Source organism: Taudactylus pleione, unplaced genomic scaffold, assembly GCF_031769625.1.
Source record: "Taudactylus pleione unplaced genomic scaffold, aTauple2 ptg000061l, whole genome shotgun sequence".
NCBI classification, from domain to species: domain Eukaryota; kingdom Metazoa; phylum Chordata; class Amphibia; order Anura; family Myobatrachidae; genus Taudactylus; species Taudactylus pleione.
In genome coordinates this window covers 5,464,126-5,536,214 of record NW_028284463.1, presented here as the reverse complement: position 1 = coordinate 5,536,214, position 72,089 = coordinate 5,464,126, and positions in this window count along the sequence as shown.

Sequence of the window (72,089 nt, the reverse complement as noted above, 5' to 3'; positions counted from 1 at the left end):
TTTGTAGACAGCGCCGAGGATTTGCTATTGACTTCTATGGCCTATGAATAATTTGTCGCAATTTGTAAACCTTTATACTCCTGCCAAATTTTGTGTATGGAAAACTGTTCTCTACTTACAAAATATATATGGAGACCAGCGCTATATATATCTCTTTAAAATTAATGATATATACAAATTTATTCAGTTAATAGTGCACATTAAAATAAACATTTAGTATCCAGATCTACAATAGTCAGCATGAAAGTATAAAACACATATAAGATTCCAAAATATGCACAAAATGAATAGTGCAATGGAACTCCCATAAAGGCTCCAACTGGAGTTTAGTACCCCCTCCTATGTGTAGAAAGGATAATAAAGCAGCAAAAAGATTTACCAATCAGTGTTCATACAGTAGGATCTCAATATTTACTTTAGCATCCACTGTGCTGTGTCAGAGGTTTATGAGATGTGATCTACGTGAGGTCTTTAACAGTGCAGTCCAGAAAATTCTGTCCAAAGAGTTGATAACAGTCCAGAGTAAATCCAGTGGATCTTTGGTGAGTGAAGAATAAGCCCCTCAAAGTGTTTCACTGGGGTATGGTACCCAAGCTTCCTCAGTAGTATAGGCATACAGGTCTTTGAAGCTCCATAAATTCTATTCACCATAAAACAAATTAATTAAAGCAAAAACATGTTAATTAAGTGATACAAATTGTGCTAATACATCTTTTTTGCAGAATTTAGGTTATTTTTTACATTTATATATACAAGTAATAATATATACAGAGAAGCATTGACGCGGCCCGGTGCTTAAACATATCTTTGCAAAAATAAGCAACAAAGATATCTGAATCTCTATTATCCTATAGTAATCAAATTTTATTGCTGGTCTTTTTCACTGTGCTGGGGGAACACTTTTTTCTTTTTTTCTAGTTTAAATTTAACACTTCCCTTTTTAAGCACCTCTGAGAAACCATTGAGTTGATTTGAGCAACCACAATTTTTTTTTTCTCAACTGTAGAAATTTGCAGTTGCTGACTGTGACATGCCCACATCTGTCCAGGCACCCCCTGTTATCACCAAGAAACACCCTCTGAAATTCCACCTCTTTGCATCTAAACTTGCTCTACCTCCCCCTGCAGTAACCAATGTGTAACTCAAATGCATGCACAGACTGAAATCATTAGCCACATGCATCCGACATCAAAACTGTTTCCACCTCTGAATCATGAACATTATCTCTACTAGTTCCTGAAACAGTAGCGTTCGCGAAACAGTAGCGTTCAGTGGATGAGACATATAGCTCACTGTGATTTTGCAAACAGGGACCGGATTGGTCCTTGAGATCATGTGACAGGGAAACTCCTTTTCATTGGTTCCCAGATATGAATATAGTTTGAGGCAGTGGGGACAATTGTCTTGCCTCGATAAAGCTAAACAGCGAAATGCGTGTCGGCACGCCCACCATGTGCACACAATGTACAATATACTGTCATATAACAGTTTCCCACTGTATTAATCATCCAGTTACAGGACGTGTCAGTGGGTTTGAGCTTGCATACCATTGCCTATTGAACCAGCCGTGACTGGCAATAGACACAGAAATATTTGCAATAGTCACACTGTGGTTCTGATCTATTGCATTGAGATAAATTAACTCCACCTGTAGTATTAATAATAAGATAGAACAGAATACTACTGTGTAATCCATCTAGTTACAGGATGTTTTTAAGAACAGTATGTGTGATTTTATGTATCCAGTTTATTAAACCAGTCATAATAGGCAACATTGTTTCATTTTATGTGTTTGCAACATTTATGCTGTGGTCTGCCTGCATTGCATTGAGATTTATTCTCATATTCACAGTTACTTCTGATAAATAACTACAACCTCATGTCACTATATCAAGATATTGATGGGAAATAAATTATAGTAATACACCATTGAGGATCTGCTGTGAGTAACTGAGTCCCAATTTAATTAATAAACAAATAATTTAAAATATACTAGATATTACAGGTATATTTTCAACAATTAGCCAGACTTAAGATGCAGTAGGACACATTAAATGATAAACAATCAATAAAGGAGAGGTTTATAGGGCATTATTTTGAGATAGGAACTTACCATTTGTATTATCAGAATCACCATATAAACTGTATTATCAACTACATAAGTAATTTCTAATGGGTGAGAAATAATCTTTCCCATTAAATTGAATTTAATATTTGTACTCACTTACTTACTAATTGTGTATGAGGTAATGGTGGTGAACTGATTTATTTAATCCATATGCCTCCTTTCCACCATATTCCCTCTCCTAACTACTAAATGCAGAGCATTGCCAAGAATTTAACTTGCTTTAATAAGTACATGGATATCTGTAAATAGTAATAATAACATATAAAAACACACAGCAGGGCTTTTCTTTGATTTTATTTCACTTCTTCATTAAAATTAGCAACACCATTATATATTTTTTGTTTTTCATTTTTTAACCTCTCTTTCACTGGCTCCTGTTTCTAGTGGAATTTTTTAATGTATATCCAATAAAGAATTTAATATTTTATAACCATCACTTTTTTGTGCACCATACCAAAAGACAATCTTTTCTTTCTTTCTCTTATGTGATTATTCTAGTTCCTGGAAGGCCTGTTTGGCCATCGTGGCAGGAAGCAAAAGCTTCTTTCATTGGTCTTTGACACTATGTTAAGTGATGCACACCAGCCATGGTATGGATTGATCAGTCCAGGGTCACTACAAGGCCAAGGGAAGCCCCAATTAGCTTGAAAATCATAAAACCTACAAAAGAATACATTTGGCACCCCATGATACCATGATTTTATGGGTGTTGTCAGACTACCAGGAGAAAAACACTAAATACCTATGGCCCATCTTCCCTTTTGTGGTTTTGACTTTTCATAACAATTTGCTGCTCTAGCACAAGAATACAGTATTTACTAAAAGGGTTTTCTCTGCATTTCTCCTTTTTGCAGTAAAGTAATTTTGTGTGTAAGTAAATAAGAATTGATAGAGCCAAAAGCACTCCAGGGCTTGCGGATACAAGACCCTACCGCAAGGGTCTCATTGCAAGCCCAATGGTTGTGACCATCATTTTGGCCACTCGCTATAGCTGTGGGTGGACACCCACAGCTAAGCGAGTGGCCAGGAGGTCGCTCTTAAATTCAGAAGGACGGCCCTGATTCAGAGCGAGTGCTCTGTCAGAGTGTCCGGCTCTGAATCAGGGCCTAAGCACATTACAGCTTGCTATGTACTGAAAAAAAGTGATTATTTTATTTTAAAGTTAGCAGTAATTTTTGAGTGAAAACAATGATATTTTGGCATTTATATTTAAAGAAATTAAACCATATTTCATCTTGTTAGATTAAACTCAAAATAACTGTTAAATTATTTGGTAGAACAGTAAGACTAAGGGCCTGTTTCAGAGACACTCGTAAGCGGCCGCTCGTTCATTCTGACCGATGTTCGCACATCTGCGCATGCATATGGATTGTAATACGCATGCGTGAACCAGTCAGTGCGGCCGAAAATCGTTTGTTCGCTATATAGTGAATGCCTGCTATTTTGAGTGACAGAAGGAGGCGTATGTGGGTGGTAACAGGGGAAGGTGCTTGAAAATGGGGGTGTGGAATTAGATCGCAGGCATGCTTAAAGGTCAAAACGGGCATTTTAAGGGAGTGCATAATTAATACAGCAGCGTCATTGACCACGTCACTTGGTATTTTTTTACCCCAAACTGATCACAAAATAGCGGTTGAAAAAACCAGCCACAAGAATTGTGAGCAGTTCATACGCTGTTCGATGTGCTCGATTAATCTAATAAATAGCGGACATGACGTAGGATGCGAGCGGCCATGGGGCGTATTTTTCAAAATTACAACCGCAAGTTTTGCTTGCTCGTTCAGACTTAGAGGCATGAACAGACCGCAATTAGCGAATGGTTCATTTGAATAGCCACCCCTTGTTTTGGAACGAACGACCGCAAATAGCGAGCAGCTCTGAATCATACCCTAAGTAGAGTAATTTTAATATTTAAACAAAGAAGTTGCTGCATTTATACATATTATATGGAGCTACATTAACACACTTTAAAGAGTAGCCTTGTGTGTTTACTGGTACTGAAAAACAATAGAAGAGAAGTAGGAAAGGCAGATGGGAATAAGTAAAGGTTTAGGTTTGAATAAATGATAACTTTATTTGATCGGGTGATTTCAGTAATCTAAAGATACTAAGAGGTGCTTTGCAAATTAATTCAAGGAAAGTCATAAATAACAATTTAAAAATTATTAAAAAAAGAATTGAATAGTGTACAATTCACAAAATAAAATATATAATTTGAGAAAAAAAAGAGTTATGCAATTGATAACAGTGAGTTTGTCCCATATTCAAACATGGGACTTGCAGTACATATAAAAGTCGGTGGTAGCTGTCTTTGCCTCCTACAACAATCAGCTTGTCTATTTGATTTTTCTTCCTCATCCAGTTGCAAAGATAAATCACAACTCCTATTTTACTTAGGTGAGTGCTCACAATTTGAAAGGTGCTCCTTGGCCTTTAGCGCAGTGATCTGGCAGCTTGCTTTGGTGATGAGTCTTGAAGTACCTCTATGTTTTAGATGGCCACTCCAACTGCGGACGTTGGCTGTATTATAGGTCTTACAGGTCATGAAGCTGAGTTCCAAACTTAATTTTATTCTAGAAAGGTAGAACTTCTAGAGCCTTTTTTAGACTTGAGGGTTAATTAACTTAGTATTTCTGTCAGCAGATTAGTGTCTAAAATTATAGAATTTAATAAACATTGGTTCTCTGATTGGAATTTTAAAGCCAATGTCCATGTCCATTAGTTTTGAAGCCCTGGACCCACTTGGCAGACCAATGGGATGGCACATGGGGAACCACAAGAAATAACATCGCTTGACTTCCAGGACCCCCTGTAGTCCACATGCAAAGAAAATATAAAACAAAAAACAGGACATACAAAACAAAGGTTTCAATATTGTATTAACCAATTGCCTTGCATGGTCATATCCTATGTCACCATGCTAGACTAGACTTTCCTTGACATGGTCACATCTGATTTGAGGAGTCAGACATGCCTGACTGGTCACTATATGTTCTGGCTTGTCCATCTTTAAAGTCAGGACACACACTTTTCAGGTCGCTGTGTTTCAGAGTCAATAGATTCAGCATTGGTTAGCACTCAGTTATTTTGCCAAGGTATTGTTGCCGGATGCAGAGCACACTGCTGTTTTTGCAGCACAATGTTTTCCCAAAGGTATAATGTAGGTGACAGGTCTTATACCATGGGCCAAATGTAATATAGTAAGAGTTTAGAAAATGTGAGAAAAGTGAGAGTTTAGCAGTAAGGAGCTTTTGGTGACCACTGATAAGTTTACATTTGAAAACTCACATTTGGAAGCCTGGTTTTTAATGTTTTCCATGTTTCCAAATAATTTTTCCTTTATAGTACATACATGCTTTGCCTTACACTAAATACTAAACTTACAACCACCCATACTGGCCTCGGGCCTGTGATTTGCTATTTGGAGTGAGTTTGATGATGATTTAGTATTCTACAAGATTTTTCTACTGGACCAATCACTTATGCTGGCCTGAGACCTGTGATTTGCATTTTGGATTTAGTTTCTATTTAAAAACTCACATTGGAAGCTTGGTTTAACTTTTTTATGTTTCTGAATACATTTTTGTTATGGTAGTAATAATAATTTATTTTTTCCTTTCCACTAAATAGTACTTAAACTCCAATCACTTATACTCTCCGTGAACCTAAGATTTTCTGTTTGGAGTAAGTGTGATGGTGATCTAGTTTTCTATTAAATGTTACTCTGACAGCAATCACCTCTTAAGGCCTGAGGCCTGTGAATTGCTATTTGGAAAAATGTGTTGGTAATAATATTATATTTTATAATAGACTTTTACTTTTATGCTATTAGTTCTTGATTAATAACATATTTTGTAGGGTCAGTTTATAAGCTGACATTCTGTCTGCCACTCCTGTGACACTATATTTTATAGATGTGATATATTCCTTTTAAACTGACAAGTGTTTGTGTGGCTGCTTTGCTACATAGTTAAGACAGCCAGATTGCTGCAGCCTTTGGTCGATATAGGTGAAATAGAATACTGTGAGCTGTGAGATGGTCAAAATTGACTAAAAATTATTGAAAATGAATGTTATTGATGTCAATAATACAGAATGAAAAGAAACAGGTCCAAATATAATTTTTTTAGCTTTCCTTAATATTTTTTTAAGAAATATAAATCCAAAACAATTGAGGGTGGTTTTGCCAAAACCAAATGCAAAACCAAATAATGGTGGTCTGCTCACATCTCTACCAAGAAGTGGAGATACCTGGATAATAAGGTTTTGTACATCTTGCATATAGTTTCTTTTTCAACTTATGTGATATATTTAAGTGGACTCTGATAAAGATTGCCCATGCTCTCAGCTGAACTATTCTTCATGGAGTGGCAGTACTGTCTTCATCTGATTCTTTTAGATTGCACTGTGCTGTTTACCTAATCAAACCTCCTCCAGACAGTTGGTCTTTTGGTAAGCAGCAAACCATGGTTACTAACTCCATGCATTAATCATATTTCTTCAGTATAATAATAATAATAATAATAATAATAATAATAATAATAATAATAATAATTATTATTATTATTATTATTATTATTATTATTATTATTATTATTATTATCTTTTATTTATGTTGCACCACAAAGTACATAAACATAACTGAAGAAGAAACCAGTGACTTACAGTACAGTACAGGACAAGGATATGCTGCATTAGCGATTATAACACTCAAATTAAGCAGCAGGGAGTCATCAATGAAGTGTTAGATGCCCTTGTGGGGAGTAAGGAGTAGAAGAATGTATAAGGAGAGGCACATGAGGGAAAAGGGCCCTGCTTGTAAGAGCTTACAATCTAAAGGGAATAGGCAGATAAAAAGGTATGACACAGATGGGGTAGACAGGGAGTAAAGAGCATGTAGTAGTTGGTTAGCATAAGAGCTGATAGACACTGATGAACTAGTGGGTCTTGAGAGCCAATTTGAAGATTTGTGGAGAGTCTAATAGGAAGATGAAGAGAGTTCCAAAAGTAGGGAGCAGTATAGCATGATTCTTTTGTAGGTGTTGTGCCACCTATCTTATCTATAAAATGAAAACACATATTTTGTACTTTAATACCATGTATGGTCTGACAAATGCAGCATGTACTTTTCATATGTTTTTTGTGAGATAATAAGCCTTACCTCCAGCTCATCCTCTGTATATTTTTCCTACAAAATCTTCTACTTTATCTGATCATCAGCAAGATTAATATCAGCTTCCCAAACTTCATGGTGCTGGTTGTGGAACAACTTGTCTCTGTGGCCTTAGGTAGTTAACAGACAAGAAGACAATAGACTCCAGTGGCACCTCCCATTATGCATACAGGTGATTGACAGGTTAACCAATTAAAACATGAAGTGTATCCTTTGCTCAGTTAGGATCTTACTGTAATAAAAACTACCATTAAAACTATGTTCTCACAGTGATCTTGAATAGAGCCACAATCTCAGGACATTGTGGTTTAATCAACCAACAAGATTTACTTATACCTAAATCAATCTTCCTAAAGCAAAGGACCTGCTGTGCTCAAATATACCCATCTGGCTACTGGTAAAAATTCAAAGTAAGTAAGAGCAATATGATATTGAAGCCTCTGCAAAATATTAAAAGACTTATAGGCCCATGTGCTATAGTCTTCAACTTACAGGAAGTAATGAAGATTTAAAGCAGCAATAAATTAAAAAGCAAAAGCAGCTTGTTGTTTTTTTCATATTAAACATACATGGAAGACATACACTATATTAAGAAACAATCCAACCGAAAGGATGGAAAAACATTTAATTAATTTATTATTAAATTATAAAAATGAAGGGGTGATCACTGAAAAATAGGAAAAATATATTAAAGTGGATAACCCCAGTGTTCCGGTATTTTATGTTTTACCCAAACTCCACAAGGATAAAAAAAAACAGGATGCCCTATAGTGGCGGGAATGGGATGTTTAACTGCCAATTTATCTAATTTTTTGACTATCATCTTTAACCTGAAGTTTTTAAACTAAAATCCCATATTAAAGATACTATGGATACTCTAAAAAAAATGGATCAAATTAGCTGACAAGATGATTATATTCTAGTGATGGCAGATGTGATCAGTTTATACATGGTAATAGAACACAATAGAGGAATAGAGGCCATGAAATATCATCTTGAAGGAAGCAACATGGAAGAGAAAAATGTATCATTTATTTTAGATGGTGTAGATTTTATTCTTAATAACAATTATTTTTGGTATGGCGGTAAATTTTATCAACAAAAGAATGTTTTTCCCCATCGTACACCAACCTTTTTAAGAGTTTTCAGGAGGATCAGAAAATCAGGACAAATAACAGATTTCTAAAAAATATTTAAGTTTGGTTTTGTTTCATAGATGACATTTTATTTATTTGGGAAGGTAGTGAAATGGATTTTAAAAACCTTTAGTACAGAACTAAATATCAATGATTTTAATATTGAATTGGTCTACAATATCAGTAAGACAAAAGTAATGTTTTTAGATCAGACCATATATGTGTAGAATGGCATTATGAAGATTGAATCTTTCTGTAATCCAACAGACAGTAATTCTTATTTATCAACTAACAGTAATCAACATCTCTTGTGGATAAAATTTTTTACAAAAGGCCAAATGAAAATAATCCAATGTAATTGTACGGACACAAAGGTCTATAAGGAACAAGCTACAGATTTGAAACATAAGTTCATATCAAAGGGTTATAAAGAAGAAGTTTTGGATGATTATATAAAAAAAATGTAATAGAGGTGGAGAGAAAAGAACTTTTAAAACCCAAAGAGGGTAATGAAAGTAAAGATATTACCTTTCCATTTATTACCACTTACAATAAACAATATAAGGTAAAGAAAGGTTGTTAAAGAAACATTGGCATCTTCTAACAAGAGATCTCATATTAAAACCAATAATTCCTTCAGAACCCCAGTTTATCTATAGGAAGGCTCAAAAATGTAAAAGATAAACTGGTTAAAAGTGCTATTCCACCTAAAAGATCAGGTCGAATAAAGACCATGGGATTCCATATGTGTGGTCTCTGCGCCTGATTCAGACCTGCTCACAAGCGGGTCAATGGCCAGGCAGTGCACATGCGCGAGCCCCGGAGCAAGTGAGAAATCACTCACTCCGAGGCTAGCGGCAAAACGGGCCGGCTATCAATGTTGATCGACAGCTCGCCCCATTTTGTAGGTGGGGAAGGGGGGTGGCTAGCCAAACACAGGTATTCCCAAAGGAATGCCTGCCATTTGTGGGCAGCCCTACTGGTGTCAGTAGTGAGCTTCCGGCTCTATTAGAGCCGGTAGCTCACTGGTCTTGTGGGGGACGAGACCCTACCATAAGGAACTCGTTGCAAGCCCGATGGGCGTGACCATCCCAACCATCACCTGGCCTCTCGCAAAAGCTGTGGGTGGTCACACACAGCTTAGCAAGTGGCCAGGAGGCCATTTCTTTTTTTAAAAGCAGCCGCCCTGATTCAGAGCGTGCGCTCACTTTTTGTGAGTGGCTCTGAATCAGGGCCTCTGTTGGATGTGCAGAAATCATTGGTGTGTTATCGTAGTGTTGTATGTGTCAGTGACAGCAGCTGTGTTCCCCAATGCACAGCCACAGCCACAGCGACAATATTCAGGTGGAGAAAATGCACCTGCCAATAGGCTGGTGCAATTGCAAATGGTGAGTGTGATGGTGCACCGATATTAGCAGGTATAGAATTACTGGTAGTATTACAGGTGGCAGAGATGTTGGAAGTGGGCATCTCAGTGATTGCACATTCACACACCAGCTACTACACTATTAGAATGCAGAAACTAGAATTTGCATATTATTGCTGCTGTGACTCTGACAACAGATGCAAGAGTGGATGCAGCAGGGTCCACCTCTGAATCAGACCCTAAGTGACTTCCTCCTTCATTACAACAAAAACTGTGATTCAGTTCTACTCGGAACCCAAAAGTATATTCACTTTATATTGATTTTCAGCATTGGAAGTTTTCTATTGTTTCTGTATAATTAGAGGTATCCAATTATGTTTTATGTATTGTCATATTGCAATACAGAGTAGGATGGAGAACTGTTAAACACTGTGATTAATGCCCTAATAAATATTAAGTGTTTGTTCCAGCAACCTCCTCAAAGCCGCTTTTACATCAGAGTTCTGTAGACTGTATATGATAGGGTTTAGTATGGGTACAACTGTTGTATAGAATGCGGTGAACACAAAATCCAGAACATCAGAATATGATGGTAACAGATAAGCTAATAGACATGATGCATAGTACAGGGTGATTATGGAGAGGTGGGATGAGCAGGTGGAGAAGGCTTTTCTTCTTCCATCAATGGATTTAATATGTAAGACAATGGAGAAAATGTTTATATATGACACCAAAGTACATATAAATGGGCATAGTCCATATAACAATATTTCTAAAGTAATTATATATTGCAGCTCTGTTCTTGTGCAAGAGGTCATAGTAAGAGACTTCACATCACAGAAGAACTGGTGGATTGTATTAGAATTACAGGAGGTCATATATAATACTGAGACTGTAAATAGTAATGAATTAGAATATGCAGACAACCATATTCCTATAATAATTAGGGTACAGTTTCTCCTGCTCATGATGCGGTGATAGTGTAAGGGGTCACATATAGCCACATATCGGTCATACCCCATGATGAATAACAGAATCTCCTCTGCAGAGGCCACTGCAAAATAGAAAAAAAACTGTATATAGCATCGTGAAAAGTATACAATGTTATTTCCTGATAGCAACACATCCAGAAACTTAGGGACAGTGACTGTTGGGTATAATATGTCTACAATAGACAAATTGAAGATGAATAAAAACATTGGTTTATGTAATTGTGGTTCCATTGATATAACTGTGATTATAGTAGAATTCACCAACACTCCGACCAAATGTATTAAGAAAAATAGACTGGAAATTAGCATCTTGGATCCCATGTTATCAGTATATGTCAGAATACAAAAATATTTCACTGATGTCTGATTCTTCATTCTTATTTTCCTTGATAGTCTAAAGAAAAAAAATATTGTAAGGTTGCACTTATTTTCACCTTGCTTGCTCTCTCATTCCTCATTTCTTGAGTTAAGTTGTAATTTATTTCAAAAACCTTTACACATATTTACTTATTCATTAACATTATTAATGATTATTTAAAATAGTGGAATTTTCAGAACTTCAACACAAATAAAAAAGTAATCTGTAAATCTTTCAGACTAATTTTAGATTTACGGTGGGATTAGTAATACATACTGTGACAAAAAAAGGGGACATTCTTTAAAAATAATTGGTTAAAAATACTTTTTATATATACTGTAAAACACTGCAATGTCGAGTCACAGTATATTAATTAATTTGTTTTATTAATTTGGAATCATGGTTTGTACAGTACATTTCATCTGGTTATTACAACATCTGATTGGTCTAAATTTACTGTATATCCTGCTCCATACTGTCATGTCACCAAGCTCATATTACCTATTGTAGAGAAAAAGAATGTCATACTCCATACTGTCTTGTCACCAAGCTCATATTACATACTGTACAGAACAGAAATATCTTACTCCATACTGTAATGTCAACAAGTTCATATTACACAATATACAGAACAAGAATGTCATGCTCCATACTGTCATGCCACCAAGTTCATATTACATATTGTACAGAACAAGTATGTTATGTCACCAAGCTCATACTACATACAGTACTGTGCAGAAAAGAATGTCATGCTCCATACTGTCATGTCACCGAGCTCATGTTACTTACTGTAGGCTGAGAAAGAGTTTGGTAGGATTTGACAAATGTCAAACTGTTAATAATATTACTTTTATATCCATTATGTTGGCAGGTTCTGCATTTTAGCAAAGTTTATGCCAACATTTTGACTACAGTATGTCGACATCTAATTTGAACATGGCCCGTAACCTTAACTCTAATGTTAACATATTGTTTGCAGTACAGTGTAAAGTCTCACAGAAAAAATAGTAGTGTTAGAAGACAGCTACAGCTCCAGTAATTAAAATAAAATGTACAGTAAGTATTTCTATTCATAATGTTAATCATGTACAATCAATATTTCCTTTTAAGGTTTGTTTTAAAAATAATATTAGATTGTACTATTTTGAGTTATTGATAGGTTGTTATTTCTACTGACCCAATAGACTTATTATCATTGACACAACGATAACTTATCTTTGTCAATTGAATATCTTAGTTAAGTGTCTTTAGGAAGCATATACTGTATAATTAGTATTAAAAATTATAAACTGATTTTTTTCAACATAATTTAATATAGAGGAGTGTGTGGACCTCGTGTTTTGGTTTTGGTAAAACCACCCTCAAAAGTTTTGGTTTGGATTCGGTTTTCTTTTTTGGATTTCTTTAAAATTAAAAACAGCTAAAATTATGTAATTGGACCTGTTTACATGCAATTTAAACAGAGATTTGTTTTCTAAATCCGAATTCCAAACTTACAGCAGACCCGAGCCTGGAGTCGATTCTACTCAGAAATCCAAAACTGATCCAAGAGTAGATTCATTCGACCCTGAAGTTCATGTGTGTGTGTTTGTTTTTTAGAAAAACCAAACTGCACATCTCTAATTTAATAAGTAATAAGAAAAATGTGCAGATTTATATGACTGTGATGCTCAAATGACTGATACATAACAATCAGTACTATAAAAAACATATTTTATTTTTTTATTGATTTAAAAAAGACAAGAATTACTATTTTGAATATTAAGCTCTTCTAAAACACATAAAAGTAAAAATTTTAAACATTTTTATTACCTTTGTCTAAAATAATCATAAGATTTCCAACCTGGAATTTGTCAGCAATACATAAACCATTTCAGTAATAAAATGTGATATTGTGATATCTTGTGAAATTAAATGACTTTCTTACCTTATCATCATTTCAGTAACACACAGCATCCTCTAATGTAACACAAACAGGACTGAGAGGGAACTGATTAGACTTTTTATACCCTGTTAATCTCTGCACAATGATCTCACATTCAAAAACATCACCTGTGGGGAAAATGATAATGTTTGGAATTGCATCATACTTAGCTCTTGGGTTTTATATAAAGTGTTTGTTAGATAAACTTACATGTAAAAGTAAAGAGTTTTACTGCAATCACTGCATTGTTTATAGTTATATTGTTTTAAGGATTTGTTTTTAACCTACACAAACTTTAGTTTACGCAGCACCATGAAAGGACTATACGTTCAAAGTAACATTGAAGCTTGACATATCATAGGTACAAAGGCTGCACAAGGTTGAAACGTGTGGGTGACACTTTCTTCACAGGCATCTGCTAGCAGCATTCACTCTAGCATTCACTACCAATTGACATCTCGGTAACGTGACCCAGGATTAGCTAGTGAGCAGAGCAACATAACGAACACCAGGACTTCCAAAGAAGAAGCAGAGAGCAGAGCATGGAGCAGAACCATGCAGACATCCACAGGAGGTATGGGGACAGTGGCAACAGTGGCCAGATCAGCTAAATCTCCCTGGGTTATGTAGGGAGCACCCAGCAAACGGTCCCATGACCTGAGCTGTAGCAGCTCCCTCCCCTAACATTTGCATATCCCCAACACCTGGGTCTAGCAGCGCGTGATTTGGCAGTAGTACACCACCACTTTGATCCTTGTTATGGATAGCACTGGATGGGGAGAGACACTGATCACACGCACAACCATCCCCCTTCCTGCTTGAAGATAACCTGGGCAAAGATACTTACTATTAAGGAATAGGACACAAACTCTTAGAACTTTCCACACTTTGGCACAGAAAATATTCCACCCCAGAGAGATCACGGGATGCCATGGTCACTGTTGGCACCTTTTTTACAGTAACTGAATTCAGACACATATGACCACTGGATTTGTATTGCTATAGAGATGGACAACTTATTGACAGCAAGATTGATATATGTGGCTTCTAACAGATGTCATATCAAGTATAACCCTGCAATACCTAATTGTGGTTTTATATGTATACAAACTGTTTTGTTATAATTAATAGAGATTCTTACCTTTAACTACATTACATGATTGTAGGGCGTGTTACCCGGCAAGGTCTTACCACCAACAATGGTATAGGATACACCACAGTACTCATAGATACATGTTTTTCCCCAAAATATTATCCTGTTAAGTACTATTCTCTCTACTACAGCATACAAAAAAATATTTTTTGACAGTTCTTTAGAGGTGTAGCGCTAGGCAAAACTCCTTTTTTTAACAAGATTACCATGTGAGAAGGGACTACCTACTTGCCTAGCTGCACCCACAAAACATATTGCATTGCCTGTGGAATGCTAATACTCTCAATAATTATCCATATCATAGGTACAGTACATGTAAGTTGACATACAGTACAGTAGTTTAGGAATAACACAGAACAATAAACCACCGAACTAGAATGTGGATAAATTGTGAGTGTTGTTTAAATCATTGTATATACAAAATACAGGTGTGAGGTGAGTCATAGGAGGGAAAGGCAGTTTTGCACTCAATGAGTTTGGACACAACTGAGGGTAAGCACACAGAGACTAGACAATAAAAATCAAGGAGCTATGTAAGAAAGGATCGTGCTAGAGATGAATATGAGGAAGGAGATCCCAGCCCTGTTATAGATCTTTAATATGCATGCAGGCTACAGTTGGCCTACATCTCCCCCATCTGCCTATATAACTGGGACATAAATAATTAATTCTAGTTGCTTAACTCCTTACAGGGAATCAGTGAGACAGCACAGCATCTGCTCTGAAGACTTGAATTTACCTATCTACTGTAAACTCTACAGAATTCTCCACATACATTTTGTTATGCAATAGTTTCCCTGCACAACTATGTTGCAGGCTACATGAGACATGTGTAGGAATAGAATAGTAAAATATGATCCAAAAAACTCAGCGCAACCACAGCTGCCTAAATCAACAAGGGCTTAGGGTGTCATCATACAGTCACCTGAAAAAACAAATTTAAAACCTTACATATAAGCACTGAAAGATCACATTAATGTGTATATATATGTATATACATATGAATAAAAGTCTGATCAATAGTCAAGTCATAGAATCCTCCAAAATTATTTATTTTTTCTTCTTTGCTACCCTCCCCAAAAGTCCAGATGATCGTGAATCAAGGGAAAAAGGGAGAAAAGAAGGGACAGTGTGTTAGTTCTACTGTATATAACTAATATGTTAAAGCACTACAATTAGACATTAAGCGCATCTTACTCACAATGAATGGTAAGTAGGTACATATATCAAAGTATCTTTTACCATGCTCTGGTTTCATAAAAGGGAAGCACAGGGGACAAGTAAGGGACATACCCTACTCACTTTAACTTGTGTCCATATACTCCTATAACAGTTTCTTTCATGGGTGAGCTTACCCTGGGCCTGATTCAGACCTGTTCGCAAGCACTTGAGTGCTCACAAGCGGGTTGATGGTGTGCTCTGTGCATGTGCAGCAGCTGCACTGTGCAGGCACAAGCCCCGGAGCGAGAGAGAAATTCTCTCACTCCCTGGCTCACTATAAAAGGGGCAGCTGTCAATGTTGATCGACAGCTGCCCCATTTTGTAGGCATGCTGGAGGGTGGCTTCACAAATTGATGTCAGTGGGAGAGCTTATGGCTCTATTAGAGCCTAAAGCTCTCTGGGGCTTGCAGCCACGAGACCCTACCCAAGGTCTCGTTGCAAGCCCCGATGGTCGCGATGGTCTTGACCATTGCGACCAACATCCTAGCCGCTCACAATAGCTGTGGGAGGTCACCCACAGCTATGCGAGCGGCAGGAGGCCACTCTAAAAAAAAGCCCTGATTTAGAGCGAGCACTCTTTCAGAGCATCCGTCTCTGAATCAGGCCCCATGTACTCACATGCAGCATCAGATGTTCTCTCCCATAAAGGTTTCTTTAAAGTTGGCCCCAGATATGGAAATCCACAAGATCTTCATAAGTTTGAAACAGTTTTAATAAATAATGCAAACAATGGTCATTAAAATAAGAGAAACCCAGAAGAAAAGGTTCAATTTGAAATGTCTGGAACAATCACAGAGTCTCCAGGATCAGTCAATTCAATGTTATCAAAATTGTGGGTCCAAATAGTCCATGTTCCAACGCGTTTCTACCCACAGGGCTTTATCAAGGCATAAAGATAATGGATCCTAGAACCAACTTATATACCCTCCATTATTGCTCTTACAAGGGGGGTGGAGCCCAAAGCAGTAAACTCATATTACACTCTCAAAACCATGGTTTGAAGGAGGCTACCAAATTCCATGATTTCAGACACTGGCTGTTGGCCCTCTTAATTAAACTACTTGGAAAACTGCTAGAGAACCTGAAGGAGGAGATGAAATGAAGCAATTCCGCTAAGTAAATCATGAGTCAATACATTTTCGCAGCCATGCTTGATTCTAGGTTTAAGTTCTGTGTAATGTCTCTTTCCAACTGACATGGCTCTTAAAAGATGCAAAGAGTTACTTGCAAGCAAGTTCTCATCTAAAGAGGCACATGATACAACAAAGTCTAATCATTCAGTTTCTCCTGCAAATGCTACTAGCAGAAAAAAATTACCTTTTCAAGTAGACCCACTGGTGATGAGGATGAGTCAACTTAGTGCATGATTGTATAATCTTAAAATAATTACCCTAAATTATTGACACCTCTACCATGACTCAATCTGATACATTAAGCATCAATAGAATGGTGGAGGATATGTTAATGAGAATGAACTAATTTGAATACTAGTAGGAAAAAAGGCAATTTTGAAAACCCTGTGTAACTACTTTTGCTTTATTTATGCTGCCCACCTTCCAGTGAGTACTCAGGGTGTTTAAGACATCCATGAAACTAGTGAGCAATCGGCATAGGGGGGTACTTCCAAAAAATCTTGAATAATTGATGTTTATAAAAATTAACCATTAATTATTTGAGAAAGATCTTGTGTCCATGGCTTTCTCAGCCAATCATCGCTCAGCCCATAGATTTCAATGGAATTTTCTGGCTTCCTTTGTGAAGTACTGTACTTAGGGCATGATTTAGAGATGGATGCTAATGCAATTGCAGCTGAAATTTCACACAGAACAAAGTGAACAAAATATTCTAATAGTTCCAGAGCTTACCTGAGCATAAGCATGTCCCCAGATGCATTCTAATATACATACAACATTGCATACCTGCATAAATATCGGTAACATTGATGCAGATGGAGTGGCTATCTTGCCCTTGCTACAAGGCTGACCTGCCACAAACTTGCAGCTCTCCTAACATGCAGAGGGCTCTCATGCTGTGTAGGAGATTGTATGTGCTAATTTATGCACGCCCATGTAATGGCATTCAAATGGTCAAAAACACCTGCATTTTTCTGACAACCCCCAAATGCTGACAATCTGTCACTCACTCTGTGATAGAATCTGATGTGCATCCATGATCACAATGCTATCAATACACATGCACAATGGCAAGCATACATTATCGCCACAACATTCATCTGTGAATCAGGCCCCTAGTGTACAATACTATTTCCCTGTACTTTGGAATTTAATTTTTTATTTTGCCAAGACCTGGGATACCTACTGAAGAAGAGGACTGACCAGCAGTAAGAACTAAGTATGTAAGTACTGTGAGTGTGGGTTAGTGTGAGTGCGGGTGAGAAATCAAGTGAATATGTAATCAAATGATAAAAAAAGGTGTGTGTCTTGTGGTTTTTTCATATTTTTTCACAGTAGGGTGCCAGTGTCAGGAGCCTGTTGGCACTTTTAGTTCTACAATTAGCACAGGGCAGGTTGCCTGGGACTTGTAGTCCCATGCTGAAAAACAATGTTAACCCTTTATTTATACCATTAGCCCTGCATTCACCATTACCAGTGATGCACGGAAGAGCCCACGGCTGATTGATGGCTTGGAGGGGTGACCTCATTTTTTGTTCAGGGTCCCACTTTTTGAGGATTGACAGCCTTGGGCTTTAGCTGAATACCCTATGCAGTGTGTCTTCCTGCTGTGGCATTACAACCCCAGCTGATTAAGCCTGGTGATGGTTAATGTAAAATAGAGGGAACTCCACGCTGATCTTCCCCCCAGTTTTCCATGATCAGACCAAGCAAAAGGATCAATGGCTGGTTAATGATGTAGGTAGGACCCAACACCGCCTTTCTTTTTATAATTTTTATCTCTTACAAAGCTTTTAAACCTAAGAAGCATCTATAGACATGTGTATTTAATTTGGAAATTGAATGTCAGTTTTGAAGTCAAATTTTTTTTTAATTTTCAATCTGACTGTCAGCAAATGATGGCATCCTGAAGTGGTTTGTGTGAAAGTATCTATGTTTAGTTGATGTTCGATTTTGGTTGGGATTCGGTCTTATAGTTGATTTTATATTCAAATTTGCAGTTAGTAAATCCCTGATTTTGGAAAATCAAATGGAAATCGACAACGAATACACCAAAATTGCAAAATAGACCCAAACTGACTATTAGTAAATATATCCCCGAGATTCAAGAAATGGGTGCAGCCAAAATCACTCAGCATTTTTCCCACAAAGAGAAGGAAACAGCAACTGAATCCCCTCCAATTATTTTTTAGAATCAAGAAATTGGTGTAAGCGAAACCTCCTGCCACTTAAATATATCCCCCTTTTCCTGAAATAGCTATTCTGGACAACTGATGACTGCCTTGGAGACAAAGGGTTAAATTTACTAATCAGTGGTTTTGGTGATAGTTAGAAACTTAGAACATGGTAATTAGCCTAGGCTAATTAAAAGTAAGAGATTATATTGTGGTGCACACTTTTGAATAATAGTTATGTACTATATAGAGGAAGATTAAAATGTAATTGGAAATAGAAGACAGGTGTGCAATATAGTCTGTATGAGCACTGGTAGACAAATATAAAGATACAATTTCTTAAACCACAATGTTAGGCTAAACAGTGAATGTAAAATGAAAGATACCAATGATCCTACTTGAGTATACTGTAGCAATAAAAACAGGCTGCTAAAACAGACAGAATGATAACAAGAGTATCTTCAATGTAACATTTCTAACATGTATCAGTCCAGGTAGTGAATATAAGTGATATAGAGAACTTAAGTCTCACCCAGTCTGAAAAAGGGTCTGTAATGTCCAATCCGATTTGGTCAAATAAAATTTCTGTAGTGCGCTGTATGTACGAAACAAGGGAATGAGGATTAGGAGCTAACGGAATGTGTGTGGATTGATTTGGGGTGTTGTGGTATAATTTCCACTCTGGTCCCGTGGCTCACCCCAGCCTGAATCAACTTCTTTTGGTACAATCTCTGTTTAAATGTCCTGGAGCTGTCCCCTCAGTGAGCTATATATGTGGCACTGTTGAATGGAAATTGCCATGATGGAGCTGCACCACGGTGTATTAGCCATCTGGTCCTCTGGCCCACTTTTACCTTGGTGGATTATCAGCTGAGTGATTTCCAATTAAAGTTCCCGCATTCAAACTGCAAAAGCTCAGTTGAGAAGCTCAGTTGCTGGCAGCCGTAATTCGCCTGTTTATGCAGCAGAGTGTCACAACTCAGTTTCTCCATGCGGGTAGTAATCGGAAAGACAGGAGATGTAATCAGAAGCAAACAGTGCGTTTTTAGTTAGCAGAAATCAAAGAAGCAAATGCGCCCATGAGCCAAATGTAACTTTTAATGGTTCTTCCCTTTAAAAAAGGGGGTATAATGACTCTTATGTGTAATAAATGCGATGGGGTCATCCCTAAAATAACAAGTACAAATACAAAAATGCATTCACATATAAACAGAAAATTAAAAAAAATATATATATATAAAGCAAATATTAGGTAAATTGCTCAAATAATTCTCAAAATAACATATAAAATAACAAATAAAATGATTAATATTTAGTTGGATATCCAATCTTGCATGTTTGGATATCCATCTAAATGTGAATAATTTTATATGGTTGTTTGATTATTTATTGTTTGGGATCCATACCTAAACTGCCATTTTTGTCATTGAAGTGATATATTCTTACCAGTAATTTTCACCATTTTGAGATGGAAGAAAATAGTCTACTCCACCTGTTAATCTCACCACATTATCATCATCATGTACTACGGTATGTGTCAGCTGCATTTGTGTAACTAAAGCCTCCATCAAACCACAAAGATCATAGACCAGGTTTTGACTGTTTTGCATGCTACTGTTGCTCCCATGCTAAACCCCCTGATTTAGAGTCTACAAAATAAAGAAATAAAAAGAGAGCTAAAGAGGTTATTTAGGTTTTATTTAAAAATATTAATTCTTTGCCAAGTATACTTTTCTATGGCATGGGTATGATATCCTGGCTGTCAGGAAGCCACTGCTCACAATACTGTTAGCGGCATCCCAACAGCCAGATTCCTGACACCAATAGGAAGTGATAGTAAGTAATTTCTCGACCCCTAGCCTAACCATCCTTCCCCAGTGCCTAAACCTAACCCCCCCTTCCTAGTCCCTAAACCTAGCTTACCTGCACCCTAAACCTAAGACCAACTCCCTGGTGAATAAACCTAACCTCTCCCTAATGCCTAAACCTAACCCTGCTACCTAACTCTACCTTTACCCCAATACTTACACTTTGGGATGCCATTGGTCAGGATACTGGGGTTGGGATCCTGAACTTCGGTGCCGGTATTTAGACTGTCGACATCCCGCATGCCAGGATGCCGACTACATCCCTTTTTCTATATATACCTGAATGCTTTGCAGTAATAAATTTAAATCTATTAAGTCATGTATTTAATTAGATATATATATATATATATATATATATATATATATAAATATATATATATATATTATCAATGAGTCTCACATATGACTGGAGGTCTATGAAGCTCCATAAATTCTGTTCACCATGAATCAAATTAATTTATGCTAAACAATTGTTAATTAAGTGATACAAATTGTGCTAATACATCTGTGGTAATCTTTATGCATTCCTATAAGGATTCATTTCCTATGCACCATCTTTGTTGCAGAATCTAAATTACTTTTTACTTTTATATATACAAGTAATAATATATACAGAGAAGCATTGATGCAGCCTGATGCTTAAACATATCGCTGCACATATATGCAACAAAATCTCTGGATATCTATTATTCTGTAGTATTCAAATCTCATTGCTGGTCTTTTGCACTGTGCTGGGGGAACACTTTTTTCTTTTTTTCTAGTTTAGATTTAACCCTTCCCTTGTCAAGCACCTGTGAGAAACCATTGAGTTGATTTGAGCAACCACTATCTTTTTTTCTCAACTATGGAAAAAGTTGCAGTTGCTGACTGTGACATGCCCACATCTGTCCAGGCACCCCCTGTTACCACCAAGAAACACCCTCTGAAATTCCACCTCTCTGCATCTAAACTTGTTCTGCATCCCACTGCAGTAACCAATTAGTAACTCAGGTGCATGCACAGACTGAAATCATCAGCCACTTGCATCCAACATCAACACTGTTTCCACCTCTGAATCATGACCATTATCTCTACTAGTTTCTGGAAGGCCTGTTTGGCCATCGTGACAGGCAGCAAAAGTTTCTTCCAATGGTCTTTGACACAATGTGAAGTGGTGCTCTCCAGCCATGATATGGATAGATCAGTCCAGGGTCACTAATAGGCCAGGGAAGGACCTGATTAGCTTGAAAATCATAAAATCTACAAAATAATACATTTGACACCCCATGATATAATGGGTGTTGTCAGACCACCGGGAAAACAACCCTTAACACTGTACCTATGGCCAATCTTCCCGTTTGTGGTTTTGACTTTTCATGACAGTTTGCTACTACACCAGAAGAACACTGTCTACATTAAAAAAAAATTCTCTGCATTTCTCCTTTTTGTTTTTTTTTGCAGTAAAATAATTTTGTGTGTACGTTTCTAAGAAGTTATTTTATTATTTCTAAATTAATGAATACACTATTGATTATTAAACATAACTATGACAATGGGCTCTCAGCCTAGTTATCAAGTACATTATTTTCCATAAAACAGACAGGGGCAAAAACAGAAATAACAAATCCATATATGGTAGTACATATGACAAACAATATTTCTTACACACACTAAAACACAATGGTGTCAGTTACTTTATGGAATGTTCTATGTTTATTAGTTTCCATTTTGATCTACAAGTCACCACATTAAAAAGTACAGTATACAAGACTCTACAATTCCCTCTAATGGTACATTTGACAATACAGTTTTCAGCTATTTCCTATGATCATTATGAAATATATTTGCTGTTCCCTTGAAACAAATTCCTTTCTAACAGCAACATTAATCTATTACAATTAATTTTAATTAAGTTAATTAACATTATCCTGTTAGTTGTAGATTTTAGCATTAGAGCATTTAGTGGTCATATAAATGAGCGCATGCAATTATATATAATAAATAAAGATCCCTTTGCAATTCTGGCTCTAGGGCAAAATAAAACTAAACCTCAGTTGTAGACTCTGAGTTTGTTAATTTATCAGATTACTTTTTAATGTTCATATTCTATTGAGCCAAATTAAAACTTATTGTAATGTAACGAAGCACATTATAGTTTGCTATGTAATGATAAAAGTGATTATTATTTTATTTTAAAGTTAGCCATAATTTTTTAGTGAAAACAATGATATTTGGCATTTATATTTAAAGAACCTAAACTAGATTTCAGCTTGTTAGAATAAACTCAACTGTAATTTTGCAGAACTGTAAGAGTTAGTAGAATATTTTTAATATTTAAACATAGAAGTTGCTGCATTTATACATATTACATGGTGCTACATTAACACACTTTAAAGAGTTGCTTTGTGTGTTTACTGAATCAGAAAGAAAAATAAGTAGGAAAGGCAGATGGGAACAAATAGAGATTTAAAAAGAAAACAGGTTTGAAGTAAATGATAACTTTGTTTATTTGATCTGATGATTTCAATAATCTAAAAATGCTAAGAGGTGTTTTGTGGAATAATGACAGGAAAGTCATAAATAACAATTTCAAAAATATAAAAAAAGATTAAATAAATAGTGTGCAATCACAAATTAAAATATGCCATTTCGGCAAATAAAGACTACTGTAATTGATAACAGTGACTTTGTCCTGTATCCAAACATGGACTTTTTGCAGGTGTCCCAATAGATATGAGAACTGCAGTAAATTTAAAAGTCAGTGGTACATGTATTTGCCTCCTACAACCATCACCTTGTCTATTTGGTGTTTATTCTCCCCCCCGAAGATAATTCACAACCATTATTTTACGTAGGTGAGTGTTGCCAATTTGAAAGGTGCTTCTTTGGCCTTTAGTGCAGTGACCTGGTAGCATGCTTTGGTGATGATGCTTGAAGTCCCTCTATCTTGTAGATGGCACTCTGTATGCAGACATTGGCTGTGCTACGGGTCTTACAAGTTACAAAGCTGAGTTCCAAACTTAATTCTGTTATAGTAAGGTGGAACTTCTAGAGCCTATTTTATACTTGGTGGGTAAATTTACTAAATGGTGTTTTTGCTGGCACACTAGAGTCTAATACTATAGAATTTAATAAACATTGTTTCTCTGATTGGGATTTTAAAGCCACTATCCAATTCTATCAGTTTCCAAGCCCTAGACCAACTGGCAGACCAATTAATTCTGCCATAAATCTGAAGCAGCTTCCCTAGGATACATGCAGGATTTCATTTTTAAAATTCTAAAAAATATCAAATTTTTTAAAAAAAAAATCTGACCAAATTGATAAACATCCCCAGGCCTTAAAGTATAGACTTCATGCAGTGTGGGGTTCCCATGTCATAATTTCAACTATCCCTAGACTGATCAGCCTAGTTATGGAATCCCTAAGGATGTGGTTACTCCACAAATAATGTAGCCCATCTCTCCTAAGTGGAACCAGCCCTGGATGGGCTCTTCTCCAATGGGAATGGAGGCAATAAATAATTATTATTAATAATAATATTGTTCTTTGCAGGTGGAATAGTGGTCCTAATAAGCCTGATAATGCATGATGGCACATGGAGAACCACAAGGAATAGAATCCCATGGCATCCAGGACCCACTGGCACATGTAGTCCACCTGCAAAAATATATAAAAAAACAGGACACACAAAACAAAGGTTTCAATATTTTATTAACTACTTGCCTGGCACAGTCTTATCATATATCACCATGCTAGACTGGACTTTCCTTGACATGGTCGCATCTGATTTGAGCAGTCAGACATGCCTGACTGGTCACTATATGTTGTGGCTTTTCCATCCTTACTGTCAGGACACACTCATTTCAGGTCACTGTGGTTCAGAGTCAATAGATTTAGCATTGGTCAACTCTCAGTTATTTGGACAAGATGCTATAGCTGGGTGCAGAGCACACTGGTGTCTTTGCAGCACAATGTTTTCCCAAAGGTATACAGTAGGTGGGTGGACTGATACCATGGGCCAAATGTAATAGGGTGAGAATTTAGAAAATGTGAGAAATGTGAAAGTTTAGCAGTATGTAGCTGCTGGCAACCCCTGATCAGTTTGCATTTGAAAATTCACATTTGAAAGCCTGGTTTTTAATAATGTTTTCCATGTTTCCAAATTATTTTTCCTTATAGTAAATAAATGCTTTACCTTCCATTAAATACTCAAGCTACAACCACCTGTACTGGCCTTGGGTCTGTGATTTTCTATTTGGAGTAAGTTTGATGATGATCTATTTTTCTACTGGACTATTCTATTGGAGCAATAACTTACAATGGCCTGAGACCTGTAATTTGCATTTTGGATTTAGTTTACATTTCAAAACTCACATTTGAAGCTTGGTTTAACTTTTTTATGTTTCTAAATTACTTTTTGTAATTGTAGTAATAATAATTTAATGCTTTACTTTTCACTAAATAGAACTTAACCTCCAATCATCTATACTCTACGTGGACCTAAGATTTTCTGTTTGGAGTAAGTTTGATTGTGATTTAGTTTTCTACTAAATGTTACTCTGGCAGCAATCACCTCTAAAGCCCTGAGATCTGTGATTTGCTGTTTAAAAAAACTGTGTTGGTACTAGACTTTTACTTTTTTGCTATCAGTTCTTGATTAATTAAACATTTTATATGATTCCTTGACCAGCTATTGCCATATGTAAACAAGAATCATATAATTCCTTGACCAGTCAAATAACTCTGAGCATATAGTTTCTGTGGGATTACATCTCCAACACATAGTCCACAGGTTCAAGTAATTCTAAGAAATGTGGACAGACATTCAGCAGGGGGTGTGGGAAGAAATGCCACACACACCCATATGACATATTACCACACACCTGCTTATAGAGCAAAAGAGTAGCCAGCCAATGGTATGAGTGGATGAGGAGTCTTTGAGAGATCCCTAAAATGATGGGTCATGGCCTGAAACCTCTGGGATTAGGTGGCAAATATAAATGTGGGAAAATGTTAGTCAGCAAACTTAATGTTAGATACAAAAAAAAACATTTACACAGCAATAAAATAAAAAAAATGAAAAACAATCTACATATATTAATCAAGAAATGATGAATGGACATTTAAACTTCTTTGTGGTATTATGACATAAAACATAAGGGCAAAAAGTATAAGTATTACATTGTCCTACCTGAATACTATTATTATTAATCCATTAATACATTTAAATAGAACATATATAATCAACAAGAAATGTTTAAGACATATTAGATGCAAAGTTTTTCACACAACAAAACTTTTTGTTTCAAAGGCCTACACTTTTTGCCACACTGTCATCTGTTATTTTTACATTTTACAGTGATTACTTAACATTGATATTTATTATGTACAGTACATCATGGTGGGGCAGAGCAACCAATATTATTATTTTTATTTTTATTATTAATCTTTATTTATATGGTGCCATAAAGGTTCTGCAGCACCTAACATAGTATACAAATGAGCATACAAGAAAAACTGTTAATAGTAATACAAAACAATGCAGGACAAGGACATGGTTTATTAATATCTGATTATAAATAAATATAAACATAGCTGCATAACACAATCAGCAGGGTGTCAGCAACCAAGTGTTAGGTGCCAATTGGGAGTTAGGAGTAAATGATAGTATAAGAAGGGGCAGGAGTAGCACATGAGGGACAAGGGCCCTGCTCATGAGAGCTTACATTCTAAAGGGGAGGGGAAGACAGACAGGGGCAACACAGATGGGGTAGATAGTGAGGAAGGAGCATGGAGCAGTGGCTTAGGATATATGCTGCGGAATGTGTGTTTTTAAGTTGACCTGATGTTATGTTAAAATTAAGTCATTCATTCATCCATCTCTATAACAAAAACATTACTTCTTTGTGTTATTTACATGAGAGAACAAAATAAAGTAGTTGTACTTAGATTTTTATCTGTTACAATTTAGAGTCTAAATACGTCCAGCTAAAAATGCAGCTATTATGGGACTAACCCTCCATCCTAATAGTGAATACTTTAGTCCCAACTGCTGGGTGATATGGCATGCTCCTGTGAGTGGGTGCTACTCACATGCTAAACCCATCCACAAAGGGATGCAGCCATACCCACCATGCTGTGGTCCCACAGGATTTTACTGAACCCTGGCCCAGAATATCTCTTGGCAGCCCTGGAGGAGACAGACAGAGACAGGAGGAAATGGGGCCTTTGTGGTGGGGTAGCAAGGCAATGGATGGAGGGATGTGTTTGGGAGTGGAGTTACAGGAAAGTTGAGGAAAGAAGCAAAGGGTTGGAAGGGAGACTGGTGAGAGAAAAAAGTTGGAACAGCAAGTGGAGGAGACAATAGGGGGAGAATAGGGATGGATAAAGTAGGTAAAGCAGAGGATTATGTGGGCAGTGAATAATGGGAGTGTTTGAAGTAAAGGTGTTCATGCTGTGGAGGAGGTACTAAGCAAGATGACAACTAGAGTGGAAGCTGCGTGATGTAGAGGCATTGTGGATAAAAGTAGTGAAATATTAAAAAAAATAAAAAAATACATCAGTAGGCTATTGTAGATGACTTTGGCCCTCATTCAGAGCCACTCGCTAGCGGCAGTACGCTCGTTCCGAGCGATGTTAGCACATCTGCGCATGCGTACGGATCGTTATACGCATGCGCGAACCAGTCAGTGCAGCCGAAATACATGTGCTCGCAATATAGCGAATGCCTGCTATTTTGAGTGACAGAATGAGGCGTATGTGGGTGGTAACAGGGGAAGGTGCTTGAAAATGGGGAGTGGAGATCCGCAGGTCAAAACGGGCGTTTTATGGGTGTGCATAATTAATACGGCAGCGTCATTGACCACGTCACTGGGTTATTTTATAGCCAGAACTGCTCGCAAGATTGTGGTAGCAAAAACCAACCACAAGAATAGCGAGCAGTTCATACGCTGGTCGATGTACTCAATTAATCTAATAAATAGCGGACATGACGTATGATGCGAGCGGCCAGGGGGCGTTTTTAACAAATAAACGAGCGTATGTTTTGCTCACTCGTTCAGACTTAGAGGTGTGAACAGACTGCAAATTGCGAATGGATCATTTGAATAGCCACCCCTTGTTTTTGAACGAACGACCGCAAATAGCGAACGGCTCTGAATCAGGCCCTTTGTCTCTTGCTTATCACAGGAAAGGAGGTGTTTGCATGATGGTATGAAATGTTGGCCTATTGAGCAGACAAATTGTGCAGGTCTAGGGTTTGCCCATTTTTCATTTTCTTCCACAGTTGCTCATATACAGTATGCAAGTCACCCATAAAAAATAGTGCAAATTATCCTGTACAAATTAATAAAGTACAACAAAGATAAAAACTAGAAATTAAGGCCCTTATTCAGATCCGTACGCTCTGAGCAGAGCGCATGCTCTGAATGATGGCCGTCCTCCATAACTATGGAGCGTCCTCCTGGACGCTCGAATAGCTGTGGGTCACCACCCACAGCCTATACGAGCATGCAGTTTGATGGCCGCGATGGTCGTGACCATCGCGACCATCGAAACTGCGAGCCGGAGCCTGCGGTTGAGTTTTTCAACCGCAAGGCCCGGAGTGATTTTGGCTCTATCAGAGCCAAAATCACTCCCACTGACATCACTAGTGATGTCAGTGGGCCGGCTTCTGACGGGAGGCGTTCCCTTAGGAACGCCCCCGTCAGGGAGGCACGCCCACCAAAGGGGGCGTGCTGTCAATCAACATTGACAGCACGCCCCCTTTGATCAGACACAACGAGCGAAGGAAAGTCCTTCGCTCGTCGTGTCTGGCGCAAGCGCACGATGGAGCTCCCTCCGTCATGCGCATGCTCAGTGCAGAACATCGACCCACTGCGAGCGGACAGCCGCTATTGAGTGGGTCTGAATCAGGCCCTAAATCTTCAAATTATCCACAATGGCCCCCTACCAGATAAAGATGTAAATCAGGACTCTTAAATCAGACTTTTTACTCTGAATGGTGCTGCCTAGGCTCTCAGAAATAACTGGATGGCAAACATAAAGCCAGAGTAACACCAACGAAAGCAAAAGTTAAAGGCCTTGTTGTCTAGATCATGAAGCAGGAGAAACCGGAGGCTGTGGACTGTGACCTGCAGATGACAAATGTGCAGAACAAGGACGAGTATGTAACTGATACAGTAATTATTCTAAAGAATGTATCTGTCCCCCACTAGGAAACACTGTTCCCCTGCTCGGAGAGAAGTCAGCAGCTATAAATGGTTATTTTTCTATACTGTGCTCTCTATATCTAAACCAACTTTGCACTATTTTTCCCATTTACTGCATATTAGGTAACATCTGTACCATATTACTGTGTTAGAAATGGTGCTATATTTCCATTCTGTTATTTGTGCCACCTTGATACAAGTCTTATATGCCATAGCTACTTTATTTCTATTGCAAGCATTTGCTGTGCTCATGTACATTGACTCAGTTCCTTAGCTTTGATATAATTGTACATCATACTGTAGCTTCTGTATTATTATTCTGTGCACTAGCTTGTTACTGCACTACTTTTCTTACACTTCCTTGTGAGTTTCTCATTAGTACTCTTATTTTTTATTCTATTTTTGCTTCATCAATTCTGTTCCCTCTGTTTCTGTTTTCTTGTTTTTGACCGTCTTCCATAGTTTCATATTCTCTATCACTATATCTTGTTTATTGTCTTTGCCCCACCCAGCAATTCCATATTCCCTCATTATCATATTCACAAAGGGCCTGATTCAGAGATACGTGCAATATAAATGTAAAGCTGATGGTCACGTAGTTGAGTGGTTATTTGCACATACACAAAATGTTCTGGATATCTCTATGATACATGTGTTATACAGAGTGTATGCTCAAAGCTTCTGTTGCAATTGAGACAGATGATATCAAAAGTGGGGTGACAAAGTGACGGTCGTTCCTGTGTGGTGACTGGGAGGTGGCATGAAGTGAATGCAAAAAATGTCCACCACTTTGGCATGTTATGGTAGTGTTTGGGTGTGTCAGTGACAGCAACTGCAATCCCCAATGCACAGCCACAGGCACAGAGACCATGTACAGGTGGAGAAAATGTGCTAGCCAATAGGCTGGTGCAAGTGCTGATGGTGAGCGAGATGGTGCAGCAATATTTGTAGGTCTAGAAATATCGGTGGTATTACAGAAGGCAGAGATGCTGGAAGTGGGAGCCTACACCAGGAGAAGGCAGAAACTAGAATTTGTGTATTATCACTAAGGGACCCCGGCAACATATCAGGCCCTAAGTGACCTCCTCTTTCATTATAACAAAAACTAGGATTCAGTTCTCCTCGGAACCCCAAAGTTTATTCACATTTATTGCTTTTCAGAATTGGCAGTTTTTTTAATTGTATTATTAGAGGTAATTAGAGGTATCCAAATATATTTTATGTATTTTCATATTGCAATACAGAGGAGAGTGGAGAACTGTTAAATACGGTGATTAATGTCCTATTAAATATTAAGCATTTTCTCCAAAAACCAGCTCAGAGCCTCTTTTACATCAGAGTTCTGCAGACTGTATATGATGGGGTTTAGTATGGGTGTAATTGCTGTATAGAATGCAGTGAACACAAAATCCAGAACATCAGAGTATGATGGTAATAGAAGAGCTAATAGACCAGATGCATAGTACATAGAGATGATGGAGAGGTGGGATGAGCAGGTGGAGAAGGTTTTCATCTTCCATCACTGGATTTAATTTGCAAGACAATGGAGAAAATGTTTATATATGACATCAAAGTACATAAAAATGGGCATAGTCCATATAACAATATTTCTAAAGTAATTACTATATAAAGTATCCTTGTGCTTGTGCAGGAGGTCATAGTAAGAGATTTTATATCACATAAGAACTGGTGGATTGTATTAGAATGGCAGGAGGTCATATATAATACTGAGATTAGAAATAGTAATGAATTAGAATATGCAGACACCCATATTCCCATAGTAATCAGGATACAGTTTCTCATGCTCATGATGCAATGATAGTGTAAAGGCAGACATATAGCAACATATCGGTCATACGCCATGATGAATAACAGAACCTCCTCTGCAGAGGCAACTGTAAAATAAAAGAATAACTGGCTATAGCATTGTGCAAATGATACAATATTATTTCCTGATAACAACACGTCAAGAAATTTAGGGACAGTGACTGTTGTGTATAATATGTCTACAATGGACAAATTGCAGATAAATAAAAACATTGGTTTATGTAACTGTGGTTCCAGGGATATTACTGTGATTATAGAAGAATTCACCAGAACTCCAACCAAATATATACAAAAAAACAGACTGGAAATTAGCATCTTGGATCCCATGTTATCAGTATATGTAAGAATGCAAAAATATTCCACTGATGTTTGATTCTTCATTCCAATTTTCCTTGATAGTCTTGGATTTTTTATTTTGTAAATTTGCACTTATTGCTTGTTCCCTTATTCCTCTTCACCATTTCTTGAGTTACTGTAGTCAAGTTGTGATTCATTTTTAAACTACTGTCCCAATAGACTTATTATTACTGACACATTGATAACTTCTATTTGTCAGTTTAATATCTTAGTTAAGTGTCTTTATCAACCATATACAGCATGGTTTCCCAACCACGGTCCTCAAGGCACACTAACAGTCCAGGTTTTAAGTATAACTAAACTTGAACACAACTGACTTAATAGTACCTCAGTTATTTTGACTTAACTATCCATGCTTAACCATGGACATCACTAAAACCAGGACTGTTAGTGTGCCTTGAGGAACGTGGTTGGGAATCACTGATATACAGTATCATTAGTATTAAAATGAATAAACTGATCTTTTTCTGCATAATTTAATATAGAGGTGTGTGTGGACCCCCGTGTTTGGCAAAGCCACCCTCAAATGTTATTATTTTGGTTTTGGCAAAATCACCCTCAAGTGTTTTGTTTTTGTTTGGTTTTGGATTTCTTTAAAATTGATAAAAACAGCTAAAATCATGTAATTTGGACCTATTTACATGCAATCCAATACAGAGATTTGTTTTTAAATCCAAGATTCAAAATTACAGCAGACCAGAGCAGCAATTTTGTACTTCTCAGAACCTCAAAAGTGATCCGAGCAATTTCCACTCAGGATCCCTAAGTTCAGGTGTGATAATTTTTCAGGAAAACCGAATCACACATCTATAATTTCATAAGTAATAAAAAACATTGTGCAGAATTACATGACTGTGATGCTCATTTCACTAATAAATTACAATCAGTACAATAAAATGCACATTTTATTTTTTTATTGCTTTCAAAAAGATAAGAATTACTATTATTAATGCTAAGCTCTTCTAAATCACATAGCAGTAAAAATTTAAAAAATGTTATTAATATTTGTTTAATATTAAACATAAGATTTCAAACCAGGAATTTGTCAGCAAGACATAAACCATTGCAGTAATATAATGTGATATCTCACTAGGGAAATTTAATGACTTTCTTACCTTGTCATCACTGCAGTAACACACAGCGTCCTCTAATCTACAATATTACAGGACTGAGAGAAAACTGATTAGACTATTTATACCCTGTTGATCTATGCATAATGTTCACACATTCAAAAAAATAATCTATGGGGAAAATGATAATGTTATGAATTGCATCATCATTACTAAGCTTTTGGGTTTTATATAAAGTTTTATAAAGTGTTTGTTAGATAAAATATCATGTGACAGAAAAAAGTTTTTCTGCAATAACTTTATTGTCTATAGGTATATTATTATATTTTATTTTTAAACTGCCCCATAGTTTACACAGTACCATACAAGAACTATTGTACAAGTACAACTAACATTGAAGTTTTACAAATCATAGGTACAGTAAATGTAACTTGACATACAGTACAGAGCTGAAATGTGGATAAAAGGTGAGTGTTGTATGACTTATTGCATATTGACATGCATGAGGTAAGTCACAGGAAGAGGTAGTTTTGCACTCAGTGAGTTTGTACCCTACTAAGAGTACATACAAAGAGACTAGGACATAAGAGACAATGATCCTGCTAGGGATGAAGATAAGGAAGGATGGCCCTATCCATCATAGCTTAATATAGAGAAAAAACATCAAATTACAACAAAATGCATAATACAGAGCTTGAGATGGGACAACTGGGAGCAGGATGGATCCTACTATCTCTACCCATCTGCTGTGTCTCTCCTCATTATGGCTGCAGTTTGGTGCCTTGATTGTATGGGCTCCAGGTTGACGTATTATATCCTGTGGTCCTTACAATTAGTGGTTTACTGTGGATTGGGTGTGTACCAGTAGTGGTTTACTCTTTACACCCCATCACCCACATGGGACTTGGGGGAGCAACCACACTATATTTGCCCTGATGCTGTGTTGTTTCTAGACTCTGGATAGAAAAAAAAAATAGGCTATCCTGTTATAGATCTTTAATGTGCATGCAGGCTACAGTTGTACTTTTTCTCCTCCTCAGCCTATATAACTGGGGACATCATTAGTTAATTCTAGCTGGATAACTCCTAGAGCCACATATACACTAGCAGATACCAACACGACAGTAGGATTATGACATCAAAATCATAACATCGTTCCCCTTCCCCCTGCATTGCCTACACTGAACGATTGACAATTCAGTGTAGGCACATCAATCATCTCTGAACATGGGCAAACTGTCATTATCGGCAGATTGACCAGCATATTCAGCAGATGATTGATGTCAGAAGCGACCAGCAGGAGCATGCATCGCTGGTCAATTCCCAAATAATAGTGCCCAATGTTGTAATCATGCAATCGCTCAGTAACATCATGTAGTAGATACACGGCTTAACAGGGATTCAGTGAGATAGCACAGCATCTGCTTTGAAGGCTTGGATTTACCTCTCTGCTGTAGTCTCTACAGAATTTCATCACCAATTTCAATGTGCAATAGTTTCTTTGCACAACTACATGATCCAGGATACATGATACATATATATGAATGTTTTTTTCAACCTAAGACATTTATCTGAAGAGTTATTACTAGTTATGGTTAGAGATGAGTGGCTTGGTTTCCCCAGAAACCAATCATACCCAAACTTTAGGGTTATGAGTGAATATGATTCCCTGCTCGGGTTCAGCAGAACTGGTCCACTGGGGCTCTTGTTAGACAGCATGCGCTAGATCCCCAGTGCCAGCTGAGTTTATATAGTTAGGCAGCAGATTCTGCAGGGTTGATAGAGTATACTTCCCTCTTCTAACTGCAGCATGCTGAATTGCACAGGTGACTCCCATAGGGACATGCACACCATTCTGTGCAGGAATTAAAGGGTCAGGCTTACCAATAGGATACTTCCAGGCATATATGTTTAGTTGCTAATCTAACTTTATCAACAGGATTTAACAAAGCAACCTTCCTCCTTTTTTTAACTGCAACATTGTTGTACAGTGACAAAGCTTTGCATAGGACTTCTTCTTTCAACATGTTAAAAAAGTGGTTCATGGTAGCACAGACAGCTAGGAGTAATACCGACTGGTAGACTGGCAACTCTGGTAACACTGGATGCAGAACGTACTCAGTAAAATTATAGAGAGTGACCAGATATCTCTTGGAACAGATTATTGTGGTCAAATCTTGATTCACTCACTCTGTCTATTACTCTGAGAATGGTAGGCTGAAGAAAGACTTAGGTTGATACCAAGACACTTGAATAGTGCTCTCAAGAACATAGAGGTGAATTGTACCCCTCAATCAGAGGCAATGAACCCATTCAACCTGAAGATTTCTTTTATGCCAATTTTGGGTCTGAAGTCAGACCCTTTAATGGAACAAAGTAAGCTTTCTTGGAGAATCTGTCCACCACCACCCAAATAGTATAGAAACCTTGTCATGATGGCAGATATGTAACAAAGTCCATAGAGATGTAGTTCCAAGGATGATTGAGCACTGGTAATGAAATTAATTAAACTGAGGGAGAGTGCAGTGGAACCTTGTATTGAGCTCATGTACAACATGCAGCCACAAAGTATATGAGATCTGGATGGAAAGTCAGCAACCAATTTACCCTGAGGATTATCTCCAAGGTTCTTTTCACCCTCACACAACTGGTGAAAGATGAAGAAGGTACCCTTTGGAGTAGCTTTGCATGGAGTTTTGGTGCTACAAGTGCTTTTCACAGAAGAATCTTATTATCCTTTATGTATATGTCACCACAACAGTTCTGCAGCTCCTCACAAAGTACATAAACAAATGACCAAACAAGAAAATAGTGACTTACTGTACAAAACAACGCAGGTGAAGGACATAGTTAATAAAAATTGCTGCAATAGCGATCATTACACTGAAAAGCTGCAGGGCATCAACAACCAAGAGTTAGGTACCCTAGTGGGGAGTAGATTATCATATGTGAAAGGGAAGGAGAAGCACATGACTAAAGAGGGCCCTGTTTGTGAGAGCTTACATTCTAAAGGTTTTTATGTTTGTTAGGTTTCTGTCGTAAGTGTAAACTCTCACTGGGAATTTTGCCCCCTCCAACAGGTATCGCCAGTCCTGCAGGGCCAATTTGAAGGCTAGTAATTTTTTAACCCTGACGGTATAATTATATACATGGGATGAAAACTTGCAGGGGAAGATTCCAAAGGAGTATCATTTTCCTTCTCCATCTTTTTGTGAATGTACCACCCTAACCCTCACCGTAGATGCATCAACCTCCATGAAGAAAAGTTGGTCACAATTATGTTGTCTCAGAATGGCTGCTGAGATTAAAATCTGCTGTAGTTGAGTGAATGCTTTAGGAGGCCATACTTTGGTATATTGGTCTTTCATGGAGAGTGCAGTGATGGGAGCCACAACAGAAAATTAATTCCAGATGAACTGGCAGTAGAATTTGCAGAACCTCAGGAAGCATTGTATCACCTTCAACTAATAGTAGCTTTATTCCTGTACTGGTGTAAAAAATAACACCAATCATGGATTAGTCGATAGAAGAGCAGGAGCAGCAACCAAGTTCTAGTGCTGTAGCTGCTTCCAGTCATAGCACTTCAAAGGGAAAGTAAATGCATGTGCACACTCTAAGTAATAAGAATAATGATAGTCAAAATAATCATGATAAACTCTCCAATTAACATAAAGTATAATTGAGATTCTTAGGGCCTGATTCAGAGTTGGGAATAGAGAGAGGTAGCACTTAACTATGTACCTGTACAAACCATGTTGCAAAGCAAGGGGTGTAAATACATATATTTTTTTGCATGTAGGGTAAATACTGGCTGCTTTTACATGTAGCCCACAAATTCTGCACAACTTTATTATTACTCTACAATTTAGATGTCAGTTTGGACACCTCCCTCCCAAATCAAAATCTCTCTGCACATTTTAAACCTGCCCCACCTGCAGTGCAGCATGGTTTCATCAAGATGATAAGTTGAGAGAGATATCTCTCTCTATTCACAACTCTGAATCAGGCCCTTAGTACATGTTTGGCCAAAAATGTTTGCCCATCTACCACTTCAAAGTGAACACATCAGATGGGTCTCTAACATCCCTAATACTAACACATTATATAAATGTATCCAAGACTTACCTTTAATAATTCCAATTCAAATATGTAGACAGCAATGTAGGAACCTGTGATAATTAAACATTTCTAAGGGCAAAATAAAAGGGTGCTACCTTCCTATCATATGGAGTCTCAGCCTTCAGGTGTACAATATATACACAAATGTAGAGGAACAGGGTTTGGGGCTTGGACTGCACACCCTAATATAAAACATAATAAGAGGTGCTACCATGCTAAGATGCTAAGTACAATGCAGGAAAATAAATGTAGGTGCATCACTGAAAATTGAGTGATTTTTTGCATGATTAAACTCTCAAATTTACCAAGAATTGGGATTTGCTGAAAGCATGCTTTCCAATTGTGTATGTGATTGAGATTTCTCTGCTGAGTTCCCTGAGTCTGTGTGTGAGTGCAGTGTGATTGTGTGTTTGTGTTTTTTGTGTTTTAGATTTTAATTTTGTTGTGTATTTACAGTCATGTCTGGTGAGAGTCATCATAATCCTCCATAGTCCAAATGGATGACATTCCTATCAATCAAGTGTTGCCTGTCAAAATCAATTAAAGTACCTGTTTTAGCAAACACATCTATCTGTGGCTAGTCATTTCTTTTGGCAGGTTTGACAGTGGTTTTATGGTTGTTTTCAAAACCACTGTTTTATAAACCCTGGGTTTATCTTCTATTCTATTATTTCTATGTTCTATAACACTGATGGTGCTTTGATATTAAATTATGTTCTATTCTATTCTAAAATGTATTTTGACTGCGAATTCTGCAGATAAGGAAAGCGCCGTCGTTTAGAACCTGTGATTAGTAAATTTTGCCCAAAGGCTCATAAAGTTCTAGAATTTAATAAAGGATCACTTAGAAACATAAGGGTACATTTACTAAGTGGTGGCTTATGAAAGCTTCTGCTTCTCTCCGTGTTTAAGTAGGAAATGTAAAAAGCAATACTATTCAAAGCTAAACACACAATTCCTGTTTAAAGTTACATAATAAGGCAACACAGCTCATCATAAGTGCCAAAAAGACAGGATTCTATGTGACAATTTATCAGGAGTTGTGATTTCTTATCACCTGATGGTTTCGGAAAAATATGCATCCTTCTGCATCACTTGCTAAACCAGTGTTGGCTAACCTTGACACTCCAGCTTTTATGGAACTACATAACCTAGCATGCACTGCTACAGTTTTGCTATTAGGGCATGCTAAAACTGTAGCAGGGCATTCTGGGATATATAGTTCCACAACAGCTGGAGTGTCAAGGTTAGCCAACACTGTGCTAAACTGTCCAAAAATCTGTACCTTTCCCTATGCTCTTTGGACTTTGGGCCTGATTCAGGATCGCGAGCGAGTGCATTGCGCTCACAAGCATGTTGATGGTGGGCCAATGCGCAGGTGCGCTGAGGGCAAAGCATGTGTGCAAGCCCCATAGCGAGTGAGAAATCATTCGCTCCAGGGCTCGATGTTGATAGACAGCTCGCACCATTTTGTAGGCAGAGAGGGGGGTGGCTGTACAAACAGAGGTGTTCCGGAAGGAATGCCTGCCATTTGTGGGTGGTCCTACTGACATCACTGGTGATGTCAGTAGTGGACTTCCTGCTCTATTAGAGCAGGAAGTCCACTTGGCATTGCGAGTGCTCAGACCCTACCAAAAGGGTCTCCTCGCAGTGCTGATAGTCACAATAATTGCGACCAGCGCCAGGCTACTTGCACAAGTTGTGGGTGGTCAGACACAGCTGTGCAAGCGGCCTGGATGCTGGAATTTAAAAAAAGGGATGCCCTGATTCAGAGCAAGCGCACGCAAATAGCTTGCACCTCTGAATCAGGTCCTTTATCTCTTGCCACCATTTCTTAGCATGTTTAAGCAGTAAATGTTGGAAGATGCCACTTATTAAATTTACTCCATTGTGAGGTGTGCACTTCTCTACTGGGGAAAATCCAGGAGTAAACCAAAGCCTTTGTTCCAATTACAAACATTCCAACCTTGCTGTCTTGTCCAAATACAGGGAACACATACTGTAGGCCAGAAAAAGAGGAAGGCATTTTGAAGCTAATTGCTTTTTTGTACAATGTTTCCTGTCCTCCAGTTGTGTTCTTTTTTAGTCACCAGCTTTTTGAGCTTTTGATAGATATTGTAAGTCAGTTAATGCATTAATTTCATTTTGAACTGCTACATGTACTGTAAATACAGATGGGCTGGTCAGCATGTATTATTTATTTATTATCAGTAATTTATATAGTGCACACATAGGCCCTCATTCAGAGGTGTTCGCAAGAAGCGAGCGCTCATTCTGAATTAGGGTGGCTGCTTATATTTTTAAGTGCAGCCTCCTGGTCGCTAGCTAAGCTGTGGGTTACCCCCCACAGCTTTAGCAACTGACCAGGTTGATGGTCGCGATGGTCAAGACCATCGCAACCATCGTGGCTTGCAATGAGACCCTAAGGTTGGGTCTCGGCAACCGCAAGCCCCAGGGAGCTTCCTGCTCTGATCAAGCAGGAAGATCCCCACTGACATCACTGCTCACATCAGTGTAGTTGCCCACAAAATGGCAGGTGTTCCTTCAGGAATGCCTGCCGAGCTGTCAATCAACATCAACAGCCAGCCCTTTTGTAGTGAGCTCTGGAGCGAGAGAATTTCTCTCTCGCTCCTGGGCTTAAGCACACCCACTGCAGCCTCTGCACGTGCGCAGGACCTAAACATCGACCCGGTTGCGAGCGCTCAGTACTTGTGACTGTGTCTGAATGTGGGCCATAATCCTTTAACAAAGGATATTTAGCCATTCACATTAGTCCCTGCTCAAGAGGAGCGTGCAATCTATGTTCCCTACCATATATACACAATATTGTTAATTTTTTGATGGAGCCAATTAACCTACCAGTATATTTTTTAAGTTATTATTATTATTAAATTTTATTTATAGGGCACCACAAGTATCCGCAGAGCCGTACATACAGTAAAGGGTACACAGAACATTACATTACAATACAGTAACCAAAATATAAACAGAGCACAAGTAACAGTTAGCAACACAATTCTCCATACACAATACTGCTCTGAAGGTGAAGGCTTTCATAGAAGTGCTAGAGAAGAAGGCTGTGAGAGAGTGGTGAGGAAGACCCTGCTCCTAGGAACTTACAATCTAGGGGAGAAAAGTTTAGGAGAAAAGTGGAGCACCTGGAGGAGACACATGCAAGCACAGGGAGAATATACAAACTCCACACAGCCATGATTTGCAATGATTTGAATCAAACCCAAGGCCTCAGTGCTGTGAGGCAATAACCACAACAGCATTATTTGAGCATATATACAACTTTGAGCAACTATGGGTGAGTAGTAAGCATCTAAGCTACTTCTCCATAGGCTGAGCATTTTAGGTGTAACTGGGCAGCAAAAGAGCTGTCACACATAGTATAGGTATTTAGTGGGTGTGTCATACTGTAGGTGTGTAGAAGGAATTGCTGACACTTTAGGACTGAGCATACATAGTGATTAATATGATTTCAGACATATATAGCACACTTAATTTAGAGCTATTGCAGATGGACACTATTAGTGAAGACCTGTAATTTTAAAGGAGAATGAATAGAGTTGACCAACTCTGAATGGAGACAAAGATCTGCATCCAAGTGCATCACTAAATCAGCCACAGAGTTCCAAGTTCTCAATCTCAGTAAGCTTTGCAGCTAAATCATTTATTATTATTTTATTAACTTTTATTTATAAGGTTCCACAAAGTATACCGTATGTTGTGCCATAGATGGTAAACGCATATAACAGTAACAGATATTAGAGCATAAATACAATACACAATGACTAACCATTACATAAATAAATAGCATAACTTTCAAACATTAGTAATTCACCACAGACATATAACAGGGGAAAGGGTAGGGCAACTTGCTGCAAAAAGCAGGAGCTCACAGTGGTGAATCATTGGTGGGAATGGATTCAGTATTCAGTGATCTTGTAGCTCGTTCTGTAGTTGCCCAAAGAAATTGGGTCATTTTCTTTTGTGTGAGATTTGCACTTTAGTGTGTGGTCAGCATTATTGATTATTATGTCTGATAAGTCATCTATGGCTTTAAGAATCAAGTGGAGATGTACAGTGCCAAATCTTCAAAACATAACAACTGGAGAATAGCCATACCAAACAATCATCTTCTCATTTTCATCTATCAGGTACATTCTATAAAATGATTACTAGAAAGTGATTGGTTGCTATGGGGAACTTCTTCACCGGTTCTCCTTATTAGGTTTGATACATCTCCTCCAATGACTTCATCAGAAATAAGTATAAGTTTTTCTGTGTCAAGCACATTGCACTTTGCATAGAAATGACAGTATTTACTAATCTCATAACTAGCTACACTGACATGGCTTGTGATTTTCCTTTATGCAAACTACAGTATGTCAGGGGTCCCAGTATTTATTCCTGAGATTAGCACTAACTATGATCACAGCTTTTGACTGTATCAACCTAACTATACTTGTGTGAGAAGTCAATTGTGCAGAACCTCAAGGTCTGATGTAGTGAGGGCAGAGCTGAATATAATACTGACAATGAATATTCTATATCTCTGCACATTATACCATGCACCTCTCTACTGTCACCACCTGTGAAACATACACAAATTGGTCTTTGGTCTCCTAACACACTATTGCAGTTGTGCAGGCTCAGCTACACAAACTGCCATTAAGTTAGTAGGACTTAACCCTGCTTCTAGAAATAAATAATCATCATAGCATAACTTTATTGATCTAATAGTTATCTCAATTATTGGGTACTGGAGCATGTATGAAAATAGGCTAATAAATGAAGACTTTATTTACAAAAGAAAGTACAATGCTTAGTTATAGAAATTATATAAATAAATAGGGTTACAGATTACATAGACAAACATGTTGCAATTTTAAAATAAAATGGAGAAACATACACAGAATTACATGCAGGTCCAGGCTTCAACTGATTCTGTAAGCCTGACACAGAGCAACGTGCTTCCATACCTTTTATCAGCTTTTCCCACTACCATGGCGAGTTCATTACCAAGTCTCTGGTAACTCGCTGTCTTATTAATTAACCAAGGGAACATGTCAGTTCTGTCCACATAACTTTTAACCTTATTTCAAATATCTATATTTAATTTCCCCCATGTAATAGCTACATGAAATTTGGTATGTTCACATTAAACTATATTATTTAAGCTATCAAATGAGTGGTTGCGCTGTGTGATTGGTAAAAAAGTTAATTTTTCCCAAACCTATACGTTCTAGATGTCCCCAAATCACACCAGCCAACATACAGTGTCCAAATATTTTTATTTGATTTTGGAAACTACCATTTGTTATCAAAATATAAATTTTTCAGCAAAAAAAAAGAACAATACAATGTCTACAGCGGTTTACAGTAAACTGCAGCTTGGTGGCATTACATAGAAATAAAAGGTGGTGGCAAGCCCGGAGCAATGCATTAAGGCCCTCATTCAGAGCCGCTCGCTATTTGCGGTCATTCCTTCTAAAACAAGGGGTGGCTATTCAAATGAACCATTCGCTAATTGCGGTCTGTTCACGCCTCTAAGTCTGAACGAGCGAGCAAAACTTGCGGTTGTAATTTTGAAAAATACGCCCCCTTGCCGCTCGCACCATACGTCATGTCCGCTATTTATTAGATTAATCGAGTACATCGAACAGCGTATGAACTGCTCGCTATTCTTGTGGCTGGTTTTTTCAACCGCTATTTTGCGAGCAGTTCTGAGTAAAAAAAAAACAAGTGACGTGGTCAATGACGCTGCTGTATTAATTATGCACTCCCTTAAAATGCCCGTTTTGACCTTTAAGCACGCCTGCGTTCGAATTCCACACCCCCGTTTTTAAGCACCTTCCCCTGTTACCACCCACATATGCCTCCTTCTGTCACTCAAAATAGCAGGCATTCGCTATATAGCGAACAAACGATTTTCGGCCGCACTGACTGGTTCGCGCATGCGTATTAATATCTGCATGCATGCGCAGATGTGCGAACATCGGTCAGAACGAACGAGTGGCCGCTTACGAGCGGCTCTGAATCAGGGCCTAAGTTTGGCAAAGTAGCTTAATAATAATAATAACCTTTACTTCCTCTGTCTTTATGAAATGTTGAGCATGCATTTTTACACCAACACAGATATGTATTCTTATAAAACATGGAACTCAAACACAAAATTTTGTAATCCAATACTGTATTGCAGATTAAAAAATAACTAAATAATGATTTACAAAATGACACCATCCCTTTCTAGGCCTTGAACCTGAGGCACTGGCTATGGAAAGTGCTCACCTTACCCACTTACCCACACAAGCTAGTCATAGCAGCTGCTATACCTATTGTGTATGCCATGCTAAGTGTGCATCTTTACATCAAGTAACATGTACAATACAATGACATTTGTTAGACTCTAATGCAACTGGGTGGCATAATAGAGATGAAATGATGAGGAAAGTGCCAAAAAATACATAAAGTTGAGCAGAGTACTTTAAGAGTATTGAACTTGAAATTATCTCTCTTTATGAAAAACTTTCCATGTCTCTTTAGGCCTGGAGTCTTACACCATGGAACAACAGTGTACAGTACAGATGGCCCATAATGAGTACAATACAATAGCAGTTTAGAGTAAAATTTAGCTGGGTGGCATAACATAGAAATGAAATATGGTGGAAATTTTGGCGCAATGTATTCAGTACGGCAGAGTACCTTAAGAATATTTATTTTGAATTGCTCTATCTTTATGAAATGCTGCTCATGTGTCTTCACAGCAACTCAGATATGTATTCTTATAAATCACAGGTCTTACACTCCCAATAATTTAATCCTTTATTTCACAGTCAACTGTAGCTTTAGATTAATGACAAAAGGTAGTTCAGTACTATTTTATAGTGTAACAAATAACAGGTTCCATCAGGCAATTATCAGATGGTGCTACAAAGACTTTGGGCCTGATTCAGACCCACTCGCAAGCGGCTGTCCGCTCGCAAGTGCTTCAATGTTATGGACTGAGCATGCGCACGACGGAGGGAGCTCCGTCGTGCGCATGCGCCAGACGCGACGAGTGAAGGAAAGTCCTTCGCTCGTTCTGTCCGATCAAAGGGGGCGTGCTGTCAATGTTGATTGACAGCACGCCCCCTTTGGTGGGCGTGGCGGGGGCGTGCCTCCCTGATGGGGGCGTTCCCATGGGAACGCCTCCCATCAGAAGCCGGCCCACTGACATCACTAGTGATGTCAGTGGGAGTGATTTTGGCTCTGATAGAGCCAAAATCACTCCGGAGCTTGCGGTTGAAAACCTCAACCGCAGGCTCCGGCTCGCAATTTCGATGGTCGCGATGGTCGCGACCATCGCGGCCATCACAATGCACGCTCGTATAGCATGTGGGTGGTGACCCACAGCTATACGAGCGTCCAGGAGGACGCTCCATTTTCATGGAGCCCGGCCCTCATTCAGAGCGTGCGCTCTGCTCAGAGCGTACGGCTCTGAATGAGGGCCTTTGTTAGCTATTTGACACATGCACAGTGCAGTTTAGGAAACGTGACATCTGGTGGACATAAAGTTATATTATACTCTTCATTTTTTGCAGTGCCTCAGTACGATATTCTGCGAATTACAGTAGTATGATGTGACTTAGAGTGCCAAGCAGTGGTACAGTGTGAATATCATGGTACGCTAATGGCATATATAGAGCAAAGATGATTGAGCAGGACACACCTGTAGCTGCATTTGCAGCTACAGTGTCATGCCTGGCAATGTGTTAAAATAAATATAAAAAATGTGTTTCCTCCACCATAGTGAAACTGGCATATGCACTGCTAGCCACATATTTTTATACTGGTGAACTACACATCCCAGCAAGCTCTGTGATGCCCAATTTCATTGGCTTCCAATGCATGCTAGCACTTGGAAAACCTCAAAGACCAATTAATAAAATCTCACAACAACACATATAAAGTATTTAGCATTAAAATCTTCCTAATTTACAAATTTATTGCTCACCTGGATTTCCAAGGTTCATGCAGAATCCAAGATCCTGAGACTTGGTAACGCGAAGTAAAGCTCTTAAGTGCTGCATAACTAACTCCATGTGGAGCCTAGTCATTGTATATTAATACACTAGTTCTGCTCTGATTGGTTAGAAGTAGTATATTCTAACCAATTAGAGTGAAGCAAACATGGATTAATTGTAAGAAAGAGAGAACGAGAAGCAGTCAGGAAGCCGGCGGTCGCAATGCTGACCAATGGCTTCCCAAATGCTTAATCCAGGCAAAGTACAAATGGCAGGTGTCAAAATCTCAATGCCTGTCATTAGAGCTACACCGGGAACCCAACACCTGGCTTACCATTTGAAAGTAAGCCAGGTGCCGGGCACGGACAGCCGCTGGGGGGGAGGGTTAGGTTAGGGGCTCCCGGGGGGAATTTAGGGTTAGGGACCCCCCCAGGAGGATAGAGTTAGGCTAGTGGAAGGGGAGGTTAGGGTTAGGTACCCCCGGGAGGACATTTGGATTAGGCACCCACCAAGGAAACTTAGGGTTAGGCTGCAGGGAAGTGGGGATTAGGTCTTGGCACTTAGAGGGTAGGTTAGAGTTAGGCACTTGGGGGGAGGCTAGGGTTAGGCACCCCTAAATGAGGGTTAGAGTTAGGGGGTAGAATTAGGTTAGTTTATACTTACCTTACGGACAAGCAGGATCTCCTCCTCTGTCGGGCTGCTGCTCTCAGGGTTAGGACCATACTGATTCTGAGAGAACAGTCATAATTAGTATACAGCAAATCATTCCAGAGATTTGTGTCTAATAACAAGTTAAGGAACACACTAAGCAAACACAAAGCACTGAATTCTAGGTCTAACATTATTTTATACTGCTCTAGGGCAGGAACATTAATGACAATGACCACCAGCAACTTGTGCATGAGCAGATGTGCCTCAGAGATTCTGGAACATCATGCTGATGAGTACACTTATTTCTTAGCCTATGTGCAACATTTGTAAATCTTTTTCAAGCAGTCCACATTTCCAACATTTATTAATAGCACAGACGGGTCTGGAAGGAGCACCAGGCAGCTGCACACTAGAACAGACATCCTGACTGCAATACAGTGCAATCATATTCAAGAAAGCTAGCAGACAGTCTATCTTGGAAAGTTGGGCATGTTTGGATAAGGGATAGATATAATTAAATTCCAAGAAAGTCAGGCAACTACAGTGTACAGATGTGTCATCATTGTGCCAAGTGCAGTGAGCCGCTTGGCACAACTAGAAACTCCACCATGGGTAGCGAATGCTGAGCTTGCATACTTTTCCTCAGTTTTGCATATTACTGTAGTCGCATACAAATTCACTTAGTCTACTAGGTACAATCACTTACAGTGTACTAGGTACTTACAATTAGTGCTATTGTCACAAAGGAATTGGTATAATGTCAAAGTTTAAGCATAATGATGCCGGGGACAAGGTGTGACATGGGTCACTTGATTCAGACCATTGTAATTTACCTTTTTACCCTGATTGCATACTTTTCCTGAATTATGGATCTTACTGTAGTCACATACAAATTCACTTATAGTGTACTAGATATTTACGATCAGTATTTTTGTTGCACAAAAATGAGTAGAAAGTTGCAAATTTGCACACATATTTTAAGTTTGGTGTGCGCCACGTTGGGCTATTTGACATTACACTGAATATTCCTTAACCCTTACAAATTACAGTAATTCCATCACCTGCATATTAATGCATATTACATGTATATATTATGGAACTACATAAGTCTCCAAATTACAGCTGTCAGATATTTCAACCCCAGCAAAACTACTCTTACACTACAGCAATACTACCACCCTAAATACTACAGCAATGTCACCACCAGCCCCACACTTCAGCAATGCCACTAATACCTCCAGTGCACACTTGCCTACTTTTGAAAACTAGTTTCAGAGAGATTATAGCTGGTAGTAGAATGTGTTATTTAAGGGGGCGTATTTTGCACCGCACAAAGAGCATGTCCACTTATGGGTGTATCTAAAATGCTTGTTTCAAAATGTTTCTATATTTCATATTGTGACAATATATTTTTAAACATTTTCCATGTATTGATACTAAACATTGCTGCCAGAAATACTCAAATTCTTGTCTGCAATAACAGTATTTGCTGTGATATTTCTTTTTTTTCTAACTCAGCACAATATACTGTACATGATAGCACACTTCAGGAGACCAGCAGTAAGATTGAAAACTATAGTTCATGATAATCTTAACTTAGATATATTAAAGTACGTTATTATCATGTGAGATAACAGTTTGCAATTACATGACCCTTAGTGGGTGCTATTATTATGTAGCATTAGGGACACTGGTAGAAAGACACCTTGATGCGGCATGCCCAGTGCTTGAACATATCTTTGCAAATATATGCAACATAGCTCTCTGAATCTCTATTATCATGTACTATTCTAATAATATTGCTGGTCTTTTGCAGTGTGCTGGGGGAACACTTTTTTCTAGTCTATATTTAACCCCTCCCTTTTCAGGCATCTGTGAGAGACCAATAGGTAGTTTTGAGAAACCACTATTTTGTTTTTCTCAACTGTGGAAAAAGTTGCAGTTGCTGACTGTGATGAGCCCATGTCTGTCCATGTATCCCCTGTTACCACCAAGAAACACTCTCTGAAATTCCACCTCTCTGCATCTAAACTTGCTCTGCGTCCCCTGACAGAAACCAACAGGATGAATGTGCAGTATGACTCAGATGCATGTGCAGACTGAAATCATCAGCCACTTTAATTTGACATCAACACTGTGTCCACCTTTGAATAAGGTACATTATCTCTACTATTTCCTGGATGGCCTTGGCCATCAGGGCTTGCAGAAAAATCTTCTTCAAATGGTCTTTGACACAACGTGATGTAGTGCACACCAGCCATGATAAGGATAGATCAGTCCAGGGCCAGTAATAGGCCAAGGGAGGTCCTGATTAGCTTGAAAAACATAACATCTACAAAAGAATACATTTGGCACCCCATGGTATCATGATATAATGGGTGTTGTCAGTGTATCGGGAGAACAACCCTTAGTAACCATGGCCAATCTTCCCCTTTGTGGTTTTGATTTGTCATAACATTTTGCTACTACAGCACAAGAATACTGTACATACTAAAAGGGTTTTATCTGCATTTCTCCTTTTTGTTTTTTGCAGGAAAGTAAATTTTTGTATAAGAAATTATTTTTATTATTTCTAAATTAATTAATACACTATTGATAATTATTATTATTGATAATTACTAAACATAAAGATGACAATGGGCCTAGTTATCAAGCACATTATTTTTAGTAGTAATATATTCAAGCAATATTTCTTACACAAACTAAAACACAATGGTATCAGTTACTTTATGGAATGTTCTATGTTTGTTAGTTTCCATTGTGATCTACAAGTCACCAGATTAAAAAGTACAGTATACAAGACTCTACAATACGGTTTTCAGTTATTCCCTATATATTTGTTGGAACAAATTCCTTTGTGATAGCAACATTAATCTATTACAATTAATTTTCCAGAAGTAAATTAACATCCTCTTATTAGTTTAAGATTTTAGCATAAAAGCATTTAGTGGTCATATAAATGAGCGCATGCAATTATATTTAATAAATAAAGATCCCTTTGCAAATCTGGCTCTAGGGCCAAATAAAACCAAACCTCAGTTGTAGACTCTGCTTATGTTAATTTATCAGTTTACTTTTTAATGTTGTTTATATTCTATTATTGAGCAAATAAAAACCTATTGTATGTAACTAAGCACATTACAGCTTGCTATGTATTGATAAAATGATTGTTATTTTATTGTAAAGTTAGCAGTGAATTTTGAGTAAGAAAAAATGATATTTTGGCATTTATATTTCTAGATAAGCATAAAGCTAATTCATGCTTTTGTATGACCAGTGATTCTCATTTTATACATCCTTTTCATTTCACCAATGGTTTATTATTGATTGATGTGGGGAACCATAACATGCACAATTTTATTGTATACATTATCAATTAGCTGATTGTTTGTGAGTACTTGTTGGTCTTAGCTTTATGCTTACCTATTTTACGTTGATTTCTGGGTTAAGTGGTGACCCAACCATTTAGCTGCTCCTATTCATATTTCCTAGTTCTGAGGATTAAAGCGCACATACCCATATTTTTCTAAGTATTTATATTTAAAGAACCTAAAACCATAGTTCAGCTTGTTAGCAGTGATTTTTGAGTAAAAACAATGATATTTTGGCATTTATATTTAAAGAACCTAAAACCTTTGTTCAGCTTGTTAGAATAAATTCAAAATAACTGTTAAATAATTTGGTAGAAGTAAAACTAAGTAGAGTATTTTTAATATTTAAACATAGAAGTTGCAGTATTTTTACATATTACATGCCTGGTGCTACATTAATACACTTTAAATAATAGCTTTGTGTATTTACTGTTTTACTAAAGTTAAAAAAATTGGATAAAACAGTAGGAAACGTAGATGGGAAAAAAAAAATTATAAAAAAATCCCACCAGAGTGATCGATCTGGGACTAGTGACACTATAGCAGAGATTCATTCAGTGTGGGGTTCCCATGTCATAATTTCAACTACCCCTAGACTGATCAGCCTAGAAATGGAATCCCTAGGGTGTAACCAGCCCTGGACGGGCTCTTGTCCAGTGGTTATGGAGGCAATAAATAATAATTATTAATAATAATAATATTGTTCTTTGCAGGGGGACTACTGGTACCAAAAAGCCTGACAATGCATAATGGCACATGGAGAACCACAAGGACTATCATCCTTTGGAATCCAGGGCACCCTGGCACCTGTAGTCCACATGCAAAGAAAATATTAAACAAAAAACAGGAGACACAAAACAAAGGTTTGAAATTTGTATTTACCATTTGCCTGGCATGGGTATATAACATGTCTCCATGCTGGGCTGAATTTTCCTTGACATTGTCACATCTGATGGTATATGGTTCCCAGTATTTTTAAAACCAGCCCATTGTAGGGGTTTAATGCTGCAGCCAAATGACCCTTTCATTGGGTCCTCCAGGAAAAGCATTAAGATCCCAAACTAGCCACTGCAGGATTGGGATCCCAGGGGTCCCCCATCTCCTGAGCACCTCAGGACTGGGCAAAATTCTGGGGCTCTACCCTGCATACCTGGGCAGTGGGTGCAGGGGTAATATTGATAATAATCAGAGTGTATTATTGTTTTTTACCATAAGACTACAAGTCCCAGTGTGCCTGCTCTTTGGGACTTGTAGATATATTAGTGCCAGCAGGCAGCCAACACTGGTACCTGCACTATAAAAAATATTAAAAGAAACACAGGACACACACTGCTTAGAAAATAAAAATTAATTACATACACTCACACTCACACTATACTCACCTTGTCCCCGGTGTCTGGTTCAATTCTCCAGTAGCATCCTGGTGTTTGGATGAAATACATAAATACACATCTACACCTTGTCGCAGATTGGTCCTCTTCTCCAGGAAAGTCCCCAGCTATTAAAAAATGTATTGTCCTGAGCCATTTTGGACAGAAAAGCTGTGGGTGTTTACACATACAGCTCTTCCATGGCAAGTGGCAGGACCCATGAGGTTTAATGCACTTGCTGGGTAGCCACTCAATCAGCAGCTGCCATTATAATAAGGGGCCATTGATTGGGTGTAAGTGGCCTGGATGTTTATTAACAGCCAGAACCCTCACAGCCAATCATCATCTGCTTACTATAATAGCCACTGCTCAATTCAGGGGTCCCTACCTCCCCTTGGATACCCAGCTAATACTGTCTAGTTTGGGGTGTTAATGCTTTGGCTAGGAGAACCAATGAAAGGGTCTTCTGGCTGTGACATTACACCCTGACTAGAGAAGCTCGGTGCTGGTTTTAAAAATATGGGGAACCCCACATCATTTTCCCCATATCTAAATCCAGGACCAGCTGACAGAGCCCAGTGCTTGTTCATTATTATATGGGGGACTCCTACACATTTTTACCCCATATTTTTAAATCCAAGACTGCTTTTCAAGAGGAGGCACATACGTTTTTGAAATGTTAACCCTTTCTTTGCTTTTTTTCTAGGCAGAAACATACATAGATTACACTAATCTGTGTATGTTTCTGCTAAACATGCTGCTAAGGAGGAAGTCTATTTAAACTTCTATTTTGGATCAAGGTTGCTTAAATTACATCCGTAGTTACATCACAATTCTTGGTAAATTCTCATGTTGTAATCTTGTCTATTCAAGTTTGACAGATGGTGTATTCATTTTTCTTTGTGATGTCACCTGTGTTTTGTAGAGAGAATCAAGGTTTCCCATCCGAATTTGCCTTTACTAAATGGGCGATTTTAAAATAATTAACAAACACATCCAAGAATGCAATCTCAACCAGACTCGATTCTTAGAAAATTACCCCTAAATATGCATGAAATCCCCATATGAAATTGAGTAGAATAAATACTGATAGATTGCATAAACGGATGATCATATTAAATTAGATCTAATCTCAGACAGACTAAACTAACAGTAAGTCTGTAGAAATGGGGAATGTTTATACAAAATACACAAGCAAGAGATAAGCACTCAGTAAATTTGTAATTAAAATAGCAATTTGCAAAAACACACATTAAAATATTTTTTTCAATTAATTTTTACATATCTTTTACTTTTGTTAGAATTTGTTTAGATAGTAGTATTTCATTTAGTTTCTTCTGATAGCTCTATTGTATTTATTTTCAAAATATTTTTTATTTGAACATAAAAGGGTATAAAGAGAACTAAAGAGAGAAATTATCAGGAGCAAATGAAGTTTAAAAGTTATGTTGCTCTTGCTATAATGTAATGTTTTGTTGAATCAACTGTGTTGAACTTCCATTCATAGGCAGACACAGATAAAACATTGTATCCCTTTAAACATAAATAAAAGCACCCTTGAACAACTTTATAGGTATAGTAGTATACCATAAAGTGTATAATATTTAGTTTATAATTTGTAGTAAAACTTTATATAAACATTTGCAATTGCACAGAAAATGTAGGTAATAACATTACATTAAATAAAAGTAAATAGAAGGTCCTTAGATCAGACCCTTTTTAAAGTTTTGTCTGACAGTCTATGTAAGCTCAGCAAGAGCAAGGGTTATATTTACTAAAGGGAGGGTTTGGTGGCAGTTTGAAATCATTTGACATCCACAGATATTTTGATCGGCAAACCACTGTATTTAATTTTCACCTATATGGCCTAACTGCTGATGGTTTGGTCAGGAACTTATGGAAAATACAGACGCAAAACCCGCTACATCTGCATGGCCTGAGGAAATGCAATACACTTGAGATCAAAAATTATTTTTTTTTAATTCAGGAGGCAAAGGACAGTAGTAACTCTACTGCAATATTCTTTTTTATATATATTATGGGTGGGAAGTAATGTTTAATTTTAATAGGAAAGCAATAATATATTTTACATGCATTAAATATGCAATATTAATTAATTGGTTAAGGATGTTTAAAAATGTATGCAGCATCTGTTAATTTATGTTGTGATCTGCATTTATAGAGCCATAAAAAATGATGTTGCCCCATCGTAAAAACATTTTAACACCAATTACCAATTAATTAATGTTGCCTCCTTAATAGATTTAATAAGTAATATTGCTTTCTTAGTAAAATTAAACGACAAATTTCCCTCCTAAAATATTAATAAAATAATATTGTCCAAAAAGTTAGTAATGTTATTTTCCTGCTTAATCAATACCAAACAATTGCCCTCCTTGTAAATGTCTTAATGTCTTAAGTTTCCTCTAACTACTTTTTAGTAAATTACACCAAAACTCAATCAATTTCTCTAGAAACACAAAGGGGTAAATGTAATATTTTCCAATTTGCTGGAACCAGTGTGATTTTGGTGATATGCTTTAGCCACTAAATTTAAACCAACAGTTTATTTTAAGGAAAACCTGTTTGGTTTTGTCTTATAATAAATTTTTGCTATAAATTTAGTTGATACGTGACTAAAATCATGCTGGTTCCATCAAATCAGAATCTAACACATTTACTACAATGACTGCAACATCTGATTTATATTATGGGAATGACCTTTAAAGGTCCTTTAATTGATCAATTATAAACAGAATTTTACATCCACTGAGACTAACTCTCATAAAATTTAAGAATAAAAGCATGTAATGTATGAAATTGAAATAACATTTCAATATTAAATAATTTTAAAGATCATTCTACAATTAGTCTGAAATCACAAAATTGATTTATTCTAAATTTGCATAGCAACTTTTATGTTAAAAACACTTCTGTTGTATTACATTCATTATTGGCTCTGCAGCTTTCTCCATATGTAAACTACTGATCATATGATTCCTTGACCAGCTATTGCCATATTTAAACAAAGAATCATATTATTCATTGACCAGTCAAATAACTCTGAGCATATTGTCTCAGTGGGATGACATCTCCAAGATATTGTCCACAGGTTCAAGTCATTCTAACAAATGTGGACAGACATTCAGCAGTGGGTGTGGGAAAAAAACTCACACACACCCATATAACCCTCCCCTTTAGAATGTAAGTTCTTACAAGCAGGGCCCTCTACCCTCTTGTGATTTTACTTCTCTACTTTCATCTACTTCTTATTTCCCACTAGGGCAGCTAACACTTTGTTGCTTTGCTTTGATGTTTATATGGGTGTTATGGTCGCTAATGTAGCAATGTACAGTATATGATCCTGATCCTGTATTGTATTGCTATGTAAGTCACTGATAAACTTATTTGTTTTGTACTTTTTAAGGTGCTGCAGAACACTTGTGGAACTCTTTAAATAATAATAATAATAATAATAATAATAATAATAATAATAATAATAATATGACATATTACCACTAACCTACTTAAAGAACAAAAGAGTAGCCAGCCAATGGTATGAGTGGATGAGGAGTCATCAGAGAGAACCCTCTAATGATGGGTCATGGCCTAAAACCTCTGGGGTTAGGGGGTAGATATAAATGTAAAATGTAGGAAAATCTTAGTAAGCAAACTTAATGTTAGATAGAAAAAAACATTTAAACAGCAATAAGAAAATTAAAAGAAAAACAAATCTAAATATATTAATCAATAAAAGAAGAATTGACATTTAAACTTCCTTGTGATATTATCACATAGGACATAAGGGAAAAAAAGTTGCAGTATTGCATTGTCCTACCGCAATATTATTATTATAAATCCATTAATACATTTTAATATAACATATATAATCAACAAGAAATGATTAAGACATATTAGATGCAAAGTTTTTCACACAACAATACTTTTTGTTTTAAAGGCCTACAGTACACTTTTTGCCACATTGTCATATGTTATTTTTACTTTTTACAGTGATAACAGATTAATTAACATGGATATTTATTATGCACAGTACATTGTGGTGGGGCAGTGCATCCGATATTATCATCATTATACTTTATTAATATGGCACCACAAAGGTTCAGCAGTACCTTACACAATACATAAATGAGCACACAGTTAATAGTAATGCAAAACAATGCAGGACGAGGACATGGTTTATACATTACTGGTAATAAATAAATATAAACATAGCTGCATAACACAATCAGCAGAGTGTCAGCAACCAAGTGTTAGATGCCAATTGGGGAGTTAGGAGTAAATGATACTATAAGTAGGGTTATGAGAAGCACATGAGGGACAAGGACCCTGCTTGTGAGAGGTAACATTCTAAAGGGGAGGGGCAGGTGGACAGGGACAACACAGATGGGGCAGATAGTGAGGAATGAGCATGGAGCAGTGGCATAGGATATATGATGCAGAATGTGTGTGTTTAAGTTGACCTGATGTTATGTCAAAATTATTTCCTTCATTCATCTCACATTAGTGTGATGCCAAGGGGTGGTTCTGCTGGGTTGGCCTGGGGGTCCCATGCCCTGAATTTGTGCCATAGGAGTGTTAGGGACCTGACTGAACGAGGTCACCTGGACGCGGTGGGCAGACCTATAATTATGGCCATTATTATGCAAAGAACCTCTTTGAGCTATTTAGCAGTTATATTATTAGGTTCAGCATGGTTAGAGTGTGCACTTGCATTTGTCTCTTTATGCTTGCAGTACTTTAATTTTTGTCTGTTACATTTTGACATCTAAATACATCCAGCTAAAAATGCAGCTATTATGGGACTGTCCCACCATCCTACTAGGGAATAACTTAGTCCCAGCTGCTGGGTTACTATGCCATGCTCCTCTGAGTGGGTGCTACTCACATGCTAGACCCACCCACAAAGGGCTGCTGCCATGCCCAACAGGATGTTGCTGTACAATGGCCCAGAATTTTGCTTGACAGCCCTGGAGGTGACAGGCAGACAGGTGGAATTGGGGCTTAGTGGAGGGGTAGCAAGGTGATGGAGACAGGAAGTTGGAGAGGGAAACAACAGGATAGGTTGGGGAAAGAAGCAGACTGATGAGAGAAAAAGGGGCAACATCAAGTGGAGGAGACAAGAGGATAGGGATGGATAAAGTAGGTAAAACAGAGGATTATGTGGACCCTGAATAAGGTGAGTGTTTGAAGTAAGGCTGTTCATGCTGTGGAGGAGGTAATAAGTGAGATGACAACTGGAGTGGAGGCTGTATGATGTAGAGACATTGTGGATAAAGTAGTGAAATACTCAAAAATGCAATAGTAGGCTACCTTAAAGATGAATTTACCCCTTTAAAAGCTTCTTTACCTCTTGCTTATCACAGGAAAGGAGATGTCTGCATACCTGTGGTATGAAATGTCGGCCTGTTGGGCGGACAAATTGTGCAGGTCGAGGGTGTGCCCATATTTAATTTTCTTCCACAGTTGCTAATATACAGTATACAATTTATCCATAAAAATAGTGCAAATTATCCTGGATAAATGTAATAAAGTACAACAAAGATAAAAACTAAAAATTACATCTTCACATTATCCACAATGGCCACCTACCAGATAAAGCTGTAAATCAGGCCTCTTAAAACAGTCTTCCTCTGAATGGAACTGCCTAGGTGCACAGGAATAACTGGATGGCCACCATAAAGCCAGGTTAACAAAAAATAAACCAAAAGTTAAAGGCCTTGCTGTCTAGATAATGAAGCAGGAGAATCTGAAGGCTGCGGACTGTGACCTGCAGATGACAAATGTGCAGAACAAGGAGGAGTACATACAGTAGATGATACAGTAATTATTCTTAAGAATATATTCTGTCCCCCACTAGGAAACACTGTTCGCCTGCTTGGAGAGAAGTCATCAGCTACAAATGGTTATTTTCCTGTACTGTGCTCTCTACATCTAAACCTACTTTGCACTATTTTTCCCATTTACTGCATATTAGGTAACATCTGTACCATTATACTTTGTGTTAGAAGTTGTACTATATTTCTATACTGTTGTTTGTGCCGCCTTGATGAAAGTCTTATATGGCATAGCTACTTTATTGCTATTGCATGCATTTGCTGTGCACATGTACTGTGACTCAGTGTCTTAGCTCTGATATCTTTGTACATCATACTGTAGCTTCTGTAGTACTATTATGTGCACTAGCTTGTTACTGCACTACTTTTCTTATACTTCATTGTGAGTTTCTCATTAGTACTTTAATTTTTAATTCCATTTTTGCTTCATCTATTCTACTGCCTCTATTTCCGTTTTTTTTTTACAGCACCTTTCATAGTTTCATATTCTCTATCACTATATCTTGTTTATTGTCCCTGCCCCACCCAGCAATCCCCTAATCCCTCATTATCATATTCACTAAGGGCCTGATTGAGTGGTACATGCGATACGAATGCAAACCTACAGTAATGGTCACAATGTTGAGCAGTTATTTGCACATACTCAAATGTTCTGGATATCTCTATGAAACGTGTTATACAGAGTGTATGCTCAAAGGTTCTGTTTCAATCTGGACAGATGGTTTCAGAAGAGGGGTGACAAAGTGATGGTCATTCCTGTGTGGTGACTGGGAGGTGGCCTGAAGTGAATGCAAAAAATGTCAACCTCGTTGGCATGTTATGATAGTGTTTGTGTGTGTCAGTGACAGCAACTGCATTCCTCAATGCACAGCCACAGCCACAGAGGCCATGTTCAGGTGGAGAACATGCACCTTCCAATATGCTGGTATAAGTGCCGATGGTAAGGGTGATGGTGCACCAGTATTAGCAGGTCTAGAATTACCATCAGTGTTACAGAAGGCAGAGATGCTGGAAGTGGGAGTCTCAGTGATTGCACATTCTGACACTGGCTACTACACCAGGAGAAGGCAGAAATTAGAATTTGTGTAGTATCACTAATAGACCCCAGCAACAGTTCAGGCCCTTAGTGACCTCCTCTTTCATTACAAGAAAAACTGGGATTCAGTTCTACTTGGAACTCCAAAGTTGATTCACATTTATTGTGTTTCAGAATTCGAAGTTTTTTTTATGTTTCTGTATAATTATAGGTACCTAATTATATTTTATGTATTGTCATATTGCAAGACAGAGGAGGATGGAGAACTGTTAAATACAATGACTGAGTAAATATTAAGCATTTTCTACAAAAACCTGCTCAGAGCCACTTTTACATCAGAGTTCTGTAGACTGTATATGATAGGGTTTAGTATGGGTACAACTGTTGTATAGAATATGTTGAACACAAAATCAAGAACATCAGAGTATGATGGTAACAGATAAGATAATAGAGCAGATGCATAGTACATAGAGATGATGGAGAGGTGGGATGAGCAGGTGGAGAACGCTTTTCTTCTTCCATCACTGGATTTCATTTGCAAGACAATGGAGAAAATGTATATATATGACATCAAAGTACATAAAAATGGGCATAGTCCATATAACAATATTTCAAAAGTAAGTACTATATAAAGTAACCATGTGCTTGTGCAAGAGGACATAGTAAGAGATTTGACATCACAGTAGAACTGGTGGATTGTATTAGAATGACAGGAGGTAATATTAAGTAATGAGGCTACAAATATTAATGAATTAGAATATGCAGACACCCATATTCCCATAGTTATCAGGATACAGTTTCTCCTGCTCATGATGCGGTGATAGTGTAAGGGGTCACATATAGCCACATATCGGTCATACGCCATGATGAATAACAAAATCTCCTCCGCAGAGGCAACTGCAACATAAAAGTAAAACTGGATATAGCATTGTGCAAATGATATAATATTATTTCCTGATAATAACACGTCCAGAAAATTAGGGACTGTAACTGTTGGGTATAATATGTCTACAATGGACAAATTGCAGATAAATAGAAACATTGGTTTATGTAACTGTGGTTCCAGGGATATTACTGTGATTATAGAAGAATTCACCAGCACTCCAACCAAATATATTAAGAAAAATAGACTGGAAATTAGCGTCTTGTATCCCATGTTATCAGTATATGTTAGAATGCAAAAATATTCCACTGATGTCTGATTCATCGTTGTCATTTTCCTTGATAGTTTAGGGAAAAAATACTGTAAATTTGCACTTATTGCTTGCTCCCTCATTCCTTTTTTCAGCATTTATTTAGTTACTGTAGTCAAGTTGTGATTTATTTTTAAACTACTGACCCAATAGACTTATTATTACTGACATATCGATAACTTCTATTTGTCAGTTCAATATCTTAGTTAAGTGTCTTTAGGTAGCGTATACAGTAATATTAGTACTAAAAGGAATAAACTGATCTTTTTCTGTATAATTTAATATAGAGATTTGCATCGACCCCCGTGTTTGGCAAAACCACCCTCAAGTATTTTTGTTTTGGTTTGGATTTCTTTAAAACTGATAAAAACATCTAAAATCATGTAATTGGATCTGTTTACATCCAATCCAAAACAGAGATTTGTTTTTTTAAATCCAAGTTTCATACTAACAGCAGACCCGAGCAGGGATTTGGTACTACACAGAACCACAAAAGTGATCCGAGTGATTTCCACTCAGGACCCCGAAGTTCAGGTGAGATAATTTTTCAGTAAAACCGAATCACACATCTATAATTTTATAAGTAATAAAAAATTGTGCAGATTTACATGACTGTAATGCTTATTTCACTAATAAATAGCAATCAGTACTATAAAATGCACATTTTTTATTGATTTCAAAAAGACAAGAATTAGTATTTTGAATACTAAACTCTTCTAAACCACATACAAGTAAAAATGTTAAATATTTTAATACTTTTGTTTAATGTTAAACATAAGATTTCAAACTAGAAATTTGTCAGCAAGACATAAACCATTGAAGTAATATAATGTGATATCTCACTAGGGAAATTGAATGACTTTCTTACCTTGTCATCACTGCAGTAACACAGAGCATCCTATAATGTAACATCTTAGAGGACTGAGAGGGAACTGATTAGACTTTTTATACCCTGTTAAACTCTAAATATTGTTCTCTCATTAAATAACTTCACCTATGGGGAAAATTATAATGTTAGGAATTGCATCATCTTTACTAGGCTCTTGGGTTTTATATAAAGTATTATAAAGTGTTTGTTAGATAAAATGTCATCTGACAGAAAAAAGTTTTACTGCAATAACTTTATTGTTTATAGGTATATTATTATATTTTATTTTTAAACTGCCACATAGTTTACACAGGATCGTATAATGACTCCTGTACTAGTAAAAACTAACATTGAAGCTTGACAAATCAGAGGTACAGTAAATGTAATTTGACATACAGTACAGAACAGAAATGTGGAAAAATGGCGAGTGTTGTATAACTAATTGCATATTGATAGGTATGAGATAAGACATTGGAAGAGAGAGACAGTTTTGTACTCAGTTTGTACCCAACTAAGGGTAAGCTCAAATAGACTAGGGAATGAGAGAAAAGGATCCTGCTAGGGATGAAGATGAGGAAGGATGGCACTGTCCATGAGAGCTTAATATAGAGCAAAAATATCATCAAACTACATCAATATACATAAGATAGAGCAGGAGATGGGAAAACTGGGAGCAGGATAGATCCCACTGTCTCTACCCATCTTCTGTGTCTCCACTCCTGGTGGCTGCAGTCTGGTGCCTTGATTGTATGGGCTCCAGGTTGATCCGTTATAGCCTGTGGTCCTGACAATTAGTGGTTCATTTTGGACTGGGTGTGTACCAGTAGCGGTTTACTCTTTACACCCCATCCCCCACATGGGACTTGGGGGAGCAACCACATAATCTCCACCCTGATGCTGTGTTGTTTCTAGACTCTGGATAGAAAAAAACTAGGCGATCCTGTTATAGATCTTTAATGTGCATGCAGACTACAGTTGTACTTCATCTCCCCCTCTGCCTATATAACTGGGTCATAAGTAGTTAATTCTAGCTGGATAACTGCTAGAGCCATGTATCCACTAGCATATACCAGCATGACAGTATGATTACAACATCATAATCATACCATTGTTCCCCTCCCCCTGCAGTGCCTACACTGAATGATTGATAATTTAGTGTAGGCACATCATTCGTCTCTGAACATGGGCAATCTGTCATTATTGGCAGATTGAACAGCATATTCAGCAAATGATTTATGTTGGAAATGACCAGCGGGACTGTGTATCACTGGTCGTTTCTGACATAATAGTGCCAAATGTCATAATCGTGCAATTGCTCAGTAACATCGCATAGAGGATACACAGATTAACAGAGATTCAGTGAGACAGCTCAGCATCCTCTCTGAAGGTTTGGATTTACCTCTCTACTGTAATCTCTAGAGAATTTTCCCCACCAATTTAAATTTGCAATAGTTTCCTTGCACAACTACATGTTCCAGGATACATGATACATGTATATGAATGTTTTTTTCAACCTAGGACACTTAACTGAAGAGTTCTTGCTAGTTATGGTTAGAGATGAGTGGCTTGGAATCCCCGGAAAACCAATCACACCCAAACTTATGGGTTATGAGTGAATCTTATCCCTGCTTGGGTTCAGCAGAGCTGGTCCCCTGGGGCTCTTGCTAGACAGCATGCAGGAGATCCCCAGTGTCTGCTGAGTTGATATAGTTAGGCAGCAGATGCTGCAGGATGGATAGAGTATACGCCCCTCTTCTGCCTGCAGCATGCTGAACTGCAAATGTGGCTCCCATAGGGACATGGACATCATTCTCTGCAGGAATTAAAGGGCCAAGCATACCAATAGGGTACTTCCAGGCATATATGTTTAATTGATAACCAAACTTTATCACAGCATTTAATAAAGCAACCTTCCTCCTCTTTCTATCTGCAAATTTCTTGTACTGTGACAAAGCTTTGCATAGGACTTCTTTCGAGATGTTGCAAAAGTGGTTCATGGTAGCACAGACATCTAGGAGTGATACCGACTGGCAACTCTGGTAACAGTGGATGCATATCGTACTGAGTGAAAAATGGAGAGTGACAAGATGTCTCTTTGAACAGATTATTGTGGTCAAATTTAGCCCATGGCAACAAGGAGATCTAGTCATCTTGAATGGCAGAAATAAATCTTAATACATTTCTCCAAATCTTGATTCACTCGCTCCATCTGTCTATTACTCTGAGGGTGGTAGGCTGAAGAAAGACAGGGTGATACCAAGACAATTGAATAGTGCTCTCAAGAACTTAAAGGTGAATTCAGAGACAATGTCTTTGGGGAACCCATGCAACCTGAAGATTTATATTATGCCAATTTTGGGTCTGAAGTTAGACCCTTAATGGAACAAAGTCAGCTTCCTTGGAGGAACTGTCCACCACCACCCAAATAGTATAGAAGCCTTGGCATTATGGCAGATATTTAACAAAGTCCATAGAGATGTAGGTCCAATGATGATTGGGCACTGGTAATGGAATTAAAGAACCTGAGGGAGTGGCAGTGGAACCTTGTGTTGATCTCAGGTACAACACACTGCCACAAAGTCTTTAAGATCTGGATGGACAGTCACCAACCAATTTTCCCTAAGGATTAGCTCCAAGGTTATTTTCACCCTCACATAACCGGTGAAACATGAAGAAGGTACCGTTGGGTGCTACAAATGTTTTCCCCAGAGCAATCTTGACTTTGTTCATTACTGCTATAAAGCAAGCATGATTCAGGAATGGGCCTTTTCTCTTGAACTTCATCCTCCTTGATGGATTGAGTGCCTGTGACAAGGGATCAGCCTTAATGTTTTTGCTACCTTGGTGGTAGGTGAACACCAGATTATAATGATCAAAGAATAATTACCTTCTGGACTTGTGGCAATTCAGACAATGAGTAGTAGTGGTAATAATAATAATAATAATAATAATAATAATATTATTATTATTATTATTATTATTATTATTATTATTATTATTATTATTATTATTATTATTATCCTTTATTTATATGGTGCCACAAGAGTTCTGCAACACCTCACAAAGTACATTAACAAATGAGCAAAGAAGAAAATAGTGACTTACACTACAAAACAAAGCAGGAGAAAGACATAGTTTACAAAAATGTTGCAATAGTAATCATAACACTCAAAAGCAGCAGGGTATCAGTAACCAAGTGTTGGGTGCCCTTGTGAAGTTTTGGAGTAGATGATCATATGAGTAAGGGAAGGAGAAGCACATGAGGGAAGAGGGCCCTGCTTTTGAGAGCTTACATTCTGTAGGTTTTTAGGTACAGTATGTTAGGTTTCTGTGGTAAATGTAAATGCTCACTTGGAATTTTGCCCCCTCCAACAGGTATCGCCATTCCTGCAGGGCCAATTTGATGGCTAGTAATTCTCTATCCCTAGATGGTATAATTATTTTCATGAGCTAAATACTTGCAGGGGAAGATTCCTTCTCCATCTTTTTGTGAAAGTACCACCCCAACCCCCACCACAGATGCATCAACCTCCACGAAGAAAAGTTTGTCAAAATTGGGTTGTCTCAGAATGGGTGCAGAGATTAATCTCTGCTTTAGTTGAGTGAATGCCTCAGGAGGCCATACATTGGTATCTTGGTCTTTCTTGGAGAGTGCAGTGTTGGGAGCCGCAACAGATAATTATTTCTGGATGAACTGGCAGTAGAATTTGCAGAACCTCAGAAAGAATTGTATCACCTTCAATTAATAGTACCTTTATTCCTGTATTGGTGTAAAAAATAAAACCAATCAAGTATTAGTCGATAGAAGAGCAGGAGCAGCAACCAAGTACTAGTGCTATAGCTGATTCCAGTCTTAGCACTTCAAAGGGAAAAGAAAATGCAGGTGAACACTCTAAGTAATAAGAACAATGATAGTCAAAATAATCCTGTTAAACTCTTCAATTAACATGAAGTATAAGTGAGGATCTTAGTACATGTTTGGTCAAAAATGTTTGCCCATCTACCATATCAAGGTGAATCCCATCAGATGGGTACCTACCATTTCTAATACTAACACATATATATATATATATATATATATATATATATATATGTATCCATGACTTACCTTTAATAATGCTATTTCAAATATGTAAACAGCAATTTAGGAACCTATGCTGATTAAATAAAAATTTCTAAGGGCAATTTCTAATTTCTATCAGATGGAGTCTCAGCCTTCAGGTGTACAATATATACACATATTTAGAGGAACAGGATAGGGGGCTTGGACTGCACACCCTAATATTAAACAATAGCTGGAGTACCCGGCATTGCCCGGGATTTTAAGAATGTTTTTTACACTAGGGGTGTGCACCGGCCACTTTTCGTGTTTTGTGTTTTGGTTTTGGATCTGGATCTTTCTTCGTGTTTTGGATCTGGATTGGTTTTGCCAAAACCACCCTTCGGTGTTTTGGGTTCTGGGTTTTGTGTTTTGGATCTGTATTTTTTTTTTAAAAAGAATAAAAACAGCTAAAATCACAGAATGTGTTGATTTTTCTGCTCCTATGCTATTATTAACCTCAAAAACCTTAATTTCCACTCATTTCCAGTCTATTCTGAACACCTCACACCTCACAATAGTGTTTTTATGTCCAAAAGGTTGCACCGAGGTAGCTGGATGACTATGCTAAGCGACACGAGTGGGCAGCACAAACACGTGGCCCATATAGGAGTGACACTGCAGTGGCAGACAGGATGGCAGTTTGAAAAACTAGGCCCCAAACAGTACATAATTCAAAGAAAAAAAAGAGGTGCAAGATGGAATTGTACTTGGGCCCTCCCACCCACCCTTATGTTGTATAAACAAAACATGCACACTTTAACAAACCAATCATTTCAGTGCCAGGGTCTGCCACACGACTGTGGCTGAAATGATTGGTTCGTTTGGGCCCCCACAAAACAAGCTGGCAATTAATCTGTCCCTGCACAAACTGGCACTATGGAGGCAAGATGTCGTCCTCATCCTCCTCATCCACAGATTCCTCACCCTCTTCAGTGTTGTGTACATCCTCATCCTCACAAAGTATTAACTCGTCCCCGCTGGAATCCACCACCACAGGTCCCTCTGTACGTTCTGGAAGCTGGTCTCCCTGGAAGAGTTGATAATTCATTTTTATAAACATCATCTTCTCCAAATTTCGTGGAAGCAACCTCCTACGCCTTTCGCTGACAAGGTTCCCTGCTGCACTAAACACTCTTTCGGAGTACAACTCAGGTAAAATAGAGCCAGTTTGTACAGGGGCATCCAAATTGCCTCTTTTGCCTGCCAGTACAGGTACGGACTGTCTGACATGCCTACTTGGATGCTGTCTCTGATGTAATCCTCCACCATTCGGTCAATGGTGACAGTATCATATGCAGTGACAGTAGACATGTCAGAAATTGTTGCCAGGTCCTTCAGTCCGGACCAGATGTCCAAACTTGGTCCTGCCTGCCCTGCATCACCGCCAGCGGGTTGCTTAGGATACCTAAGTTTTTTCCTGGCAGCCCCAGTTGCAGGAGAAAATGAAGAAAGAGCTGTTTACGTGTCATGTCCCACTTCAGCTGACAGTGTTTTCACCAGCAGGTCTTTGCACCTCTGCAGGCTTGTGTCGGCCAGAAAGAGAGACAGCACATAGGCTTTAAACCTAGGATCAAGCATGGTGGCCAAAATGTAGTGGTCTGATTTCAACAGATTGTCCACCCTATAATCCTGGCAAAGCGAATGAAGGGCTTCATCCACAAGTCCCACATGCTGAGCGGAATCGCTCCATCTTAGCTCCTCCTTCACTTTCTCCAGCTGCTTCTGCAAAAGCCTGATGAGGGGAATGACCTGACTCAAGCTGGCAGTGTCTGAACTGACTTCACGTGTGGCAAGTTCGAAGGGCTGGAGAACCTTGCACAACACGGAAATTATTCTCCACTGTGCTTGAGTCAGGTGCATATCACCTCCTTTGCCTATGTCATAGGTGGATGTATAGGCTTGAATGGCCTTCAGCTGCTCCTCCATCCTCTGAACCATATAGAGGGTTGAGTTCCACCGCATCACAACCTCTTGCTTCAGGTGATGGCAGGGCAGGTTCAAGAGTGTTTGCTGGTGCTCCAGTCTTTGGCACGCAGTCGCTGAATGGCGAAAGTGTACAGAAATGTTTCGGGCCACCCAAAGTGTCTCCTGCACGCCCCTGTCGCTTTTCAGAAAATTCTGCACCACCAAGTTTATTGTGTGAGCAAAACATGCGATGTGCTGGAATTTGCCCAGATGTAATGCCCGCACAATATTGGTGGCATTGTCAGATATCACAATCCCCAGGAGACTCTAAGTGAGGTAAGCCACTGGGCGATGATTTCCCTCAGTTTCTCTAAGAGGTTGTCGGCAGTGTGCCTCTTACTGAAACCAGTGATAAACAGCGTAGCCTGCCTTGGAACGAGCTGGTGTTTCTGAGCTGCTGCTACTGGTGACTCTGCTGTTGTTGCTGCGTAAGGTGATACATCTACCCAGTGGGCTGTCACAGTCATGTAGTCCTTAGTCTAATAGAATAATAAGAGGTGCTACCATGCTAAGATGCTAAGACTTGTAGTACAATGCAGGAAATTTACCAAGATTTGGGATTTGCTGAAATCATGTTTTCCAATTGTCTGCCCTGTTCCACTTATCCACATGTCCGTGGTTAAGTGGACATTGGGTACAACCGCATTTTTCAGGACACTGAGGACACTTTTTCTGACGTTTCTGTACAGTCTCGGTATCGCCTGCCTAGTGAAGTGGAATCTAGACGGGATTTGGAACCGGGGACACACTACCTCCATCAATTGTCTAAATCCCACTGCACTAATGGCGGATACCGGACGCACGTCTAACACCAACATAGCAGTCAGGGCCTCAGTTATACGTTTTGCTTCAGGATGACTGCTGTCATACTTCATCCTCTTCACTAAGGACTGTTGGAGGGTCAATTGTTTAGTAAAAGTAGTTGTGTTCCTACTTCCTCTCTCGGATGATGAACGACTCCCAGCAGAAGCAACATCAGCAGCGGCAGCAGGAGACGTAGCAATGCAGGATCCTCCGGAGGAATCCCGGATAGGAGAGTCAGTCATGCCAGTGACATGGCCTGCAGGACTACTTCCGATCCTTACTAAGGAGGAAATTGATGAGGAGGGAGTTGATGGTGTGGTTTGCAGGCACTTGGATACAACAGGACAACGGGATTTAGGACTGCTTACGGTCTTAGCCAAAGTTTCTGAACTTGACAGTAACTTTTTATGAACACGCTGCAGGTGCTGTATAAGGGAGAATGTTCCTAGGTGGTTAACGTCCCTACCCCTACTTATTTCACCTTTACATATGGTACATATGGCAAGACAGTTGTTGTCCGGATTTGGATAGAAATATTGCCAGACTAAAGAGGTGGAATGTTTGGTCTTCTACCCAGGCATGAGCGTGATGGGCTTTTTCATCCCACGGACAACAACTGTCTCCCCCAGAGCCTGATTTAAACAAACCACATCACCATCAGAATCCTTCTCGCCAACTCCTCATCCTGTTGTACTTCAACAGTGACATCTTCAATTTGCATATCAGCAAGTGGACTGTGGGAGCACCTTTCAGCACTTGCAGGGGGCGTGCAAATGGTGGAAAGAGCCACCTCTTCCCGTCCAGTGCTGGGAAGGTCAGGCATCGCAACCGCCACCACACTTGGACTCTCCTTGGGGATTTGTGATATCTTCTTAGAATGCATAGTTCTTTGCTGTGCTTTTGCCTGCTTAACTCATTTGATTTTTTTAGCGGGAGGAGTGCTTCCATCATCATGTGAAGCTGAACCACTAGTCATGAACATAGGGAAAGACCTTAGCCGTTCATTGGCACTCCATGTCGTAAATGGCATATTGGCAAGTTTACGTTTCTCTTCAGATGATTTAAATGTTTTTTTCAAGGTCATTTTCCTGAACTTTGTCATTTGGTATTGTATGTGCCCTCTACTATGACATTGGACATCGGCCTTGGCAGACGACGTTGATGGCATTTTATCGTCTATGTCATGACTAGTGGCAGCAGCTTCAGCACTTGGAGGAAGTGGTTCTTGATCTTTCCCTATTTTATTTTTATCGGAGAAAGTTTGGTCCTCCATTTATGTTATATTGATATATACCAGCGACTAAGGCGCACACAAAGACAGAAAATAATTTTTTATTTTTGTTGGAGACTAGTGCACTTTGTGGGTTACACCACCCTTTAAGAAATGAGCCAGCCGGCCCTTTACTTATGGGACACAGGTGCACGCTTGGTGCTGCTCCTTTGTTGATGCATGTGCAGCTACAGCCCACACAATTCACAAACACAGAAAACATTTTTTTATTTTGTTTGGAGTGCCCTTTGGGGGTTACAGCACCCTTTAGCGGTCAATCCAGCTGGCCCTTTATTTATGGGACACAGGCGCATGCTTGGCACTACTTTGTTGATGCACGTGTGGCTACTGCGCACACAATTCACAAACACAGAAAATATTTTTTATTTTGCTTGGAGTGTACTTTGGGGGTTACAGCACCCTTTAATGGTCAAGCCAGCCGGCCCTTTACTTATGACACAGGCGCACGCTCGGCACTACTTTGTCGATGCACGTGCGGCTACTGTGCACACAATTCACAAACACAGAAAATATTTTTTTATTTTGTTTGGAGTGTACTTTGGGGGTTACAGCACCCTTTAATGGACAAGCCAGCCGGCCCTTTACTCATGGGACACAGGCGCACGCTTGGTGCTGCTCCTTTGTTGATGCACGTGCAGCCACAGTGCACACAATTCACAAACACAGAAAATATTTTTTTATTTTGTTTGGAGTGTACTTTTGGGTTTACAGCACCCTAGAACAGACAAGCCAGCTGGCCCTTTACTTAAAGGACACAGGAGCACGCTTGGTGCTGCTCCTTTGTTGATGCACATGCAGCCACAGTGCACACAATTCACAAACACAGAAAATATATATTTGTTTGTTTGGAGTGTACTTTGGGGGTTACAGAACCCTCTAACGGACAAGCCAGCCGGCCCTTTACTAATGGAACACAGGCGCACACTTCGCGCTGCTCCTTTGTTGATGCACGTGCAGCCACAGTGCACACAATTCACAAACACAGAAAAAATATATATTTTTTTGCACTTGGGGGGAGCACCCCTGATGGACAGAGCACCCCTTTAGGACTGGGACACTGCACAGGACTTTGTATTGGACACAGCCCCTATGGACAACTGACTGCACAACATAGTCCAGCCAGCCCCTATGGACTTTGAAGGAGTTGACACAGCCCCTATGGACAACAGCAGCACAGTGCAGCACAGCATAGCACAACACAACACTACACTACACTACACTACACAGCCCAGCCAGCCCTAACTCCCACCCTCCCTCTTCACTGTCCAAAGCCGAGTGAGAAAATGGCGCCGACGCACGTACCTTATATAGGATCCAAAACCCGCGAGACCCGGAAGGCGGGATGATGATGTTTTGCCTCGATTTCAGATCCAAGTCAGGCGGGAAAAGTCGAGCCTGACTCGGATCGACCTCGGAACGGGGGGCTCAGGGGTGTTCGGATTTCAGAAATCTGAACCTGCTCACCCCTAGTTTACACATCTTTCTCCAACAAACCTCTCCTTATGCAGTCCTCATGAAAAGTGTGACACACTTCCCCATCAACAGTCCTAAAGTCATTGAAGGAAGTAGGACCTGTAATGGTGTAAAGCAAACTTCGGAGATAGAATCATTCAAAATGTATTGGATGTATAGTGCAAACATGGCCAATAGCTTCAGTTGCTCTGATACCAGGATGACCATCTACAGCAACTCCCTGTTCTCTGCACATAAAAACTTTTTGAAAAGCATTCCATGTGTAATATTTTGGCAGCTCATAGTATAGCATGGTCCCTGCAAAGTCATCTCTTTGATAATAACCATTAAGTTCATTACAAAACATGACAACACAAAACACTGGCTCCGGGGCCCTACCCATATGCCATGAGTTTTTTAATTAATTAAAAATTAACAGTAATTAATTTCAATTTAATTTTTTTTAGTTGCCTCTGCAGTGTTTTAATACGCTCGTATGTAAAATTTCACGATCTTGACTTGTAAACTGTGGATTTGTATAGAAAGACAGAAGACAGAAGGATAGAAGGACACATTTTCACTATTATATAGTAGAATAGTAGAGAAGATAGTAAAGAAAAAATAGTAGATAAGCTAAATCCTTTTCTAATTCCGTACCTGACCTGTTGAGGGCGAATGCTATGCAAAAATTGTTGTTTTTAATTAACTAAAAATTAACATTAATTAATTTCGATTTAACATTTTTTGAGTTGCCTCCGTCGTGTTTTAATATGCTCATATGTAAAATTTCACAATCTTCACTTGTAAACTGTTGATTTGTATAGAAGGACAGAAGGATAATTTTCTATTTTATAAAGTAGAATAATAAGAGGTGCTACCATGCTAAGATGCTAAGACTTGTAGTACAATGCAGGAAATTTACCAAGATTTGGGATTTGCTGAAATCATGTTTTCCAATTGTGTATGTGATTGAGATTTCTCTGCTAAGATCCCTGAGTCTGTGTGTGAGTGCAGTGTGATTGTGTGTTTGTGTTTTTTTTTTTTGTTTTAGACTTTAATTTTGTTGTGTATTTACAGTCATGTCTGGTGAGAGACATCATAATCCTTCATAGTCCAAATGGATTACATTCATGTCAATCAAGTGTTGCCTGTCAAAATGAAACTAGTCATTTCTTTTGGCTGGTTTGACAGTGGTTTTATGGTTGTTTTGAAAACCACTGTTTTATAAACCCTGGTTTTCTCTTCTATTTTATTATTTATATGTTCTAAAACATTGATGGTGCTTTGATACTCAATTATGTTCTATTCTATTCTAAAATGTACTTTGACTGCAAATTCTGCAGATAGCAAAATCGCCACAATTTAGAACACATGCAAAGTAAATTTTGCTCAAAGACTCATAAAGTTCTAGAGTTTAATAAAGGAAAACTTAGAAACATGAGGGTAAATTTACTAAGTGGTGGCTTATAAAAGCTTCTGCTTCTCTGCGTGTTTTAGCAGGAAATTTAAAAAGCAATACTATTCAAAGCTAAACACACAATTCCTGTTTAAAGTTACATAATAAGGCAACACAGCTCATCATAAGTGCCACAAAGTCAGGATTCTATGTGACAATTTATCAGGAGTTGTGATTTCTTATTACATGATGGTTTATGCAAGATCTGCATCCTGCTGCTTCACTTGGTAAACTGTCTGAAAATCTGCACCTATCCCTGTGCTGTTTGGACTTTCTCTCTTGAAACCTTTTTATCGCATGTTTAAGTAGGAACTGTTGCTAGATACCACTTAGTAAATTGACACCATTGTGGAGTGTGCACTTCCCTACTAGGGAAAATACTGGAGTAAACCAAAGCCTTTGTTCTAATAACAGAATTCCAACCTTGCTGGCTTGTCCAAATACAGGGAACACATGGGCCAGAAAAGGAGGAAGGCATTAAGAAGCTAATTCCTTTCTTGTACAATGTTTCCTGTCCTCCAGTTGTGTTCTTGTTAGTCACCAGCTTGTTGAGGTTTTGATAGATATTGTAAGTCAGTCAATGCATTAATAGCATTTTGAACTGCTACATGTACTGTACATACAGATAGGCTGGTTCAGCATTTATTATTTATTTATTATCAGTAATTTATATAGTGCACACATCATCCTTTTACAAATGATATTTGTCCATTCACATTAGTCCCTGCCCTAGTAGAGCTTGCATTCTTTGTTCCTTACCATATATACAGAATAGAGGTAATTCTTTGATGGAGCCAATTAACCTACCAGTATATTTTTGAAGTGTGGGAGGAAAGTGGAGCATCTGGAGAAGACACACAGAAGCACAGGGAGAATATACAAACTCCACACAGCCTTGATTTGAATCAAACCCAAGGCCTCAGTGCTGTGAGGCAGTAACCACAACAGCATTAGTTGAGCATATACCACTTTGAGCCACTATGGGTGAGCAGTACACATCTAAGCTACTTCTTCAATTTGTGGCTGAGTATTGTAGGTGTAACTGGCCAGCAAAAGGGCTTTCACACATAGTATAGGTATTTAGTGGTGTGTCATAGTGTAGGTGTGTAGAAGAAATTGCTGTCTCTTCAGGACTGAGAATACATAGTGGTTAATCTAATTTAAGACATATATAGCACACCTAATATAGTACTATTGCAGATGGACACTATTAGTGATGACCAGTACTTTCACAGGTGAATGAATAGAGTTGACCAACTCTGAATGGAGACAAAGATCTGCATCCATGTGCATCAATAAATCAGCCACAGAGTTTGCAAGTTCTGAAAATCAGTAAGCTTTGCTGCTAAATCATTTATTATGAATTTATTAACTTTTATTTATAAGGCACCACAAAGTGTATGTAGTGTCATACATAGTGAGCATAAATCCAATACACAATGATTAATCATAACATAAATAAATAGCACAAGCTTCAAACATTAATAACTCACCACATACATACTGTATAACAGGGGCAAGGGTAGGGCAACTTGCTAAAGCCAGCAGGAGCTTACAGTGGTGGATTCAGTATTCAGTGATCCTGTAGCCCGTTCTGTAGTTGCCCAAAGATATTGGTTCATTTTCTTTTGTATGAGATTTGCACTTTAGTGTGAGGTCAGCATTATTGATTATTATGTCTGATAAATCATCGTTGGCTTTAATAACTAAATGGAGATGTACAACACAAAACCTTCTAAACATGACAACTGGATAATGGCCATATCGAGCAATCATCTCATTATATCAGGTACATTCTATAAAGTGATTACTAGAAGGTGATTGGTTGCTATGGTGAACTTCTTCACCTGTTCTCTTTAGAAGGTTTGATACATCTCCTCTTATGACTTCACCAGACACAAGTATAAGTTTTTCTGGGTCAAGCACATTGCACTTTGCATAGAAATGATAGGCTTTGCTAATGTCATAACTTGCTGCACTGACATGGCTTGTGATTTTCCTTTGTGCAAATTACAGTATGTCAGGGGTCTCAGTAGCTGTTCCTGAGATTAGCACTAACTCTGATCAGAGATTTTGACTGTATCACCCTAACTTGTGTGAGGAGTGCAATTGTGTGTGAGGGTAGAGCTGAATATAATACTGACAATGTATATTCTATATCCCTGAACATTATACCTTGCACCTCTCTACTACCACCACCTGTGAAACATACACAAAGGGGACACTGGTCCCCTAACACACTATATCAGTTGTGCAGGATCAGCTACAAAAACTACCATAAAATTAGTTGGTCTCCCCCTGCTGAGATAACTATTAGATCAATAAAGTTATACTATGACGATAAATTATCATCATAGCATAACTTTATTAATTTATTAGTTATCTCAGTTACTGGGTTCTGGAGCAGGTATGAAAGTATGCTAATAAATGAACACTTTATTTACAAAAGAATGTACAGTGTTTAGTTACAGA